General features: G+C 38.5%; 3 protein-coding genes across 3 annotated transcripts in view; 1 reads left to right on the top strand and 2 right to left on the bottom strand.

Moving 5' to 3' along the window:
- Window positions 1-17168: 17168 nt before the first annotated feature.
- gsg1l (gsg1-like) lies at window positions 17169-35504 on the bottom strand. Its single transcript, XM_046865516.1, has 5 exons — window positions 34810-35504; window positions 28449-28496; window positions 23246-23398; window positions 20817-20928; window positions 17169-18160 (listed from the first exon to the last, which is right to left on the bottom strand). Exons 1-5 carry the CDS (start codon window positions 35096-35098, stop codon window positions 17836-17838), a joined length of 927 nt encoding a protein of 308 aa, XP_046721472.1. The 5' UTR covers window positions 35099-35504; the 3' UTR covers window positions 17169-17835.
- Window positions 35505-67339: 31835 nt separating this feature from the next.
- si:ch211-76l23.4 lies at window positions 67340-71174 on the bottom strand. Its single transcript, XM_046866255.1, has 5 exons — window positions 71021-71174; window positions 68538-68641; window positions 68335-68452; window positions 67846-68088; window positions 67340-67737 (listed from the first exon to the last, which is right to left on the bottom strand). The coding sequence occupies exons 2-4, from the start codon at window positions 68638-68640 to the stop codon at window positions 67881-67883; spliced, it is 429 nt and encodes a 142-aa protein (XP_046722211.1). The 5' UTR covers window position 68641; window positions 71021-71174; the 3' UTR covers window positions 67340-67737; window positions 67846-67880.
- flr (fleer) overlaps window positions 68827-72089 on the top strand; it is a 20448-nt gene continuing 17185 nt past the window's right edge. Inside the window, exon 1 of the mRNA XM_046866252.1 lies at window positions 68827-68849. The gene's annotated coding sequence lies outside the window, so the exon portion shown is untranslated. The remainder of the gene's footprint in view (window positions 68850-72089) is intronic.

Raw genomic sequence — 72089 nt, 5'->3', positions numbered from 1 at the left:
AAATACTTTACAACTCTATAGCACACTACAAACATTACAACATACTAAATACTTTACAACTTTATAACAAACTACAAACCTTACAACTTTACAACACACTAAATACTTTACAACTTTATAGCACACTACAAACCCTACAACTTTACAACACACTAAATACAACTCTATAGCACACTACAAACTTCAACATACTAAATACTTTACAACACACTTTACAACACACAGAATACTTTACAACTCTATAGCACACTACAAAATGTACAACATAGTTAAAACTTTACAACTGTATAGCACACTACAAACTTTACAACTTGACAACATACTAAATACTTTACAACTTTATAACAAACTACAAACCTTACAACGTTACAACACACGGAATACTTTACAACTTTATAGCACACTACAAACTTTACAACACATTAAATACTTTACAACTTTATATCACACTACAAACTTTACAACTTTACAACACACTAGATAATTTACAACTTTATAACAAACTGAAAACCTTACAACTTTACAACACACTAAATACTTTACAACTTTATAACAAACTACAAACCTACAATTTTACAACACACAAAATACTTTACAACTTTATAGCACACTACAAACTTTACAACACACTAAATACTTTACAACTTTAAGCACAATACAAACCCTACAACTTTACAACACACTAAATACTTTACAACTCTATAGCACACTACAAACATTACAACATACTAAATACTTTACAACTTTATAACAAACTACAAACCTTACAACTTTACAACACACTAAATACTTTACAACTTTATAGCACACTACAAACCCTACAACTTTACAACACACTAAATACAACTCTATAGCACACTACAAACTTCAACATACTAAATACTTTACAACACACTTTACAACACACAGAATACTTTACAACTCTATAGCACACTACAAAATGTACAACATAGTTAAAACTTTACAACTGTATAGCACACTACAAACTTTACAACTTGACAACATACTAAATACTTTACAACTTTATAACAAACTACAAACCTTACAACGTTACAACACACGAAATACTTTACAACTTTATAGCACACTACAAACCCTACAACTTTACAACACACTAAATACTTTACAACTCTATAGCACACTACAAACTTTACAACATACTAAATACTTTACAACTTTATAACAAACTACAAACCTTACAACTTTACAACACACTAAATACTTTACAACTTTATAGCACACTCCAAACCTTACAACTTTACGACACACTAAATACTTTACAACTTTATAGCACACTACAAACATTTTACAACATGTTACAAACCTTACAACCTCACAATAGACAAATACTAGAAATAACTTAAGAGTTCTATGGCAGATCTTCCACTCCAGCCCATGTATGCATATTAACACGGAGGTGGCTTTGTGCACAGGGGCATTGTCATGCTGAAACACGTTTTGGTTCTCCTAGTTAAAGTGAACGGAACATTTAAATAGTCAAAGACTATTGTGTGCTTCCAAATTTGTGCTTTCAGATTTTGGTAGAACTACATCTGGCTGGAAAAGTCAGTTGTCCCAGTATTTTTGTTCATATAGTCTGCTACAAAGCACTAACACTGGAGACTCCTTCCATAAGTGTTGGATAAACATCTGACTAAGGAGTGTGTTCATGAACGTGTGTATTGAAACACAGCGACTAGAAAAGGGAACCTAGACATGGCTTTATGTAGTAAATGTGTGTTGATGTGCAAGTGTGTTTGTGTGGACGATTCACACTTAAGCCTCATGATTTGAGGGTTCTGCGTTTGATCCTCGTACTCGCCCCTGACGGAAGGAGATGCTTTCAGTGCGACTTTCGGAACTTAAACGGCTCACCATGCTGCACTGCGGATGACTCAGCCACCGCCGTTACCACGGAAACCAGCCTGCCTTGCAATCAGTCTCTTGGTAACAGTGTTGTTGCCAAGTAACAGCATGTGTGTCAATGTGTGTATATATGTGTGTGTGTATCGAGTTACATTTAGATCTATATCTGATTACGCACTCATCCTGACATCGACCGATTTGCAGCTGAGGGGGAAAAATCATCGAAAATACGGTTCCTCACGTGCCGTAGGATCATTCGGATTCCAGACAGGGGCTCAGATTTGTCCGTGGAATTCCGTACGGTTTGGGAAAAAGCGAATTAGATCGAGGACTCGCTTAGTCATCACAGACGTAAATCACATTAGCCTTATGTGAGCATGAACCTATGTACATGTAAATTATCTTACATTTCACACAAACACGCACACCCTGCACACACACACACACACACACACACACACACACACACACACACACACACAAACGCACACACACCTACTGTTGCATTGTGGGTTTTTTAAAGATTTTTTTTTTTTTTTTACAATAATATATTTTCTTTTATTTTGCAATTGGAATAAATCATTTATTTATTTATTTTGTCACAATTTAAAATGTATTCAGGTGCAAAATTTGTCGTTTAGGACAAAATAAAAAAAAATTATGTATAGAGGTTTTTCTTTTCTTTTTTTTCTTTTCTTTTATATGTTTTGGTTGATTACTTGTTTTTTTTGTTTTTTTACAAATGCTCATTGTCAATGACTTCTGTGTCTTGTCATAAGAATGAGGGGAGATGATTGGGTAAAATTTTGCACTGGACTGAAAAACATGGACAAAAAGAGTCATATAGGTCTAAAAGTCCTACAAGAATATTCCAGAAAATTTAAATTTTTTTGCTTTAAAACTGGGTAGAACACAAGGGTTAGATATTGTTGTTGTTCCTCTGTTCATTCATAAAGGCCGAGGCGGTCCACCTACCCTACCCCCCCCTACCCTACCTCCTCCTATATATATATCACAATCTCGGATGACGTCAGAGATGACGCATGGCACCCCGAGTGGCACGTGGATCAAAGGCGATCCATGCGCAAGGCTCGAAAAAAAGAGAGAGAGACAGAGAAAAAAAAAACAGAAATATTTTTAGCAAGTGCTAGAAAAAGGAGGGAGTGAGTAAAGGAAAGAAGGGAGGATGGGAGGGAGGATGGAGGCTGCTCTTTGTCTAGTCCTCCTTTACACGGTATCCTCATTTATCTTTCTCCTCGATCTGTCCATCTCCAACCTGTGTGCATACGTAGCAGCGTTCCAGGTCAGTGTGGACTTGATCTCCATCTTCTTTGCTGTGATTCCTTTAATCCCCACCCCCACAAACACATGCAATTTACCCCCAAACAGGATGTGACATAAATTGTGTTAGAAGGTGTGTGTGTGTGTGTGTGTGTGTGTGTGTGTGTGTGTGTGTGTGTGTGTGTGATGTAAAAACTAAAGTGTACCTTCTTTGAATTCCTTAGTTTTACTCATCAGGAGATGACAAAAATGCAACCAAGCTTGACCACCTACGGTTTTAGCAGTTTGCTGGTCTGGAGCATTCACGTGTGTGTGTGTCAACACTATGACTAGGAGGAAATACATCAGCAATGATCTTAGAGAAGCAATTGTTGTGGCTAATCAGTCTGGGAAAGGGTTATAAGGCCATTTCCAAGCAAAATAAAGTCCATCATTCTACACAGAGAAAGATTATTCAGATGTGGAAAACATCTCAGATATTTGCCTAGACAGGCTAAGACACCCACCCAGGAGTGGACGTCTTAGCAAATTCACCCCCAAGGTCAGGCCGTGCAATGCTCAGAGGAATTGCAAAAAAGCCCAAGAGTTACAGCTCAGACTCTACAGGCCTTGGGCATGTAGCATGTCAAATATTAAAGTTTACGTCTGAACAAGTATGGTTTGTTTGGAAGGGTTGCAGGAGAAAGCGTCCTCCTCTCTAAACAGAAGGTGGCAGCATGGCTTAGGTTTTTTGCAGCCACAGGACATGGGAAACTTGCAGCCATTAAGTTAGCCATGAACTTTGTATTTCAAAGTATTCTAGAGTCTCAAGTTACAATTGTGAAAAATATTGAATCTTTAATGTAGATACTGAGATTTATTGTTGCCAGAGTTGCCAGATCGTGTTCTTTTAAACCTACACGACCACTAGAGACAAAACACACCGAGCCAGCAATGAGTTTTAGAGTCACTGATTTTTATCTTTCCATCACTAAAGATGCAAGTGAGGCAGCGTTTTTGTTATCCACTAGATGGCAGCAGAGGTAAGCTCCTGATTTCCTTATCTCCTCAGTAAGCATAAGGATGTTTCTCTCAAGTTCATAAACACCTTATTCTTATTGAATGGTGTGTTTTATAAACTCTGTTTCATCAGAAACATCAGAATTACTGACAGGAATCCAGAGCAAAGACTTTTTAACCATATTTTTTTTGCAAAATAAAAAAAATATATATATCACTTGAATTTAAAATAGCCTGGGGCAACTTTGGCAAGGAAAAACTCCTTTAGATGGTTTGAAGAAGAAACCTTAAGAGGAACCAGACTCAGAGGGGAACCTGTACTCATTTGAGTGACACCTAGAATGTGATTATGAATCATAAAAATATTACAAACACTGGAGAGTGAGAATTATCATGATCACCGAGGTGTGTAATTATGAGTAGTCCTTCCTATAGACCTACACAATCAGTTGGAGTTGTGGAACCGGGTGCTTCTGGGCAACATATAACTTATCTAAACATCTGAGATCATTATAGATTCAACACCATGGTATAGTCTGGTGTAGCTGTAGCATGAAATTTTCCCTTCACTTGAACTGTGAAACCCAAACTTGTTCCAGCATGACAATGTTCACAAAGCCAGCTCCATGAAGATATACTTTACATGTGTTGGCGTGGAAGATCTCTTGCTATAGAGCTCCAAATCTATTGAACACCTATGGGATTAATGTGAACGCTGACTGCACCCCAGGCCTCCTCACCCTCGCATACATCAATACCTGACTTTACTAACACCCTTGTGGCTGAAAGAATCTCCACAAAATCTAGTCAAACATTTTCCGAGAAGAGTGGAGCTCGTTATAACAGCTAATGGGAACTAAATGTGGAATGGGATGATCAAAAAAAGCACCTAACAATCATATGTAAACTTTAGTCCATGCAGTGTATGTAGCTTTATGCTAGTGATGTTAATTGTCTCGATGTGTGGTAGCGGGTAAAAGTCAAAGAAACGAAAGAATAATTAAAAATAACGAGAAAATTCTGTCTAAAAAGCAATAAACAAGAAGCAATGTGAAACGAGAATAACAACCACAAAAGAACCTGAGACACTAAGTAATCTAGACGAGCGCTAATCAACCGGAAATGTGAAAGAGATGCAAACATGGCTAACGGGAAATGTAGGACGTGTCCTGACACACAGAAACCTGTCTGTGCTCATGGAGTTAGTGATGATCAGAAGATTTAAAGGGAGAAAATTATTCAATTTCATGTAATGGATTAGGAAATAAAGAAATGAATTGAGTCAAGGCCAGGATGCGATGCTAACGTTTCTTTTTATGCTAATTAAATGTGTCCAGAGCAGGTGTGGGAGGTGATTATGTGATAACAGGTGGTTATTGTTCCCTGAATCAGGTTTTACTTCCTGAAGCTGAAGTTAACAGCATAAACGAACTGCCAAATAATGAACTCCATCACATTTAGAGTTCACATTGTCAGCACTTTTGGAACTGGCAGGGGAGAGGTTCAGGAAATGCCTACAGTTTTCAAGAAACGTAAAAAAAAACCCCAAAAAACTTTTTTTGCTCGTCTCAATTGGATGATGATCCAGTTCCATCTTCCGAATTGAACCTGTAATAATATATGATGATAAGATCTGTACGTTCCTCCTCTTTTTTACATGATCGTACCCTCTTTACAAAAGCCTTCACCTTAATTACACCTCCATTTCTTCCTTTTTTTACCCGGTTTGACACGAGGACTGAATGTAGAGGAGCCGTAGGTAGAACGTAGAATCACGAGTGAACTCGAACACACGCAAGCACTCGTGGAGGTGGGTGGAGTAAAAACTGGTGCTCAGAAGTTGTCGCAGAATCGAGTCATGAGCCACGAAACTGATGCAAGGTGAAGATTTTGAAAGTAATCGCTGTATTAAGAGGCATCAAGCATCTCAAAAACACTGATCAGTTGATCAAGTGATCAAGTTAGGCATGACTGTGAGATCTACAGATCTAAAGATCTACTCTATTTTACAAAATACTGATTTTTTTCATTTCAAAACGTTTGTTGTTGATGTAGTAGGTATATTTTCTGAAGAAAAATACACTATATGGACAAAAGTATTGGGACACCTGACTTTTCCAGCCATATGTGCTTCTTTCCCCAAAATCTTCCCACAAAGTTTAAGGCACACAATCATATATGATGTCTTTGGATGTAGTACCATTAACTTTACCCTTTATTTGAATGAGGAGGCCCAACCCTGTTCCAGCATGACAACGCCCTGGTGTACAAAGCCAGCTTCATGAAGATATGCTTTACATTGGTTGGAGTAGAAGATCTTGTGTAGCCTATTTTAGAGCTCAACCCTAATGAACACCTTTGGGATGAATAAGCACAAATCTTTACAGATTTCTTTAATTCTGTAAAGCTGCTTTGAGCCAATGTCCTTTGTGAAAAGCGCTAGAGAAATAAACTTGACTTGATGTGTAGTTGAATGAACCTCGAAACTTTGCAGTTGATTGTTAATGTAGTTAATGTCAACAGTCTGCTACACTGACTCAGGACTACAGTTTGCTTCTGATCACCATCAACATCGTATATCTGCAATAAATGGACATTCAGTGCAACCCAGATGAGGATGAGGTTCCCTCTTGAGTCTGGTTCCTCTCAAGGTTTCTTCCTTATGCCATGTTAAGGAGCTTTTCCTCGCCACAATCTCCACCGGCTTGTTCATCACGGACAAACTCACACTTATAAAGGAAAAAAGCGCTATACAAATAAACATGAATTGAATTCAAATTAATAGCCTGTGAATTGACTGGAAAACGAAGCACTTCCTGAATGGTAAGAGTAATTCAGTTCTACCGAAGTGCACATAGTGTTTTATTCCATGCTTGATGCATTATCATCATCTGATCCGTTCAGTAATATACTAAACACAGCTCTTTTTACTTTATAGTATTGAGAAAATACTACACAAATACCCCCTAATTCCGATCCGTGCATCCACACTAGAGCTTTAACAAACTTCCGCCTATAAACAAAAAGAACCTGATGCTCTTAATATAATCAGGCTGAAAGACGATGAGACGGAATGAGAACGTAATATCGGCGCCATATGGAAAATGGCAATAAAATCGACTAAAGGAATTAATCCGTGCCAGAAAGGAATAGTGTTCATTAGACGGCCCAGCTGTTGCAGAACCGCCGAAATAATCATTATAGCATTACGCGGAGCTGTGGGAATATTATTTTAAGCGCTGCCTAAAGTGCCACGATGGTCCAGAAAGCTTCACAAAGCTCTTTTTTAAGGGTTAAGGAGCCTCATGGTGGCTGCAGAACAAGCACGGGCAAAGCTCCTTGTAGAGGAGGATTAATTTCTTCTCGATATTTCATGTCTGGAGGAAACACTATCATGAAACCTTTACAGAGTTGGTTTAAAGTTATTTCAATTGGGAAATCAGTTTTACACCACAGGGCCGTTGGATCTACAGCCCTAAAAACGTAACCATAAATAGATAAACATGACGAGGTCCGTTGGTTTAATAAAACTGTATCAAATCAAATTTTATTTTTTTCCACATACACATTCATACAGAGTATGAAATGTAGTAAATGCTGCAGAATGTACATGTGAAGAGAAATAGAATAAAAAAAAAAAAAAGTATAAAATTTAGTAATAAAAATAAAAATCACAAGTAAAGGAAAGTTTGAGTTGAAATTGCTGTGGTGTAAAAATTCAGATTCCAGACACAATATTATTGGCAGGATATTTTGAAATCCTAAATGAGATGAATAACCAGGTGAAAATAGGACAGAAAAAATGGATGAATTTTTTGAAGAAAAAAAAAATGGTCTGGAACTAAATCAAGAGTCTGAGTCGCTAATGAGTCTGTCAGTCGGAATCATTAAACTTTATGGATCCGACGAGGGAAGCAATGAGAGTACCGATGAGAGTCAGTAATAATACTGTGCCCGATGTTAATTCAGTGTGTGATAATGCTGTGTTGTGCATTACGCCCTAGTGACAGGCCATACAGCCGGCTAACAAGTCATCGATAAGTGATACGTCAGTAAGCGAGGACACCTCATGTGGAAAACTTACTGTCGATTCCTATTTCCTCGAATTCCGTTCCCGAATGAATCCCTGAAATCCTTAGAGGGAGAAACTGAAGACTTGGGGAAATGATGCACTTAGTGAGAAGCAATTAGTGAGATGACCAGAACGTCTAGAAGCAGTGAGTTAGCGAAACATTGAATGTAAATCTTATAGCCTGTGAATTTATTTATTGTAATTACAGAGCGAGTAAAACTTTTATTATATTCAGCAAAAGAGTCTAAACGGTTTACTAGCCATTAGCAGGCAGACAGTCACTTGGTCTATTGCTCTCTTTGGTCAGAGTTCAGGAATGGGTGAAAACGGCTGGTCTGCTGAAATACGATTTATAATCAGATCACAGCTTCACCCCGGAGTGACTGGCAGTGATGACGCATGACATGGCAACCTTTAGCTTGGGCCATTGGGCTTCTCTTGATCTTCTTTCACCTGACATTTCAGTTGATTTTGTATCAATATGAAGCTTTTTTATTTATATTTGTTATTTTGAATGCACTACATTCAAAAAATATTGACTGATAAACAAGAAAATGAATACAGTAAAAGTGGGAAAGGTTAAAAGCATCAAAAGCCACCATAGCTTTCTACCAGCAAGTTAGAACAAAGAGCGAATGTGACATTCTGCATGGAACTGGGTAAATTCGCACAGAGTCGTTTGACACGACATACGCTTAACAAACAGCGATGCTGCAACGAGTCGTCCGAGGTGTTTTGAGGGGCACGTGCGCTTCAAGAGCCGGAAAAACATCACTGGAAGACGACGAGAGATCAGGGAGACCTTCAACTGTTTAGCTACTCGTGCATGATGAACGCCGGAGAACGATCCACGTGATCTCACTTCCGCACCCACCCTACTCACCTCACCAGATTTGGGTCCTGCAGACTTTGCCCTCTTCCCGAAGATGACGATCCGGCTCAAAGGTCGTTGTTTTGAAAAGCTTGTGGAATTGCAGAAGGAAAAGGGACACGTTTTATAAGGATCAGGAATGCTGGGAGCGCTGTATATAGCTCTCCCTGTGTGTGTGTGTGTGTGTGTGTGTGTGTGTGTGTGTGTGTGTGTATATGTATATATACATACAAACCTAAATATATAACTGAACTCGAATCACAAAACTTTGTGTTCTGTATAGCAGAATCTTGGCTTTGGTGGGCGGTGTTTCTAAAAGAGTGCTTGGCCCCCGCATGCTTGGTTCAATTTGTTATTATTATACTCATACTTTATACAGCTGATTGATGATCCTGACATTTCCTAGCTGTGTTAGTTTGTGGGCATATAATATACATGTAGAAAAATCACATTTTATAAAAGGGTGTATTAATGTTATACAGTCTCACAACGAAGGTTTTTCTTTAGCTCCTTAAGCTCCTGAAGCGCTGATGGATCTGATGTTTTTCTCCTGGAGTTAATTATACAGTAATTAACCTACATGTTTAATGCTAGACGCTCGTCCTCAACCCGGCACGCTCGGGACCCGATATGGTGCCACAGCTGTTTCCTGCACACACTCGCACATGAATCGAGACGCAAAAAAAAATTATCCAGTGCAGGAATTTGTTTATTTCACCCAGCCGTCCTCATCTCACAGTGGCAAAAACCTAATTAGAATGGACTGGTGGGCATCGATTAATTTCTTTCTGGAGGATTCTGTTTTTATTTATCAGACCGTAATCAGTCTGTGTGCTGAATTTGATTAACACTCATCATACAAGCTTGAGATTTTATATTATTCACACCGGAGGGCTGCGCTTGTCAGGCAGAAATGAAACCCGGCGTGATACCTTGGAGACACAGACGTCCAGGAAGCTGATAAACAACCAATATAGCGGTTGCGGTGCAGGGGGAAAGGAAACAAACATCAAAGTATTTTTGCATCAGCAGAGGCAAAAAAAAAAAAATCAATTTAAAAACGAGTTATAGAGTAAATGGACTTTGCAGGAATATAAGAAATGTTTCACGAACTCTTAACACTCAATTATTTCGCTGTAAATAATTCAAAATGTAGGCAAACCTTAGCAGATGTACCATATAAACACCTGATCATAAGATTGGTGTGTGTTTTTCAGGCATCCTATTACGTTGTGCATCTTCATCTTTACTTTTATTTCTTTGGTTCAGACAGACAGCAAATCATCAATCTACTTTATTAAGTGCCTTCTGACTTCTAACGCATGGTCACGCTCACAAACAGATCTCTGAAGTGCAAAAAAACAACTAATACCAGATATTCTTTTCCTGTTCTGTCTCCAGGAAGATACAGCTCTACCTCTGCCATGTTAATCCGTATTTTATGTGACTCTCAGGACACGCCTCCTTAGTGTTGCGATATGTCACATTCACGTTGCAGCAGTGGAGAGAACGCGCTCGAGAAAATGTAAAGGAGGAGAAATCAATCTATCAAATATCAAATATTGGTCACTTTTTTCAGATCTAATAATAATTATATATAAATAATTTTTTTTTTTACCGATGTAAATATGTTAAAAACGCTGCATCGAATTACAGCTTGTTTGGGGATTAAACAAATATGGATAGAAGAGTCAGCTGTCCCAAACCTTTTGACAAAAGACTATTATTTAGATTGTTATATAAAAGATTGCGTGCTTCGATCCTGGTGAGAGAAACCGACTGACTAACTACCAAAAATACAACTATAACAATCGAAAATAAACTCATGGCCACTTGTGCAAATGTCATTAATTGTAAAGGCGAATATTTGAGTTGGAAACAGTTCTTTGTTCCTTTTGCTCAGAGATTCCATCTTATTATTTTGACCAAAACTCATCAGACGCTTCAGTATACGGTAATTACCGAATGACAAACGAGCCCGAGTGTGGTCATATGGATGACGGAGGTATATTGATCTCTGAGTCAAGTGGAGGTGTAGTGATTGGAGACTTAAGAAAAGGGGTTACTTCAGTTAGCATTCGTGCTAATAAAGGTATCGATCACGGCGCAGTACTGGAAGCGAGCGTATTGTTGTCAGGAGGAAACACTCCAGGTCCTGATGATGGCAATGATGCTGATGATGACGTCCCCATGACTGCGGCTTCAGTAATGAATTAAGCTTGAGCAGCTTTCTTTAAGCACGATTAAAGGACAAAAATCATGAGGGCAGAAATAATTTCTCGTTTCAAATTGTCTTTGGCATTCTCAAATATAATACGATTGAACAAAAAAAATTCCTAAAAAAGAGATCAACCTGATGATATATGTAGATGTATATTGATTGATACTATATTGATATATCGATCCGTTAATTAATCCCTGGTGTAACTGAACAAAATGGTTTCCGAACTCGTTATTGAGCAGCGTAATAAAATATTATTTGATCCAGCACATAGAACTTTCTTTCCTATTGAGAATAATCAGCCACAAAGGTGCTGAAATCATGTGTGCCAGTTTAATTGAATGAAAAAAGCCATAATGAAATCTTTCTTGAAAAAAAGGACGTATTATTGCAATATGTGTGCCTCTTTATAACAGTGATGGAAAGAATCTCGTTCATCAAAATGAACGAATCTTTTATTGAGTCATTTCGTTTAAATGAGTCATTTTGTTTTATTAAATCATTTCATTTCTTAAATCCTTTATTCACCTTCATAGAGTCTATGGGAGTCACGTGACAAAAGAACAAATGACTTTGACCGGATGAGATGAACGACTCATAGCATAGCATCTATAGCATCTATATACTTACTTTCTTATTTAAACTCCTTTAACACTTAATAAATCGTATATATATATATATTTGCGCTATGCCAAACCTCCCACCTGCCAAACAGATAGAAGTGAGTTCAACTTCGACCTCCTAGAGCCATGTACGACCTCCTAGAGCCATGTACGACCCCCTAGAGCCATGTACGACCTCCTAGAGCCATGTACGCCCTCCTAGAGCCATGTACGACCCCCTAGAGCCATGTACGACCTCCTAGAGCCATGTACGCCCTCCTAGAGCCATGTACGCCCTCCTAGAGCCATGTACGACCTCCTAGAGCCATGTACGCCTCCTAGAGCCATGTACGCCTCATAGAGCCATGTACGCCCTTCTAGAGCCATGTACGCCTACTAGAGCCATGTACGCCCTCCTAGAGCCATGTACGCCCTCCTAGAGCCATGTAGACCTCCTAGAGCCATGTACGACCTCCTAGAGCCATGTACGCCCTCCTAGAGCCATGTACGCCCTCCTAGAGCCATGTACGCCCTCCTAGAGCCATGTACGCCCTCCTAGAGCCATGTACACCCTCCTAGAGCCATGTACGACCTCCTAGAGCCATGTACGCCTCCTAGAGCCATGTACGCCCTCCTAGAGCCATGTACGCCCTCCTAGGATATTGAAAAATGTGATCTACCCACCATATTACTTATCAGGATGAAGGGGTTGGAGAAATGAAAACACAAAAAACACAACGCCCCACTAGTAATTCATTCTAAAATAACTTTTTTGCAGTGCTGCAGCATGAGCAAGCACTTTGTAATGGATCCAAATGAACTTTTACTTAGTGACATAAAGCAAGCTTTTTTCCCCCCTTCATTAGGACTCAGCGCTGTGTTTAAATGCCACATCATTATTAGTTCAGCTCACGGGCTGAAATGGAGCCACGAGGCCTGATGAAATAAAGAGCGTTTCGGTGCGTAAAACTCAATAGGGACAAATGAAGTCCTCTTTATTCCAGCGCTAAGAGATAATCGTTCATTGTTGCTGTCCGACTTTTTTTTTTTTAATTGGGACATTTCCCTCGGCTGTCGTAACTCCTGCGTTGGCGGCGACCCTTCGTCAAACAGGGCCAATTGTTAATCGGATAAAGTTTCGAACGGTTTGCAGTTCAAATGCGGGTCAAATGCTGGGACAGGCGCTTTATTAAGACGCTAACACGATCCACTTTCACATTTTCGCTCAAATAAGTACATCTCTAAAAAAACATTAAAAAAATTTACATTACTTTTTTTTCTCTTAAACCTTCACATTTTTATTTCATAACGAACGATGGATTTTTTTTATCGATTTTTACTTACAATTACTATTTTACTAGTTTAGTTACACAAACTTACTGATAATCACTTCATTATGCTGCTGTTAACTTAAAGTTTGTGGACACCTGATCATAAGATTGGTCTTTGCTTCTTTTTGAACATCCCATTCCACATTAAGTTCTCATTTGCTCTTAGAATAATCTCCACTCTTTTGGAAAGATGTTCCGCTAGATTTTGTGGAGATTTGTGTGTGGAGAGAAGGCCTGGGGTGCAGTCAGCATTCAAATTCATCCCAAAGGTCTTTAATAGGATCAGAGGCCTATAGCAGAAGATTTTCCACTCCATCCCATTTAATGTACATGTTCATGGAGCAGGTTTTTGTTCAGTAGAAGGTCAAATTTCAAGCTTCCAAATCCAAAGGCGTCCTATGAAATTGTGTGTCTCCAACTTTGTGCAAACATTTAGGTGTCCCAATACTTTTGCTAATGTAATATAGGTTATCGTGTTTGTATAAAGTCACTGTCCATTTGTCATACGGGTTGCTTCAGGCTAGTCATGTGCTTTTTTTTTTTGCTTTTTTTTTTGCTGCGTGCATTTCTTTTCATTATTTGCTGCCCTATACTGTGTTCAGCTTTTTGATTCATTTAGCAATTTATATCTATTTATGCAATCAATATCTATGTATGCAATTTATTTCTATTTATGTCTTAGTGTTTTTCAAGTCAGAGAAAGCACATCAGGTTCAACCAGTTGTTTTCCTGTTTTATGGTCTTTTTTTTATTAACCATAAAAATTTTTGGATTCCCATAAAAAAGCTCACGTGGGCTATTCAAGGGTATCTACACGTGTATCTACTGAGAGTAGAACTCAAACTATGTGTTTCTAGTGAGGAGTGAGATTACGAGAACTATTCTCTCTTCCTCTCTCTCCCTCTATCTCTCTCTATATCTCTCTCTATCTCACTCGTTTTTTTTCAGATTCTCTCATATTTTCTATTTATAGTTCCTTTTATCTAATGCACAAATTTCTGAGCGGCCGTTCAGTTTCACATTTCACTGCAAAATGAATTCTGCATAAAACTATGTTTGTGACAAAAAAAAATCTTGAATCTTCACAACATCAATGTTGAAATGAGCACAGCAGGATTGGCTGGAGGATCATCAGGAGATGGGTGGAAGAAAGGTTAGATGAAGGTTTCAGGGTTATGATGGTCTCTTTCCTCGGCAGCAGATCATCTCTGTATGACTGTAAAACATGACAGTAACACGTCCCCATCAAGATCTGTTGGTCGGTCCACTAGTGTGTGTGTGTGTGTGTGTGTGTGTGTGTGTGTGTGTGTGTGTGTGTGTGCTACCGCTGTGATTGAGAGCAACCGATGAAGCGAGAGGAATTGTAATCAAAGAGCCCAAGAGGGTATTAATCAGCCTGACAGTTCTTTTGCAGGCACAACGATACAAAATACCCCACCATCTGTGTCACAGGTGTGAGACGTATTGTTCGTTTTTCCTGGCACAAGGTCCATAAACATCTGAAATCAGAGGCATTCGGTTTCTCAGGCCACAATGCTGAGTTTGTCAAGCGTCGTTGCTTCAATCCATTGTAAAAATGGAAAGAACATTCACATCAAATCTGCTTCTGGCTGATTATATTACAGTGGACAAACAATAGATGGGCAGTCGGTGGTAGTGGCTCCAACAACTAATCCAGTTCTCCTCATAACTTATATTTTCAAAATTAGAAAAACTCTTATTCAACATTAAACTGAACTGTATTTCAACTTTAAACATTATAAATCTCGGTTTTATTATATCGGATTAAATCTCAAATAAAATTCAATTCTAAATGAACTTATCGAGCCTATTCTCAAATTTCAATACAAAATATTTTTTCACATTTATATTACTTTTTTAAAAACTTTTTTTACTTTTAATACTGCTATTTTCTGTGTTATATTTCCCTTTGGCTGAAAACACTTTGTTTGGATGGGCAAGATGTAAATTTGCCCACTGTTGCTGCTGGCCCTGATCCACATGAACTGCTCTTGTGAAAGTGGTAGCTCGGTAAATAAGATGTTGGACCAATTGGAAGGTTATGAGTTCAAGTCCCAGCATTGCCATGCTGACACTGCTGGACCCTTGAGCAAGGCCTTTTCCTCATTGCTCAGCTGTATAACTGTGATAACTGTAATTTGCACATGCCATACATGTAAAAATGTAACTGTAAATGTAAAAAGCTCTGCCTTTAGGAGGCGTACTCACTGAACACTGACTGGATAAAGTGTGGGAATCAATCTGAGATAGAGCCTAGGAAAATGCTGTAGATGATGCTTCCACCACCATGCTTCATAAATCCTAATGAACTGCTTTTGAATTTCAGGTTGTAACGTGACAATATGTGAAAAATGTTCAGTGGTAAAAAAATGATTTTTATAGTCCTTGTTGCTTGCTGTCATAATGTCAGACTGTATGACAGTCAAAAACTGTCAAGAAAAGACTTAATCTGTGACACGTTCAGACCCGCTGCTGCGATCTGTTGAAGTCACAAAACTAGTCTCGAAACTTCTAAACTATCCTTTTCAGAAATGAAACACAGGTAATCGGGCAAACACACACACACACACACACACACACACACACACACACACACACACACACACACACACACACACACACACACACACAGACACACATACGTTACTTGCCATTAGATTATTTCAGATGAGGGATAAACATTTTCAGAACCAGGAATGATATTTAGGTATTTAGTTTGTGTGTGTGTGTGTGTGTGTGTGTGTGTGCTGAAGAAAAAAAGACAAAAGCTATAAATCCGTCCCAAAAATATTTTCATCAAACGATTGCAGTGCATACAGAGATACTAAGATATTTAATATGTTTAAAAGCAGAAGGATGTATTCCGTGACTCGTACATGAATAGTAATAGCATAAAAACAAAATAAGAAGCGAAAGAATAAAATAAACAGGCCTGGGACGCTGACCGGCCGGCAAGTAACAAAATCAAGAACTGGGCTAATCTAATCAACGGGTTCGAGACGACGGAACTGTCGAGTGCTGGGGTGCTGTGGGTGATAAATGCAGCGTGCTGTGCTTTTGTAGGGGGCAGAACGTAAACACTCGGCTAATCTGCTGTTTTCAACACAAAGGCATATTCATTCATAGAGGACATTCGAGATATACAGTTTAGTATATTTATTTATATACACTATATGGACAAAAGTGTTGAGACACCAGACTTTTCCAACCATGTGTTCCTCAGAAAAACTGTTCCTACAACGTTGGAGGCACACAATTGTAAAGGATGCCTTAAGATGTACTAGCATGAAAATTTTCCCTTTACATGAACTAGGAGACCCAAACCTGTGTGATGTACATAAAATCAGCTCCATGAAGATACGAGTTGGTAAAGTTTCGGGAGTAGTTTTGTAACACGCCAACAGATGGCAGTACAAGGCTACACACAGTCACAGGGAGCGCCGACCTTCATAAGTCAGTGTGCCAATAGACATCGTCCTGTGTACACCGGGAGCTGTGCGACTAGTTCTATTCTGATCACGTGTCGGTGTTTCTGACCACGTGTGCACCATGTCACTGAGCTCTCCTTACACGATCTCACTTCCACACCAACCCTACTCAAACTAAAACACTTACAGGACACTTTTCAGAACGCTGAGAGCTCTGTACTCCTATGGACTATTTTGAAGGTGATGATGTGTAAATGTAGATAAATAAAGTACATTCTTGTTAAGAGAGCTAGTATCAAAACCTTTTGATACCACCTTGTGTATATAGTTATAGGTCGGAGTAAAAGATCTACTGCTATAGAGCTTCAAACCTATTGAACACCTTTGGGCTGAATGTGAACGCTGGCTGCACCCCAGGCCTCCTCACCTTCTCACCTACATCACTACCTGCCTTTACTAACACCCTTGTAGCTGAAGGAGCACAAATCTCCACAAAATCAAGTGGAACATCTTTCCAGGAGAATGAAGGTTATTATATGTAAATGTCAAATGGGATGTTCGAAAGGAAGCACATACTAATCTTATGGTCAAATGTCCTAAAACCTTTGTCCGTATTGTGTACACAATAGTAATATAAATAATGCGAGACTTCTATATAAGGCAGTGCCTATAAAAGCATTCTTCTTCACATTTGTGTCTAGCGATGGTGTCTGCAGGGAACCTCAAGACTTTTTTCTTTTGCCGCACAAAAAAAACTGCGTCCTTGGAGCGACCTTTGCCAGTTATATGCATATAAAGAAATCACTAAAATGTCACTGATTATATTACTAACCCGTATACACCCTGTCGACACCCAACGGGTTGTTGTTTTGTGTGGCAGTGTTAGTGCACCTTTCAAGGCTTTTCACAGTTCATAAGCTGTCATGTACTTTACACAATTCGCAATGAAACAACCATCGCAATTTTAGCATCATTTTCATTTCTTTTTTACATAGGCAGAAAATATTTTAGCTGTCATCAAATATAAACTCATTGCTTTATACCCAGAAAATAGTTCCATCATGACTGGAGAGTTCTGCAGTTCTCAAGTTGTCTTTTACCCACGACTCAAGACATAAAAAATGTCTTCAATGCTAGCCATCCTTAGCATTGCTCCTCTCCGAGAGAATCTGCGTTGTCTGCCATGTCTACGGAGGCTGCCTGGGAACGCATCTTCCCACGCCCACTGCTGTAGGCGGGACCGTGGGCACCACCGTGGCCTGGAAACAGGTCCAGTGAGCTGGAGACGGACTGTACGGTGCGATCCTGAAAGTAATGGAAGGCCTCTTGGTCGAGGAATGCCTGTTCCTCGCGGAGACCCTGCTCAAAGAGCTTGCGCTTGTGCCGGAACTCGATGACCGTCTTTGTGTAGGAGTTGAGCGTGGTGACCGAGGCAGCCATGCAACACGTGAAGGATCCCCATGCCATGCTGAGAAAAGACAAAGCAAAATCCGTTTTCAGTTCGTGGTACACATTAAGTCAGGGGTTTCCAAACTAATACCCATCCCACATTGGGAACGGCCCTCTAAACCATGCCAGAGACATATTTTGAAAATTTTATTTTAAATATATTTCTTACTCATATCATACCTGTATTACAAAAAAGTTTGGCTTTCAAACTAAAATGTCTGATAGTTGATTGCTTAAATTAATCTCCACAATAATTAATTTTAATAAAGTCACTACGGCTCATGACATTTTCTATTACAGACCCGCATTAAAGAAAGGACAAATTATGTGGCCCTCACAAAAAAACTTTGGGGACCCTCTGCTATGGTATGCTTATCCTTTAAATTATTAATTTATTCATTTTTATTTGTATAGCGCTTTTTTACAATAGACATTGACTCAAAGCAGCTTTACAGTGATAAAGCGGTAATAAAATAATGTATACATTTGTTCCTTATAATTGTAAGTTTGTCACTAAAAAACATTGTTCTTTTTTAACAATTTGTACAACTACCTGAATATTGGGTTATAGCGAATAGTATGAAACTGACATGAAACTGAAAAAAAAGTGTTTTTCTATTAACATTCTTGAGTCCATTCTTGTCTCTTGAAAAGTCTAGAAAGTGCAAAAATAGCTTGTGAGTTTGAGAAAATTTGCACGACACCCTGATGGATTTTAAGCAGCCTGAACTGCAATTTCCTCCTGATTTACAGGTTTGCAGTTTTATTACTTTGAAAGAGACGGGCAAAAAGAAAACACACTCACACATGAGTAAAAACTGGGGAGAGGGAAAAAAAATGCTAAAAGAAATTGGCCAGATGGCAAAAAACAATTTCATCCAGAGCTAATGGATGGCAGCAGAGCATCTGTGGTAATTCAGCCCAATGTAAATACCACTTTCATGCCTGTCAGAACCCAGAGAGCTCTTACCTCAGCACCGAAACAACACGAACCATTCGTACAAAAGATTCAGCGCTGATTTGAACGGAAACATACTGATACATACTGGAAACATAGTGCTGGATTCATTAATCTCTGTGATTTTTTGTAAAGATTAAACATTTAGTGCAGCTCTCATTCGTTATGTGCTATGAAGGGCATTTTGTGGTCACTATACATTTTTTAAAATGATAAAATGGTTGAAAGTTTACGATGTTTAACCTGAGAGAGAGCGCTAGTTACAGATGATGGTAGCTTAAAGCTAAGGTTTTGTTCATCACAAATCAATGTCCTTAAAACTTTTAAGATTTTCTAAGCTAGTCAGGGGTCTGTGTGTGTTTTTAAATATTATAGTGGTGAGCTAGTCAGGTTTTAGCTAGCTTGCTCAAATACAAAGCCTTGCACTAGCTAGCAAGCTTAAAAGCATGGCTTTGTTTAAGGCTTCTGTCAGACCTGTAGAGTTTATATGCTAGTTCAAATGTATTCATTTAGCAGCGCAGACAGATTATGACACCCTGAGGTCACTTTGAATTTCTGAGGATGATGATAGTGAGCTAATCAGCTAGCAACAGTTACTAACTCAAATGCAAAGCCTTGGTGTAAGCAGAATTCTTCACTCAGACCTGCAATGTGTTTTTAAAGCCACGTGTCTAGTCAACAAAAGTTTGAAGCTTCTTTCCACAAAGTGCCATCAGAAAGAGACCAAAATATTTAAAGCTACATTTTGTGATGTGTGTTTTATTCTGAGGCAGTGTTGTGAGAAAGGTTGCACGCTAATGGGAATGGATTTTTTTTTTAACGATAGAAGTCCATTAGAGCCAAGCGCGTGTGCTGCAGAATCGGGTCCAAACACCCACACGCTTCTGACTGCTCCTACTTTAGCACGATTCATTAGCCCGAATTTTCGTTCGGCTCGTGGCACGAAATGCCTTTTGCGTCTTACCCTTTTCCTCTGGGGGCGAGACGTTGGCGCTTGCAGAGTGGAAATAAAACTGCGAAAGCCGGCTGAAATGCGAGAGCATGCCCTGGCGCCCACTAAAAGAGCATCTTAATCGAAGATGAGGTATTTCTCATATCAAGTGCCATATTTATCATAAAACAACATGTAAAGTGAGCTGGATTGTGAAGTAGAGGAATGCTGGGTCAGCTTGGCCTTCAAACTATTGGCAAGTTTTCTTTAGAAGAAGGGTGAATCGAATGAACAAAATCAATAATTACTTGAAAAATTGGTTCCGTCTTGGGCACAGATTAGCATGATTTTGTTTCACTCAAAAAAACGTTGAAGTAAATGCAAGATAATAGCATGTGCTGGATCAAGTGTCATTTTCTAAGCTGACGAATCCCGACTGTGGAGGTCATATAGCTTTAAATACACCAAGTACAAATGAATGAGAAATACAACTGTCTGTACAAGAAGCGAAATTAAAGGCATCATTGTCTACATGTAGACTAGTATGCACTCAAGTTTGTTGTTTATTTTAATGTCCAAGTCTCTTGTCTCTCTTTTTTTTCCCTTAGTCAGTCTTTTTATTCGTAAAAGAAAACAGTGTGTTTACTTGTGCCAGTTCTTTGACAATAACACTCTTTTCTAGTAATACTACTAGATCCTGAACAAAATTAATTCAACAAAATGTCTGTGCAGTGTTACTAAGGTATAGAGAAGTTGTTTATACACTGTGGTGTGTGAAGCACTGACCAGAAGGACCAGCCGTAGTCCCAGGTGTGCGGTCTCCAGTCTTCGGGCCCCAGACTGACTGTGATCTGGAACACCTGGGTGTACATCATGTGAGCAACCATTCCCAAAAGTCCTGGAGGAGAAACGTTTAGAATTCTGATTCAAACTTTTGCTCGGGTGTGAGTATTGATGCACCAACAAACATCTTTTGACGAACTATGATATTCGAATTTTCAATTCGAGTCCTTCACTTTCACTTAGCTCTAGCGAACCAACAGTTTTTATTACAATACCAAAATCTTAAAGATGATCGATCATCATGGATTTTTTTTTATTCAGGAGGTCAATATGCTTCCCACTTCAACTGACAGAGCTCCCACACAAGGTGTTATTAGAAAGCAAAGAAACCTTTTTTTTAATTATATGACTGCATGTTTAGTGCATTTCAAAATTTTGAGTCCAGCTGGACTGTAGGTTTGAGTCCACACAAGGGATTTCTTAGTGTAGGAAGGATTTGGAGGACGTGTGTGTGTGTGTGGATTCAGGTTTGTATACTCAACATGCCTACACAAAGCAAGGCGTTATGAGTCACTGGAAAAATGCTGCATCTTAGAATTTTTGTGGATAGTATAACTAATTTAATTACGTAAGAACACACACATGCTAAACTGAATTGGTGGAACTTAAGGCATTGGAGTTTGGATCGAAAGGTTACGTGTTCAATTCCCAGCACCACCAGGCTGCCACTGTTGGGCCCTTAAGCAAGGCCCTTAATTGCTCAACTGTATGTTTAACTAATATAAATATAAGTCGCACTGGATAAGAACATCTGCCAAATCTCATAAATGGAAATAGAAATGAAATGCGTTCTCCTTGTACAGGGCTGGGCGAAGGAGTCCAACGGACAAGTTACTGTAGCTAAAATTGCTAAAGAAGTCAGAACTGTTCAAAGAGCAAAAGGGGGACCAACACAATATTAGGCAGGTGGTCAAAAAGACATGCCTGATCAGTGTAACTGTTTCTGGATACATGCATCTGCCAAATGACTTCATTGTAAATGCAAGATCTAGTTTGGGAGGAAGCAGCTGAGATATGAATGCACAGCATTGAATACATCTTCTGACTTTCATATAGTTTGAAGCCCAGTCTGGCCGACTTTTGGTTCTTAAAAGTTCCTCAGTGCACAAACCTGTACATTTTATTTTGAAACAGAATGGAGTTTATACTCGAATATGCAATTTGATACAAGAAGTGAAGGTGAGCCAGCCTACACCCAGTCCTGCTTCGTGGTGCTGATTGATAGCGCCAGCGTGAATCTCTTTAATCTGTGTCAGTAGGATGAACCGAGGCTCATCTCTGGGTTGGAGATCTCTCCCCGACCGGATGCTGCGTCTGGAATTAGTGAGTATTAAAGGCCCAAATGAACAGAGCTGGGGGCCGGCTGGGCAAATCAAATAATCTCAATTCAAAAAGGAGCAGCTGTTCCTGGCAATCTGACAGGCGAGGGATCAGGGAATGAGGCAACCGAGGCTACGATGTTGTCTCACTTTATTTTCGAGAGGTAGGAAAAAATCAAATCTTCTACATCTGAACGGGTCAAATTGGTTCGATTTTTGTACCATAACTGAGACAATGCTATTCTTATGTTCCTTACATACAGTGGGGATGTATCGGTGTCTGTCTGTCTGTCTGTCTGTCTGTCTGTCTGTCTGTCTGTCTATCTATCTATCTATCTATCTATCTATCTATCTATCTATCTATCTATCTATCTACTTTACAGTTCGATGGACAGATATATACGTAGTTGGGTTTATATGCATTGAGATGTGTTTATATGGATTAAATAGGCTAGATAGAAGGATGGATGGATAGAAATGGACTGATGAGCATAATTTAGAGGGATTAAATAATGTGTATAACGGATTTTGATGGATTGAAGCATGTGGATAGATGGATTGTTGAGATGGACTAAAGTGTGGATGGATGTATAGTGATGGATTGAAATGTAGAGAGATGGATTTAGATGGATTGAAGGGAATAGGTAGCTGTGTTTAGAAGGATTAAACAATGTGGATAGAGGATTGTTGAGTTGGATTGAATGGAGTGTAGATGGATGGAGATGGATTGAAGAGTATGGATATACAAACAGATGGATGGAAGAGTATGGATGGATGGATGGAGATGGAATGAAGAGTGTTGATAGAAGGGTTGAAAGAGGAACTTTATAAGTCTCTAATGGTAAAAATAGAAGTTTCCCCTAAATAAAGTACTTTAGTAAGATACAGTGGAGTTCCTTAGGATCTACAGAAATAATGCTTGAGAAAAAAGTTACATTAAATCTTTAGTTTCTCATGTTATTTAATTTATTTAAAATAGCACACGTCACGTCGCCCAGAGGTATACGTATGAGTAAGGAGGAAATGTATAACAGTTTTTTTTGGAGGAGCTACCTGACAGCACCGTGAAGACGGCGGCGAAGGCGTTGAGCTTCAAGCCATCGATCACGTTGCTGGAGTGAAAAAGCTCCAAGCACATTAGACTGAAGCCAACCACCAGCAGCATGATGTATAACACCTCGGAGACCACTGACAGCCAAAGGACACCTGCGAACCCATACACACACACATACACACACTTGTGAGCACTCCACCACTGTGTAATAAATGTAGTCATTTCTGTTCTTACACTCATGTAGTGGTGTGCGGCTCGGCCTTCATCATTATCAAACAAAACTGCATTTTTGTCACTGTGAGCGCAAGGACGGTTTCCGAGATGCTGGATATCTCCACATTAGAAACAGCAAATTTAATACTGTCTTTCTCATATCTTCATGTGCGATCTGTAATCGCTGATCTGTAGTCGCTTTGCTGCCCTGTTGTGTTCACCTGTTCAGTGTTGAAATTCTTACTTTTTTTGGGTCACAGTAACACAAAGTTTATTAGTGATTGGATTTTTCTAGAGGCTTGCAGTCTGAGTTATAATCATCATGCCCTCTAACACTTGCAACACTTTTCTAAGGATCAATTCCACCTACTCAGAAACTCACCACCCCACCATGTTGGTGTGTTCATGATCTCAAAGATAGACTTGCTTATGCTTTGGCTTGAATGGAAAGATACTTTGAGACAACATAACAGTTCCCACCTCCCCTCAGGCTTTGAACAATTGATTTATTTTTTTTCGAAAGCGAGCTGGGAAAAGCTCTTATCAGACAGTCCCAGAAGTTATCAGCACTCTACATTCGCTCGCTGACTTATAACTTGGGGGAGAGGACGGTCATAGTTTCAGTCTTAATCAGATGGTTTTAAGTTTCTGATACTGTTACTCCTGTCTAGATAGGGTGGTCGGTGATAGATTGGTAGGTGCTTTTTGAACAACCAATTCCATTAAAACCTCCACTCTTCTGGGAAGATGTTCCCTAGATTTTGTGGAGATTTGAGACAACTCAGCCACAATATTATTAGTAAAGTCAGGTGCTGATGTAGGTGAGATGAGGAGGCCTGGGGTGCAGTCAGCGTTCGCATTCATCTCCAAGGTGTTCAATAGGGTTGGAACTCTAGATCTTCTGGAGCAGGTTCTACTGCATCCAAAGTTATTTTATACAATTGTGTGCCTCCAACTTACCTGTGGTAATAGTTTAGGGAAGGAGTTTGTAGAGATATAGATATGTCCCAAAACTTTTATTCATAAGTGTAGATATATAGAAGATTTCTATATATAGATAAAACTGACAATTTTTTTACTATTAACATTTGTGATAATTAATATTTGTATTTTTTATTTTTAATAAAATGCCTGCTTGTTTAAATAATATATTACATTTTATAAAAATAAAATAGAATAAATCAAATCAAAGCAATATACTTAATATATTGATTAACTTAATTAATCTATTAAATTGGCAGAAATTAAATTAATTAAATTAAATTAATGGAAAAATTACATTAAGTAGTTTACATTTTTACCCCATACCCCATTTGGGTAATTTACAGGTGTGTGTAAGTATGATCTACTTAACTGTTCTGCTTATTTCAGCATAACTTTAACTTTCGTTCATTCTTCATTCACTGTGGAATTATTAGGATTTTCTCCTGTTAAGAGAAATTTTTGAATCTGGATATAAAACGGTAAAGAATCCATAGCGCTAGCATGGCATCTATCACCATAAAATCAGCCAGATGCAGCTCTACCTCTGCCATGTTAATCTGTATTCTATGTGAGTCTCAGAACATGCCTCGGTCTCCGTAATTTTTTTGATACGTCATATTCAAGTAGCAGCAGCGGTGCTGAGAGAACACACTCGAACACTTTAGCTATTCTTAGCTAATATTTTCTATTTAGATCTACATAGAAAATATTGGGCACAAATTATTGGTCATTTTCTAAATAATAATAAAAGTATAGTGTATCTACTGATAATTATATATAAATAAATATTTTTCACTGATGCAATTATGTTCATACAATACTTGTATTTGATCCACACTTTTTTAATCAAAGCATCACATAGTTACTAGGTATTAAGTTCTAGGTGTTACTCGGTACATAGGTACTTTCATGCCGAAGAAACTGATGCGAATCGTTGAATCTTACCATCCCTAGTAAATAATCTTGGCATGTGAGCGGCAAACATCTGGATAGGATACAGAACTTCCAATATATTTCGGGGTTGAAACGAATCTCAGAAACGAATCCCATCCAAAATAAGGCTTTGGTTCGCTTCTTCTCCTTCTCCTTCATAGCTGTTTACTCGTGTCGATCTTGGAAGGGTTTGGATCTTGTCTTGCTTGCACTCGGTTCAAAGGAAAGTTTAGTAGAAATTGAGTTGATATGATGGAAAGATCTCGAGATGTGACAGAAGCGTGTAATATTTATTTCCAAAAATGAAAAATCTTTCAGAGTTGAAGGCTGAGGATCAGTTCTTTGTTCTTCAAAAGCAGACAAAAAAAGTTTGAAGTTCTCTAAAAGTTTAGAGGTTTCTCGACAGGGTTCCAGAAAAATCCAGAAGCCCATTAAAGTTCTTTGATCTCAAAAGGGGTTTGTAGATGACAACAAAGGTTTCTCAAGAGTTCCCTGGTAAGCTAATTGTTATGGTGCTTTGGGGGGGGCAAATGATTTTACACTCATTAGGACAATGTTTTTAAAGAGTTCATTGGATAGTTAAGGCTGCTTGTACATTTCAAATCCAAACCAAATTTTGAAAAGAATGGAACAAAATAACCACAATCCAAAATATCCACTAACATTACAGTGATCTTGTCCTGTGTTCTATGATTTTCACATCACACTCTTGCATTATAGTTAAAACCTGATAAAAAAATAAATAAATACCGTTTTGTTATAACCCAACAATTTCCCTAAAATCCTGATAAAATAATGAGTTTTATATATAGTAAAATTCTGAGTAGAAACATACATTTATATGGTCAAGCTTACTGCTAAGACACTGCCTTGGGATCCCAGAAATACCCTGGACGGGAAACAAATCAGTGACACTGGCGAGGTGAGCTTGGACACACCTGACTGTGTCATGAGAACAATCATCTCGCCGAGCAAACCCGGGCTTGGCAGCTTATTCACGGATAGATAAGAGCCTTTGGAGGAAAGCATCACGACGACAAATGGGCTGTACAAGAGTGATACCATGCATTAATGCTTCTCTCTCGTTCTCTTTCTGTCTGTTACACACACATACACACACACATTCTTACAATCACTGCTCTTCAGCCTAGCACTGATAGTTCCATCCTGCTTCATACCTCTTCATGAATACTTTCGTAAAAAACACCCCACCACCAAAAACTCTTCAAAAATACAACACCCATTCAAGTCTAAGCTCATCTCAGTGGCTCTGTTGCCATTTGTTCTACACATACGCACTGACTGAGATGTTGTTCTGACATTATTCACAGTCAGCCGGTTCTAAAAACCAGCGGGCCAGTTCAGACGTTTCAGACTGGGCTGTAACGTTTATAGCTCTCGTATATCACCTCGGATAGTTGCTGAGCTTCTGCATATTCTTAAGGAGCCGTCAGCACTGTCTGATCAAATATTCGCTGCCATAAATACGCCTCCGTCTCGTCACTTTCCTAATCTGTCTTTCCACAAATCGCCGCTTCTCGCCGGCAGCTTTACACCTCGCACTATAACACGAGATGAGGGTTTGCTAAGTAACTTCATGCAAAATTGCACTTGGCTTCTTTTCAATTTCCCGTCTACTTTCTACGTCCTTGAGTTTTACCCTGATAAAGTCTCGTACCTGGTGGATTTGGGATTGTGCTGTTTTCTTAGTCTAAAAGCTCCTCAAGGGTTCTTTGGGTGTCTCTGCTAGCTATAAAAAATGGTTTATAGGTTTGGATTGTTTGAATGCTAATTTTGCTGCAGGGTTATTTTGTATGAAAAATTTGCAGTCCTGGTTTTCCGCAGTGGTTTTAGGTTCAAATTTCAAAGGCAGATGCTCCTAAAGGGTTCTTCAGGTGGGTAACTGTTCTACAATTTTACTAAAGCAGTCCTCATTAAGTAATTTTATTTTAGACTACCATCTTAAAAGGGTTCTTTAGAGAAAAAAATATATAGAATAAACTTCCCTTGAAAATTTTTCCTCTGTAGTTTTTGGAATGGTTAATGGTTCCACTTTAAAAAGAGGATTCCTTCAGGGTTCTTTGTCAGTCCTGAGAAAAGGTTTCTACTGTGATCTTGTAAATGACAAATGTTTCCATTATTTGAAGACAAATGCTCCTCAAGGGTTCTTCGGATGAGAAATTGTTCTCTGATCTTACTAAAGGAGTCGTCATGGGTTCTTTGGATTAGTCATTTCAGTTCTACTATCCTAAAAGGTTTCTTTAGACAAAAAAATAAATAAAAAAGCTTCTTTCAGGAATTCTTTCTCTGTGGTCCTTTGGATGGCTAATGGTTCTACACTCTCTACACAAGAGTTCCAGAAAGGTCATCTGAGTCCACTTGGTGACCAAAAAGTAGTTACTGGTTCTTTGTATGAAAAGTTTATTTTACACCAAAGAGTCCTGTGGAAAGTTCAGGGTCCTTGTAGCCATATTTGTAATTAGCTTGTTGCTATTTGAACTGTGACACTGATTTAAAAACATATCTGTAGCATGCCATTGTTGTTTTGGGTTTTACCACTAAGGATGAAACTTTGTTTGAAAAGCTGCCATCGCTGCACTTTACCTCCCCATTTTTCTTCTAAAACTGACAGAGTTGTACATGTTTGGATCAATTGGTTGTGATTAGCGGCAGTCATTGGACACAACCCATGACCTGCTAGCATAAATCTTGCTCACACACACTCCCATGCAGATGAATGCAAAGCAAGCTTGTTCCTGATGTACTATTTGTCTTAGCATGCGTTTCGATGGTCTTCAGTTCGGGGAGGTCAGGTGTGAGTCAGCATGTTGTTAACGAAGGACATATTTCACTGCATAAATCGTAAACGGAAGCTAAATTCCTGCGTCACAACATTTCTGATGTATCCCTTAAGCCTACAAAATGTTTTACAGTAACAAAGAGGACTAGAATGGAACTTAATATTTGCTATAAATATACCCTCAATCAGAACTGATAGTAAATGTGCAGTTTTTCTTCCAGGTGCGATATCAGACGAGTCTCGACGCTGCTCTAATGACACTCATTACTCACCTCGCTCTGACGCCGGAGCCAGATCAATGAAGCTCCTGCATTTCTCACCTGAGGAAAAAAAAAGAAACCCAAGTTAACCTTGGTGTTAACATGTGAGCTCTGAGAACACCAGATTATTATCACCAGTCTTCATCGATTTCAACTTGAACATTAAAAGGACCAAGTTTTATGCCATAAATAATGTAAAAAACAAAACAAAAAAAAAAAACTTACAAACAATTCCCAACTTTTAGTTTTTGGAAAAGAATGTCATCTTTGTGTAAGTTATTCTTTAGGTTGCAGAACATGCAAGAAACACATGAGTTTATGTTCTCATTTACATTTGGTATAGTAGCTATAAATGCCCTTTCTACGCTCTTTGCTATTGAGTTAAAAAGAGCAATAAAATGCACTTTGAGGCCATGAAGTATCAACATTTCTGGCCTAAAGACTTGCTATGTCTACATTAATACATGTACATTAAAAAAAAGGGGTTTCGTCTGAAAACACTCACATCCCTGTACTGGGTTTGAGCAAAACGTAAAACGCGCCGACCGGCGACATTTACGCCGGTGTTTGTTTACTTCCCCGGTTTTTTGAAAGGTCGCTGCTTTGACTTAAAATGCGTTTTCGAACGCCTCCGTTTTTACAGTCCACACTGCGACTTTTCCACTTTTGAGAGTGTTTTCAAAATCTTTTTGTTGACTGAAAAACACCGTCTCAGTGTGGACGCGAATCCAAAACAGGAGGATATTAATAAGCGTTTTCAAACGAAAACGTATTAGTGTGGACACGGCATTTGGTGTTAAATATCAACACGTCGCTTCCGTGTTTTCATAGCTGCATGTTTTTTGGTTTTCTTGTCCCCACCCCTTTCTTGTCATTGGTTTAGCCTGATAATGCATCCTAATTCATCTTTAATTTGTTCTCGATTGTGTATTTAAACCATTGCTTTTCAAACGTTCCAGTATATGTTTAGTTCACGTCCTTTACAAAGCCTCGTTTCTTGCCTGATTTTCTTTTTTCATGTTCATGTCGTGACTTCCTGCCGATCACCGACTCCGACATTTCCATTTTCAAATAAGGAATATCCACCTGTGATATGACCTGCAATGCAATTAAAGTTGACCTTATGTGTCTTAGGTATTTTCAAATACGCTTTCTTATTCAATTAAAGATTGTTTAGTTGAACCGTGTACGAGTCTGCAATAAATAATAATATCTCTGTGAGGGAAAAAAAAAATCGGAATTATACTTATGATATAATTCTGTTACTGTATTTTTGGAGACAGGCGAGCGAAACAAACCCAAAAGGCACAAACAGAAAAAAGAGATAACTAGATTGTTTTTTGGCAAACTGCCCCAATCCTGTCTCGAGCTCGACTTCCAATTATTTTTGTGAGAGCGATGAGCAGGACTACCCCCCTTTTTTTTTCTCAGCTCTTTTGATACCAGGACTCTAATCGAAAGAGCCCATGGAGCTGAGGAGCTTGTTCTCCAAAGATGAGGACTAGGACCGAGGTCAGACACAGGTCAACCCCAGCGTAATTCCCCTGCTTCTCCTTCTTCAGCATTCCCCAGAGTGAACGGAAATACACACAAGGAGAACATCTCCATGTGGACCGTCATTCACGCTCGAAAGTCTCTCAAGAATCTCAAACGCAGATTTTATATAAAGCTGTAGTTTGTAGTTTTGTGTTCAAACAGTTTCAAGTGCAGTAATAATGTGTTGTTTTTTCTTTAAAATTAATTTCCTAATGCATCATATATTATTTTAACAGGACAGACGTTTTAAAGTTGTCTAGAAGGACTTGGCTGTCCTTGCAAGGCGAGTTTCTTTAAGAGACAAACGCTTGTTAAAGTTTTTTATTTCTTTAAGTTACTGTGGAAAAAACACATGGTGAAAAAATGTCGATAAAAGATCTCGACATATAAACCCATTTTTTAAAGTGTAAAAGCATAGGTGATGCTAAGAGAAAGAAAACCTATACATTTGATTTAAATCTCGAGACTGAATCTGGACTGGAAAATAATTCAGTGTTCTAGAAAAGTCATGTGTCCCAGTGGTTTTGTCCATATAGTGTATTTTCTGCAATGTCTCCACCCCTGGCTGATCATTGGTCTCTTCCTGTTTATACTCCCTGGATTTGTATTTGCTTTGTGATATGTTTGCGTTCTTATACCCCCTGCTTTATCACTGTTGTTTTCCACTTGTCTTGCCACTTGTATTGTACTTGGACATGCTTTTCTAAGCCATTGGTTTCAGTGTTCTTTTTTCCTCGTATGAAGGCGAGGTGTTAGCTCAGTGGGTAAGGGTTACTCTGGGTTACTGATCAGAAAGTCTGGGGATTCAAGGTAGAACTTTTGGGGCCCCTAAACAAGGCCCTGAACCCCTCAGTGATCCTGGGGCGCTATATCATGGCTGAGCCTGCTCTCTGGGAATTTTACTGTGCTGTAAAGTATATGTTTAATGTAAATATTAAGAGCTTCCTTCCCTTCACATTATATTTATGACATTTGGCAGACACCCTTATTAAGACTGACTTACAACTGATCAGTTGAGAGTTAAGGGCCTTGCACAAGGGCCCTATTTGGCAGCTTAGCCATGATAATGGTGCTTCCGATTCCAATACCAGTCCAATACCACTGAGCTACCACCGACCTATTCCATTTCTTCTCCCATATCTGTGAATTTGACCTTTAAAGAGCAATGTTCCTGACCTCCATATACAGAATAAGTATCTATCTGGCAACACCACAAACCTCAGGAATCTTCACAAATATTTTTTGGCCGCTAGATTAAAATTTGTAGTTCGACTCCAGCTCCTTTTCCATCATTACCATGCTTAATATCAATTAGCCAAAACCGCGATCATGACACCAGTGTGATGCATAATGTATCGCTCTAATCTTGCTAATATAATATACTGACCGAAAACCTTAAATGTGGAATTAATGAGGTTGTCTGGCCTTTCGATCGCGGGGTTAGATTGACTTTATCTTCTCTCACTTAGAGGGCGGCTGTCTAAATAATCAGCAAGACTGATTTTATTACCTTTTTTTTACTGAGAAAATCACTTTAGTGCGTGTTATATATGTAGGAATGTGGTCTATTTTATTTAAAATAAAAGCCTGCCATCGAATCGTCAAGTTCTACAACTTAATCCGTAGTCTCTGCTCTTCTTTTTCTTTCTCTCCGCTACCTTGAGCCTGGTTTTATTGGATTTATTGCTGTGTTTTGGACATCATTACAGTCAGTCAATTGTGTGTTTGACTACTTTGGCGATAATATCATGTGAAGTCGTGTGAATTTCTTACTTCCTCTGCCTCAGACTCGTACCGTATGAATCGCTAATGAACCGTCAGAGTGTTATGTCACTGTACAATCCGGCTCTCCACCTAAAATTCACCATTAAAACTCATCTGACAGCAATTTGTAGGCATTTTTCTGCAGAGATCTTGGTTTAAAAAAATCCACTTTTTCCACGTTGCCTTTTCTGCTGGGGGTTTTTGTCCACAATGAGATGTAGGAAATGGTTTAGTTCCGAGATAACAAACCATCCTATTTCTGTATTGTTGAAAAATTAGGCAGCCAATCAGCATCCAGCAGATCAATCCTTCAAAACCTCCAAAATCCATTCCTCCATCTATTTGTTTATTCACTGTATGGTAATTCAGGTCAGGTGTCCTAATACTTTTGGCCGTATATTGGTCATTTGTTATTCCAACCATCCATGCATTCATTCGTTCATTCGTCACCTTATTTCCCTGTCATGCTATCCAATCGTTATTCCATCTACTGTTCGCCAATAATGCACCAATCCATCCATAATTCCATCTATCCTTCATTCTATTGACTGCTTTTGCTATACTGTATCAATCCACCTATTATTCCATCTATCCATTTCTTCTTTTATTCATTCATGCATTCATCTATCCATTCTCTTATTTTTTCATAGTTCCATAAATCTATTATCTACCAACTTATCCATCAATCACACATTCTTCTGCTTCAGCAATACACAAGTCTATTCAATTATCCATCAATCTAGATGTCTATCATTCCATTCATCTATTCATCCATCTTTTCAACCTTCCATCCATTGTGTTTGCCAATTTTGTATCCATTCATCTATCCCATCATCCATTGTTCTTTTATCCATTGCTTTGAACAGTACTGTACCAATTCCTTCATTATTCCGCCATTATTCCATACAGTCATCCAGTGCTTTTGCACTACTGTATCTGTCCATTCATGTATCCATCCATGTATTCATCTAGTCTTTTTATCAGTCATTTCTACCATCAGTCCATTCATTCATTTATTTATTCATTCCTTTTATCCACTGCATTTGACAGTACTGTAACTATTTTTCCATTATTCCATCAATCCACTCATCTATTTACCCACAGGTTTGACAATACCGTATCCATCCATCCATCCATCCATCCATCCATCGATTCATCATATTTGTTTTATCAGTCATTCCTACCATCAGTCAATCTATAAATGTGTCCATTTATCCTTTCATTCACTGTTTGACAATATTGTATCTATTTTATTTGTTTAGCACATTACTCTCGATCCAGAAGTGAAACAAGGCGATATTATTTTATCATCTGTATGAATTCTCTCAGTAAATTTCCAATTCCAATTCCAATAAGCAAGGGTTTCAATATTTTGTGCACTGTTTCACATTCCTGCTCATCTGCTTTTCTCAGATTTCCTCCGGGTTAAACCTTAAATCTCAGATAATGTTCTAAATCCCTGTGACAGGCGGCTGAGTGATCTCCATGTGTGTGTTAATTCAAACCCTGAGATTGTTTTATTAAGAACAGACATACATGAAAAAAAGACATGACTAATAGTAGATCAGGCTCAGCTCTTGTTACTGCTAATATTCCTTGCATTTCTTTTCCATTTTTGTCAAAGCTAATAAAATAATATGCACATTTATATAAATAAACAGAAATAAATGAATAAATATAAATACTAATTTAAATTAATTAAGTAATGACAAAATTATATGAACAAAGAATGATTTAAAGCACAAAAAATAGAATAAAATAAAAATTAAAGTCTAAAAGAAAAAAATCCTGAAATGAAATAAAATAATTGCATAAATAATAAAATGTTCCTTATATAAAAAAACAAAGCTAAAAAAAGTTTGATATACGTCTGTGAGAGTGTGTGGGATTCTTGCTAAATGTAAATTGGTGTGAATGGTATTTAAAAAAAAAAAGAAAAGCTCTAATAACACTCCAAAATTTGCAGTTTCAAGTTGTTAAGGGAATAAGAGGCCATTTTGGAGTTTCTCTTTTTAACTGTTGCTCTGGGCAAGAAATAAAATATTAATGCTGCTGTAGTGTTTGCACAGTCAGCAGATTATTTCCATTAGTAACAGGATGATGGCAAAAGCGTGCGTGGTGGGTAATAATTACTGTACACCTTCTTGCGATAAAAAGTTATTAGCAAAATCACGATAATGAACCAGCATTCTGACCGAGAATACAGATAAAAAAATTAATAAATAATCATGTGCAATTTATACTTAAGCGCCATAATTGTCAAATTAATCTTAATTATTACTTTGTGTTTGAATGAATGTGTAATTAATCAATCTAGACTGTATTTCCAATTTTAGGAGGTTATACAGCTACTAAAAAAGAGTGGAAAGTGAAAGATCTGCTTTATTAACTATAATATCAATTAGCTATGATGACTGCAAGCATTCGATTTGCGAGATAGCAGCACTATTTACAAACAGCACCTCTAGTGGCCGGTTCTTACAAAAGTAAACAAAAATATATATTTTTAATTATTAATAATAATGAATGAACTAAAATGACTTCATAAATAATTAATAATAAAAAACGAACATACTTTTAAAATGTTGATACAGTCGGTACATGCTAATTCTATTAAACCCCTGCTGAATGCTGATTGGCTGATGGTGTCCATAATTTGTGAGTGAGCCAATCGTTAATGTGTATATATATATATATATATATATATATATATATATATATATATATATATATATATATACACACTTAATATAATACAGATGCCCAAAAAACATTCAATAAACACACTAAAATCGGGACCCCTGGGACATTAGAGTCCAAACATAAACTTTATAACAGGTTATGTCATGCTGTCATGATGTCACGTGAAAATGCATGGCTTAACACACTGGAATTCGTCTTCTCTTACTTTCCACGTGATCGCACGTTAAAGAAAATCGTGTGAAATTTGACGTTTAAGGTGTTAAGCAATTAAGAATGTGCAAGCCCGACTTGTTATATATGTATTTTTTTTTTGTTTGTAAGTGATTCCAATAAGAGACGTGTTTTAAAAGTGACGTGTAACTCGCGGTACCTGCGCCGTGGATGTTCTCCTCGCATGAGTACCAGATGCCCGCGTGGAAGCGGCGGAACAGGAAGCGGTCGTCGCCGGTCTCCCAGCTGTAGTGCACTTTGGTCGGGTCGGTGTCGTTTGCTCCGTAGTCGATGCAGTGGTGGCGCCGCTCCTTGCTGCAGCTCGGTTTCGGGACCCGCTGCGTGCCCTGGCACCAGTACGCCGTGGCGAACGCCGTGCTCGAGAGCAGCAGCGCGAGCAGGTTTAAGCCCACGGAGAGCAGCGCGCGACATCGGCGGCTTGTCTTCATGGCGCGCGAGAGGTTAGGCGCGCGCGGGTCTCATGCGCGCGCGGGCGGCGGACACCGGAGACGGACACCGGAGACGGACTGGGGAGGGAGCGCAAGCGCGCGAGAAAGAAAGAGAGAGAGAGAGAGAGAGAGAGAGAGAGAGAGACCTGGAGCTCGAGCTCATCCAGGGACCCGTTTAACGGTGCGCGTCTCAAGGGCACGAGGAGCGCGCGCGCGCGTGTGGAGATGCGAGCTCGGCTAGAGCGCGCGCAGGACTTGATCAAACCGTGCGCTCTTTCTCTTTCTTTCTCTCTCCCCCTCCTCTCTCTCGTCATTTACCCCTATCTTTCTTCCTTCCTTTCTCTCCCTCCCTTTCAGTCACTGTTTTTTCTTTCTCTTTTTTCTGTCTTTCTTTTTCTCTATGTCTTGCTTTAGTCCACGCTTCACTCACCGTCAGTCTGGTTTCCTTTCTCTCTCTCTGTCTTTCCTTTAATCTTCCTTCTTTCATGCATCTCTCTCTCTCTCTCTCTCTCTCTCTCTCTTTTACCTTCAGCTTTAATGTCTTTTGTTAATCTCTTTTCTCTTTCACAATCTTTTTCAATCTCTGTCTGTTTCTCTCTCTCTCTCTCTCTCTCTCTCTCTTACTTTCTCTCTCTCTTCTTCTCATTTATACCTATCTCACCTCTTTCTTTCTGTGTTTCATGTTTCACTCCCTGTCTGTCTCAATTCCTTCCTTCCTTCCTTCCTTCCTTCCTTCCTTCCTTCCTTCCTTCCTATTTCTGACTATCATCCGGCTCAACACACTTTCACAGTACATACAGAAACCCAACAGTGTCTGAATATGAGGTGGCATCAAAAAGTTATTCTGGGGTGAAATCACAGACGTGGAAACTCACGTGGTCAGAATAGGGCCAGTTACCACCATTATTCTGGAAACTTTTTGATACTAATTCAGCGTTCACTTTTTAGCAGGTTCCTCTTGGCCATTGGCAGGGAAGCAACTGCGTATTTGCTTGGCCACTGGTTTAGATTTATAAAGGATATGAAGATACCTTGTAGTTTAATCAGTAAAAAATCAGTCTTTACCTCAGATTCGGTATGGAATGGATATGATCGCGCTACAGTTCATTTCTTATCGCACTGCACGGCAGACATCTCTAAGGATCAATTGCTTGTGATGAAATAGTAATGCTATAAGCCGTGTTCAAAGTCTTAGCTTTGCATCTACAACCTTTCCTGTCTATTTTTATTTCATTGGAAATGTTGTCTAGAAATCTGGGAAGCTCCTTCATCATTCTTTAGTCATTTCATTTGCACGACCTCTGATAACCTGAAGATGACTATAGGCTTTTTCCTCATTTTAAAGAAAAACACAAATAACTAATCACACGTCCAGCACTGGCCATTTCACAGAGTCTCACAAAGACCAACGTTTTCGAAAAAATAAAACGTGAGCGTTGCGGAAAGGATGCCGTTTGACCCCAGCCGCCCTGCGCTCCTCATTATTTTGTAACTCCATCCAGACGCAAGCACGTGGGCAGTAAAGCAAACAAGAAACCCAAGTAAACAAGCAGCTTAAGCCTATCTCCCCAACATTTCCATAAAAGACAAAGCACTGTGTATCGATTGGAACAAAACCCTTTTCGTCTCACGCCATCCTCCCACAACACAAATTTATCACTTCACCCTTAATGGTCACTTTCTAATCAATAAAAAAAAAAAACACAGTGTATGGGATACGTTCTGCGAGAAAGCAAACTACATCAATGCAAATATCTCGTAATGGCGTGATGGACGTTTAGAAATCGGCGACCTCGATGACCCTTAAGCAAGTTGTAAGTCACTGTGATGAAGCTTTCATGTTCTGGATTCCGATTGGATTCATTACAAACTGATGACATGACACGCTGTTAGCATGTAGCGATAAACTGATAAAAAGCACTAAAATTTGTATGTTGGAAAATTGCTACAGTATAAGAGTAATAAAACACCTCAAGACATGGCGTGATAGTAAGATAAACGACTACGTCTACGGTAATCCGCCGTTTTTGTCTAAGAACGTTTCCGATCGTTTCCCAAAAGTTGCTTATCCACACTGTAACGTCTGAAAACGCTCAGGTCCCTGTACATTTCCGCCTGGCGTTTATTTACTTTCCGGCTCTTTAAAATGTTGCTGCAATGACTAAAAATGCGCCATCGTTTTTTTTTTTTAAAAGCTTCCGTTTTTTTACAGTCCACACCGTAACGTGAAAATAGCGTTTTCAAAACGATTTACTTTGGAAAACGTTTTTATTTTATTTATTAATTTTTTTAAAGGTACATTTTTGTTGACTAAAATCGTAGAGCAGACGAAGGACCAAAACATGGAAAAAAATTCTGCGTTTTTCAATGAAAACATATTAGTGTGAGCATCGCATTAGTAGTGTGTAGTAGTAGCTTCTTTAAAAGCATGAACACAAGTGGATTATTTGTTAGTACGATAAATAAATCTGTCACATGAGGTCATGTATGTGATTGCCGACATTTTTTTCTGTCACAAACCTGACAGTATGCTAAAGAAAAAAAAACTGGAAAGGAGTTAGAACAAAAAGAAAACATCGCTATGGTCTTTCATTCCGCTTTCTTACTATAGACAAATTTATAGATATAAACAATGCTTCAGCTAGCAAACTGAACACACGTGGAAATGCAAGGTGACTGTTACGGCAGTTGGTACGGATGTCAGAATATTTCTGTTCCCCCTACACACTCTACACACTCATGCTAGCTAGCGGCAACACTCGAGGTGTTTTTGTGATGCTAGGTCTAAGTTTCCCAAATGACAACAAATACACGGTTTTCTCATAAAAAAACACTGCTTAACATGTTCACAATTTAAAATGCTTATGTCTACATACCTGTAGTCTTTCTTTCTTTCTTTCTTTCTTTCTTTCTTTCTTTCTTTCTTTCTTTCTTTCTTTCTTTCTTTCTTTCTTTCTTTCTCTTTTTCTCATTTTCTCACAGCAGATGACCAAATGAAACTGTGGAAGTCATCTAGATGTTGATGGCACATCCAGGAGTCATTTTTAGTAAAATTTTTAGCGAAATTTTCAGCAAACTAGGGAAAGTTGGTCATTTCCACGACGTAATGATGTATGCAAAAGACCGAAATCTTTCGGAAAACATTGATAAGCATTGACATTTACTGTTTTTTTCTCTTATTTCAAATAAAACCTAGCAAATTTTCTAGCAAAGTGCTACAGTTTATTGCTGTTCCAGCTCAAATTCATTGCCTAATGTCGTGTTATATTTATTTAATATCATATCCAACATGGTGGTCAGTTTTAAAAACATAATGCATTAAAGCATTTTTTTATCTATTTTTTTTCTTCCCTGAATCATATATACACACATATATATTCAGTATTCCCAGAGTTTCAGCCACTTCTGGAATTTTTCCTGGAAGTGTTCTTTTTAAAAGCATGTCAGAGTCCTTCTGCAATTCATGCTGGATCTCCACAACAGTGTCAAAACGGCACATGGTCAGAATAGCACCTGCCGCACAGCTCCCGAGGTACACAGGACAATGTCTTTTGGCACACTGGCTTAGGAAGGTTGGTGCTCTCTGTGACTGTGCGTGCAGCCTCGTGCTGCCATCTGTTGGCATGTTACAAAACTACAGTTTAAACTTTTTGACACCGCCTTGTATTTATATAAATATTATTTTTATATTTTTATATATTATATATGTATTTCTTTTTTTTTTTTAGTTTTTGTCACCTCTACAGTTAATATTAGTTGTGTCTATATCATTTAAATAATTTTGGTGATCAATGCTACTTTAATTATAATTTTGTCAAAAGAAAGTAGTTCATTTTATACCGATAATACTTCAACAATCACAAATTTTGTGTATCCGCACCCTGGCTGAAGTACGCTGGTCAAGGCTGAAAAATGCGAATGTTTGTAGATGAGATAATTGAAGCTTGTCCTTGTGAAAATCTGGAACCTGGTCTGCTTTAATGCTGCACGTTGCTCAGTATGGCTGTTTAGTGATGATTGACATCTCGGTGTATATAATAGAAGAAACACTCTTTAAGCTGTTCACGTTGTTTCCCGTGTCAAAAATGACAAAAATGCGTATTGCATTCAAAAATGATTTAGTGCCGACATACCGCCGTGAGCACTTTTATCAATATCTGGTGAAAAAATAATCATTTGTTGTGCTGTCAGAGCTGCAGAATTGAATATAGACTGTGTTTGTGTAGAATATTTCACACACACACACACAAACACACACACACAAACACAATTTAGTGATTCAGGATTCAGAACCTTATTGGGTATATTATTGTAATTCAGAGGCTCTTTCATTATAATTTATATTATTTATTATGTTATGTTTCTTATTATAAATATTATTTATTATTTATCATTCATTACTATGTAAATTGTTTTAATTATAATGTACATTATTTCTGTTTTCACTGCTGCTACAAATTTCATTTTACTTAATATTTTCCTTTTGTATTCTATTTAAATTATATTATTTTTCTGTTTTACTTGAATCTTTTACTGTGAGCAACTGCAACCAAACAGTTTCCATTAGGGAATCGATAAATTGTTCGGATTCTGAAGGTATGTTCGTAAACTCGCTTGTGATCGAGTGAGAATCAGATCCATATTCTGAACCTCGTCACAGCTTGTGAACATTTTCTTTTTTTCTAAAATAAGAGAAATGTAAAAACTCGGCAGTCCGGTTTGTGCAGTGAGACGCTGCAAATTGACAGTCACATGAAAGACGACCGAGTTGATTTTGTTACCTAATGAGGTCCAGGTGGATAAGTTCCTGAGTTTAGGTTCTAAATTTAGGTACAGCAAGAAAAAAAAACACACATTGGGAATTCTGTAATGGCTGAAATGTAAGAGAAGTTAGACAGAGAGCCACTGGCACACTGCAGGCAGTCGTGCCAGGTGCCAAAACTGCCAGTCGCTATGGAGGTTACACAGCAGTCACTGTACAGGTTATTATTTAGGAGAACTGCAGGACAGATGAGCATCAAGGATCAGGACCTCATGTCGTGACCTTTAATCTCACAGAGTGCCAGCGTGACTCATTGGATCACAGGGAATAAATATAGGAATTTTATCAGACATTTCTACAGGAAAGAGAGAATATATGTACATTCATGGTTTTTGGTGGAAGCCCTTATACAGAGTGACTTACAACTGAGAAGTTGAGGGTTAGGGGCCATGCATAAGGGCCCAGCAGTAACAGCTTAGTGGTGGTGGAATTTGAAATACATTCATGGTATATGGCATGTCCCCTTGTCCAGAATGACTTACAATAGAGCAGTTGAGGGTTAGGGTCCTTGCTTAAGGGCCCAGCAGTAGCAGCTTAGTGGTGTTGGGATTTGAACAAAATGTATGGCATTTATGCCATTTGGGAGACCCCCTTATCCAGAGCAATTTATCTCATTTTATACAATAATCTTATTTTATACAAGCGGGCATTTGAGGGTTAGGGGCCTTGCTTAAGGGCCCTGCAGTGGCATCTTAGTGGTTGTGCGATTTGAGCTACATTTATGGTATTAATGGCATTTGACAGACCCATATGTAGTGCAACTTATTTTATACAATTATTGTATTCAAACGGGCATTTGAGGGTTAGGGGCCTTGCTTAAGGGCCAAGCAGTTGCAGATTACGGTTGCGTTTTGATCTACATTTATGGCATTTATGGCACTTGCCAAATGTCCTTTTCTAAAGCAACTTACAATTACCTAATTTTTAAAAGTAAGCAGTTGGGGGGTTTGGGGCCTAGCTTAAGGGCCCAGCATTGGCTTATTAATGGTGGTGGGATGGCCAAATGCCATAACTGTAGTTAAAATCCCACCACCATTAATAACTTATCCAGAGCAACTTACAATTTAATATTTGAGGGTTAGGGGCCTTGCTCAAGTGCCCATCAGTGGCAGCTTGGTGGTGGAATTTTAAGTTCATTCATGATATTTGGCAGACCCCCTTATATATATAGTGACTTACTATTATATTTTTTATACAAGCCAGCAATTGAGGGTTAAGAACCTTACTCAAGGGCCCAACAGTGGCAACATGGTATTGCTGGGATCTGAACCCACTGAGCTACCCCTTCTTCTAGACTGAAATATAATTCAATGATTTAACTGCTTATTGACTCTCTGATCAGACCCCGAGACTCGTTTGCAGTACATTTACGGCACTGCGACTCGGATTCAATAGCTTTCTGGATTTATAATTCAGATTTAGATCTTCGTTGGCTACGTGATCTACTTACTGCGGACCGATGGCTTTATGATTTGGATTTGGCTCATTTAAAATTCATCACTGGCTCAGTAATTCTGATTTAGAGGCATGTTGCGCGTCACGGTTCATTTTTCGGCTCTCCGATTTAGATTAAGATGCTTTTGTAGTTCGATTCAATCAGATAACTGGTTCAGTGACCGATTTGCTGAATCTACGAGACCTATTTTAAGGCCCATTGGCGTTATTGTTCGCATCGGCTGCGTGATCCAGGGTGGCAGAATCCTGAAGTATAAGTTGGCACCGAAAAATAAGGGAGGTTCACATTTCATTTATGCTCCTCTACCCTATGAATATATCACACTGAAGGTGAAAGCCAGCGAGGAAGGAAGTGAAAAAATTAGAGGTGACGAGAGAGCAGAAGAGAAGATGAGAGAGGGGCAGATGAGAGGAAAAGACAAAGATGAGGAAAGAATAAAAGAAGGGAGGACAGTGGTGAGGAGAACAGCTGCTGTCTTGTCTCCTTTAATAACTCCCATGGATTGAAGGAGAGGTGCCGACAGCTGCTTTCGTGTCAGTTTCGGTCTCTGTAAAAAAAAAAAAAAAAAGTTCCAAGCATAAATCCGGCTCTGACATGAGCCGTGACTTGAGCTCAGACACTCACTCGTCTGCTGAAACCTCGGCTGATGTGCTTTCCCTCTCCTCTGATTGCTGCTTTCTTAAATTCGAGTCTCGAAATCCTTTATTCAACTCGCTCCATATGGCGGATGCGGCAATTGTGTAATATTGTCAGCGATTGTGTCTGCTCTGATAGATGAGGAAGCTTTGTATTAATGTTATTTTAATGGAAATTGCTCGTGTAAGTCAAATCAGAAGAAAGGCACACTATTTAAATATATATTACACCTTCTGACCAATCAGAATTGAGGATTCAGCACTGCTGTAAGATTATATATGTAACGTAATAAATGACAATGAAGCTTCTATGGTTTCAATTAAAGAGGTTTTTATTTCTTTTTTTGATTTGTTATTCAGGAAATATTAGCAAAATTACAGCTCAGTGGCATGTGTGAAATCTTTACAAACGACTAAGCACTCGGTATAACAAGCTGTCCAAAGAGCGCCATGATTCTTTCACCATCTGACGCGATCGCTGCTTTACAGCTTGCCTATAATCAAATTCCTCGAGAAGGCATCTATACAACTCGTCTAGCACGCACTCAGGGGCGCATCGTGCCAGGCCTGCCTGCTTTATAACCCTGCGTATCAGGCGTGGCAGGAGAGAATTAGCTGCCAGGAAGTCATATTCGTTTCTGAAATAGGGCAAGGAGAGCCGGACGAACCAACACACGGAGACATCCATCAGGACGGAAGAGAGCGGGTGTAAATCTTTCTCATACTTCGCGCTGGCCACCACAAGCCCATTACAACACCATCCTCTAATTTACACAACCAGAACTGGATAGGAAAAATGCCCAGTCTGTTTTTAGTACTAGCTACTATTATTTTAGTGGGTATATCGGTAGGAGAATGCTGAAGATGGAGCCACCAGGAAGAAGGAACCGAGGAAGACTAAGGAGGAGGTTTATGGATGTGGTAGTTAGGTTGAAAGAGGCAGATGTAGAGGACAGGGGGGTATGGAGACGGATGATCCGCAGTGGCAACCCCTAATGGGGGAAGCCGAAAGAAGACTATTATTTTGGTGAGATTTTTAAATATCGATTGTTTTACAGCCGTGCCATAAACATCTATTAGGCTGAATTACACACTAACAACAAGCTAAAAAGCTAAAGAACATCCACAACAGGGGTCCACATCCACATATTTCCTCCTTTCTTTTATTCCGGGAGAGTCAGTGTGTAACAGAAAATGACTTGAACCTGTGTGACTCCTAGTATTTTAGTGGAAATTTGATTATGATTTTAAATGTATTTATTTTGCCCCCTAATTCTAGATTAGTTTATTGTTTTGTTTTGCACCGTACAGACAAATCCACACTTTTCAAGAGATATATCGACTGTAAAAGAGCATTATTAGTCACAATGACTTTTTTTTTTCATATTCATTGCTATTGAAATCAAAACATTTACTTACTTATGCATATTGTTTGTGGGTGAATCTAACAAATAATTAGGCTACGTTAATAACTAGAGGTCGACCGATAATGGATTTTTTTGTGGAAAGTTAGGTCGGATCGTACTTCCCGATAACCGATTAATCGCCCAATTTGTTTTTAAAATGGATACTGGATAAAAAACAAACTAACATAACAATCCATGTCAAATATAACTTAACATTATTACGAAAAAAATAAAAGTACCGAATCATAAAAATGTGCCAAATAAATATTAATATATTCATTAATAGATATAATTATATAATTCATAAATTATAAGTAATAAAAATAACATCGCTCTCTCTGTGCAGCACGCACTCTCACCTGTAAAAAAAAAAAAAAAAAAAAACAGCATGTGGCGTCAATAATTCGCCTCTAGAGGCCGCTTTCGTAATGACAGCAGACCGGAAGCCGGAAAAACTATCAGTGTTGATTTTTGCTGAAAGCCAGAGATAAGAAGTATTTTTCTGGTATCAGTGCTTGACTTTCAACTTTTACTTTCACTCTTTACATTTTTTTACACAAATATCTGTACTTTCTACTTCTTACATTTTCAAACCAGACTCGTTACTTAACTTTTAATCTATTTGCTGACATAATCAATATTTTGACTTACCACTGTAAGTGTATCATTTTCTGAGTCTCACACACCACATATGTAAGCTAGCTTATGAAGCTAATAATGAGCAGGGCAAAAGGCAACAAGAAATATGGTGTTAACGTGGATAAGACAGAGGGAGTCAGTGATGTAAACATGACTGAGAACAGACACCTGATCTCAGTCATCCTGATCATCATCATCTTTTCTCTGCTTGTGTTCTATATGATGGATGTTGAGCCTGGATACATTCATTAGGTAACAACATTTGAAATTATTTTGTATTAATATGAAATGTTAGTTTAAAAGCCAACTTTATTATTGAATACAGATATGAGTAAAGCATATATTTACAAAAAAGAAATAAAAAAGTCTCTGGCATTGTTCAATGGATTAAAGTGGCTCTATGTTCTACTTATATGGTGTTCCTAATAAACTGGCCACCAAAGAGTGCAAAATATAGCGTCTTTGGCTTTTTTTTGGAAGCCAAAAGCAGACATAGCACTTGTTTTCCTCAAGCGTTCTGATTCAATTGTCTCCAAAGATACATAATAAAAAGAACACCTGTGACACTTACCAGTAGCACTATATTACTTTTACACCCATTTGGTACGGTGTATTCAAATGTTAGAAAAAGAAAAGAAAGGACAAGACTGAATAAAACATAAAAGCTTTTAGGCGTCTCTGCAAATGCGTTACTGTTAAAAAAAAAAAAAAAACTCAGGACACAAATTGACATTTCAAAGCAGTTGTGTCCACACACTCATTTTACTTTGTAATGAAGGTGCTGAGGATCTCAAGCCAAATCCCGCCCTAGAGTCACGTATCAAATCTTTTTTTTCTCCTCCACTTTATTCTTGAGACTTCTTTTCGACTTTCATTTGCTTCAATAAGCCATGTTTTATTCATTTTCTTGAGATTGTATGTTATTGTTGTTCCAGACCTTATAGTAGGAATCTTATGGATTTGGATCACGTGGACCAGATCCGATTCATAAATCCTCATACCTGAGCTTGAAGTATTTTACTACGTATTAATACACGTATTCAGGCTTATAAATGTCTAATAAAGTGTTATATGGGATGCACAGAAGACTAGCTTCCTGTGTTTGACTTGTTTGCCGCGAGTTCCGTGTTTGTATTCGTGTTTATATTCGTTTGTTTGTGTTTTTCTCTTTTAATAATCCTAAATTGTTTGTCTTCCTGACTTGTGACTGTAGTCAGTTAAACTCGACTACCACTATATCTTCTCTCACTTTATCTTATTTGTGTATCCGAAATCTGTTCGTGATTATGAGCACTATGCCGGCTGTGTGTCTAACTTTGAGCACAGGTGAGGACTCGTTCGATTTGCAAACGGTGGCGTTGGAGATGGAGGTTTTGGAGAAACAGATTCGCGAGCTGCATGAAAAGCATGCCCGGCTGCGAGAGCGGAAAGCGGCGCTGGAAATATCCCGGGCGGACGCGCACTCGTCCCAGGTAAATTCCGGGTTGAACCTAACGCTCCCAGCACCTCAACTCCGCGTGTTTCTCTGCCCAGACCCAGCGCACCTACAACTCCGGCAAAGGTGCAACATGGACCCTGGATGCGGCAGCAGCGGAAGAGACAAGCAAAGCCCCGGTCGAGGACGTCTCCCCCGCCACCACTACAGGCCTTCGAGATCTCGACCGAGAACCGCTTCGCCCCTCTCCGCGAGACGGAACGCGACACTGTGATTCTCGGAGATTCCATCGTCCGGCATGTCCGCGCTACCGGAGCTAAAGGTAAGGTGCACACTCGCTGTTTTCCTGGTGCTCGTGTTCTTGATGTCGCTGCGCAGGTACCCGCGGTCCTGAAGGAGAACTTCGGAGCGGTTGTTCTTCATGCCGGAACGAACGACACCAGGCTGAGACAAACGGAGGTATTAAAGAGGGATTTCAGGATCCTGGTGGAGACGGTACGCAGCACATCACCCACAACGAGGATCATAGTGTCAGGACCTCTTCCCACTTACCAGCGAGGGGCTGAGAAGTTTAGTAGACTTTTAGCTCTAAATGAATGGTTACAGTCATGGTGTCGAGAACATAAACTTCTCTTTGTTAATAACTGGAACTGTTTCTGGGAGCGTCCTAGGTTCTTCCGCCCTGATGGCCTGCACCCCAGCAGAGTTGGAGCAGCAGTGCTATCAGATAACATCTCTAGGATACTTCACACCATCTGACTGGTAAGACATCAGGAAATCTTCGACAATGAGAACACGCATACAACAGACCAAATAGTTACAAGTTCACACACAGCCCAGTTTATAGAAACCGTATCTATCCTCGTGTAGCAAAACCAAGAAGTAAATACACAAGATCCAGAAACAATCTCATTGAAGTTAAAACTGAAAATGCCAGATAAACAAACACCAAAAAGTTTTAAAGTTTGGTCTTTTAAACATTAGATCACTTGCACCCAAAGCACTGATTATAAATGAGATGATCACAGAGAATAATCTCGATGCACTCTGTCTCACTGAGACCTGGATTAAACCAGGTGATTATATGGGTCTAAACGAGTCGACACCGTCAGGATATGTTTATAAGCATGAGCCCGTCAGACTGGTCGTGGGGGTGTAGGAACCATTTATACTGCTTCTCTTAATGTTAGTCAGATGTTAGGATTCAGCTTTAAATCATTTGAAGTGCTCGTTCTTAAAGTTGTACTTTCGGACATACATAGTAAACTCGCTCTGGTCACCGTGTACAGACCCCCAGGACCCTACGCTGATTTTCTTCAAGAGTTTGCTTGTTTTCTATCAGATCTCTTGATCAATTTTGATAAAGTGCTGCTTGTAGGAGACTTTAATATTCATGTAGATGATGTAAACGATGCTCTAGGATTATCATTTGTTGACTTATTAAACTCTTTTGGGGTTAAACAAAACGTCACCAGACCAACTCATCGCTTTAACCACACACTAGACTTAATAATATCACACGGAGCAGACGTCACTGATATAGATATTTTACCTCAGAGTGATGACATCACAGACCATTACCTCATACTGTACACACTACCGGTAGAGCAGATTAGCCGTGTTGCACCACGTTATCGACCTGGTAGGACTATTGTTCCAACCACTAAGGACAGATTCATAAATAACCTGCCTGATTTATCTCAATTTCTCACTAAACCCATAACTACTATTAATCTTGATGAGATAACTAAGAACATAGACCTTATCCTCACTAGCACATTAGACACCGTTGCCCCTATCCGGTTAAAAAAGGTTAGAGACCAAGCACCTGCATCTTGGTATAATAGTCATACACATGCCCTCAAGAGAACAGCACGTAATCTGGAGAAAATGGAGGAAAACTAAATTGGAGGTATTTAGAATCGCGTATAAAGACAGTATGCTCAGCTACAGACGGGCGCTAAAAGCTGCTAGAGCTGAACACCTGAGCAAACTTATAGAAAACAACAAAACAATCCCAGGTTCCTTTTCAGTACAGTAGCTAAACTAACTACAAATCAGGGCTCTGAAAATTGTGTTCCATCACAGTTTAGTAGTGAGGACTTTATGATTTTCTTCACTGAAAAAATAGATAACATTAGAAAAACAATTGTGGCAGTTCAACCTCTTACAGCATCTCCTGAGACAGTGTTACCTTCAACTCCACAACTCCACTGTTTTACATGTATAGGACAGGAAGAGCTGTATAATGTTATTGCCAAAGCTAAATCGACAACATGTCAGTTAGATCCAATTCCTACTAAATTACTGAAGGAAGTGTTATATACAACTGGTGAGCCTCTTCTAAATATTATTAACTCCTCACTATCTTTAGGTCACGTCCCTAAATCCCTCAAGTTAGCAGTTATTAAGCCCCTCATTAAAAACCTAATCTGGATCCAAACACGTTATCAAATTACAGACCAATTTCAAATCTCCCATTTATGTCTAAGATTTTAGAAAAGATTGTCGCTGCACAGTTATGTTCCTACCTGCAAGAGAACAATATCTTTGAAGAATTTCAGTCAGGTTTTAGGCCCCATCATAGCACAGAAACTGCTCTAGTTAAAATAACTAATGACCTGTTTTTAGCTTCAGACCAAGGCTTCATCTCGCTGTTGGTTTTACTAGATCTTAGTGCTGCATTCGACACTATAGACCATGATCTCCTCCTAGATCGCTTACAAAATTACATCGGCATTCAGGGACAGGCATTAAGCTGGTTTAAATCCTACCTGTCCGATCGTTACCATTTCGTAGATTTGAATGGAGAGCTATCCAGGCTAATGCAAGTAAATTATGGCGTGCAAGGTTCAGTTCTAGGACCCCTGCTCTTCACAATATACATGCTTCCGTTAGGAAATATTATTAGAAGGCATGGAATTAGCTTCCATTGTTATGCTGATGATACTCAGCTATATATTTCATCTAAACCAGGCGATACAGCTCAATTAACCCGGATGACTGAGTGTGTTAAGGAACTAAGAGATTGGATGACCCATAACTTTCTACTTTTAAATTCTGATAAGACTGAGATTTTGCTCATCGGCCCAAAAACTGGTATACAGACGCTCCAGCATCTCAACCTGCATTTAGACGGATGTTCTGTAACCACTAGTTCAACGGTAAAAGACCTGGGTGTTATTTTAGACAGCGACTTGTCTTTCAAAAATCACATCAATCAGGTTACAAAACAGCCTTCTTTCACCTTAGAAATATTTCTAAGCTAAGAAATATGTTGTCTATATCCGATGCAGAGAAGCTCGTCCATGCGTTTATGACCTCCAGAATAGACTACTGTAATGCGTTACTAGGTGGATGTCCTGCTTCATTAATAAACAAGCTTCAGTTAGTCCAGAATGCAGCAGCCAGAGTTCTTACAAGGTCAAAAAAATATGATCACATAACCCCGATCTTATCGTCCCTACATTGGCTTCCTGTTAAGTTTCGAATAGACTACAAACTATTACTTCTCACTTATAAAGCACTAAATGGTTTGGCTCCGTGTATCTATCCAGTCTTTTAACACGCTACAATCCGCCACGCTCCTGAGATCTCAAAACTCTGGGCTTCTAGTAGTTCCTAGAATAGCAAAGTCCACTAAAGGTGGTAGAGCATTTTCACATTTAGCTCCTAAACTCTGGAATAGTCTTCCTGACGGTGTTCGGGGCTCAGACACACTCACCCAATTTAAGTGTAGATTAAAACGTATCTTTTAGCAAAGCCTACACATAACACACATCACATCATAACCTTGTGCTCCAGAACATCTGATCACATGCACATTATCAACTTGTGCTGTTAATATCATGAACAGCAGCTACGCTAATTCCTCTCCACTGCTTCTCTTTCTCTCCCCATCCCGAGGCATCCTGAGGTTGCTCCAGCTCCAGTCACCTCCCACCTCGTGATGATTACGGACCTTTAAAGAAGTAGATGCCGAACTCACAAACATCCTGAACCATCTAGAGACGTACCAGTGCCATTTGGATCCCGCTACATGTGTGGAGTTTTGACATTGGACCTCCTGGAGTGTTTAAAGGCTCTGGCATGGAGAAGCTGATGCTGGATCTGTGGTGATCACAAATGCTGAGCTTATAAAACTCGGAGCTACTAACCATATAGACTGTTTAAGACTGCAGAAAGAACTTTACTTATAATCTTATACTCCAGTAATCATGTTAGTTCTCACTCTCCAGTGTTCTGTATTGTTGAAAGATTTATGATCAAACTCTTGATGTCACCCAGATGAGGATGGGTTCCCCTTTTGAGTCTGGTTCCTCTCAAGGTTTCTTCCTCATAACATCTAAGGGAGTTTTTCCTTGCCACAGTCGCCACGGCTTGCTCATCAGGGACAAATGCACACCATTCACCATCACTGTTGATTTGTGTAAAGCTGCTTTGAGACAATGTCTGTTGTGAAAAGCGCTATACAAATAAACTTGACTTGACTTGACTTGACTCATTATGTGGAGTTATGGTTTTAAAACGCAAGCTGAACATGAGCATGTAGCTTAATAATGTATTAATAGTCTATCTATCTATCTATCTATCTATCTATCTATCTATCTATCTATCTATCTATCTATCTATCTATCTATCTATCTATCTATCTATCTATCTATCTATCTATCTATCTATCTATCTATCTATCTATCTATCTATCTATTCATTGCCTTCCTTTATTAAACCACCTACCACCATTCTCTTTAGAACAGTTGTGATATTTGTATGTATCATCTGTAATATTAACACCAAACACAAAAAACACAGGAAAGAAGGAAAGGGAGAGCAAAAAAAAGAAAAGAAAAAAGAAAACCAATTAACTTTTTTAAAATAACCCAAAAAATACTCATTACCATGTTCTGTAATTGGGCACCTTTAAATAAATTGAATTGAATTAAATTTTTCCTATTGGAACATGTATAGACTGTTTTATTTTATATAATAACCTACCAAAAAAAAAAAATATATATATATATCTCCATACATTTTGGAAACTGATGATTGTGGATGCATGAATATTTATTTATTTATTTATTATTATTTTTATTTCCTTCCTTACTTTATTAAACACCCACCACCTTTCTCTTGAGAACAATAATGCTATATTTGTTTACACATATATGTGCTATTAACAATCCGCGAGAAACAAAACATTAAAAAAATTGTAGAAAACTATTTGGCTAGTTTTGCTAGCTGGGGGTGGGGGAGGGGAAGAGACATGCACACACAGGTGTAAAACCTTCTATAGAAACTCTTATTGATGAGAACGAAGCACATTCGAGCATCTTCTTCCCCTTTATCTCTGCTTCCTCCGCATGATCACAGTGATATCTGGCTGTCTTGTCAGTTCCAATTACAGTTCCCTTACTTCGGGCCGGGGCTTAACCAGAAATCTTTACAAGCCTTCTGATGTCTCAGGAAAATGCCAAGCGACCTCGGTCTTCAGCCTTGACCTGTAGAGCTGCTTGTAAAAGGCTGATCGATGGGCACGAGGCCCAGATAAATTACCTCACGAAAAAAAAAAACAACTAGAAAAAACTCTTGGGGAATATGACGGTGAAAGAAGGGAGGCGATCAATATTTAAAATTTATTGCGATTGATATATGATTCAACACTGTGTTTATTATTTATTATCCAACAAAAAGGAATGCATTGGCATCAGGTATTAAATAATATTGGAATTCGTCCCGCAGAGTTTGAGTTCAGGAATGAATCATGTGAAATCGGTTTGCTCGGATCCGTATCTTCGGTGGAGCTTATCGCTCTGATAGATACGTGTAAGAAGAACGGGATGAGGAATGTCTTTATCGTACATAAAGACGATCTAAATCAAACAAGAGATATATACACTCAAGGAGACACCGGTGAAAATATGTTTTCTTAAGTCTCTTTAGTGTGTTTCCCTAACGACAGTCATTAAATATCTTCAGAACGTTTATAGGTCGAAATAAATCGGCACTGTTACCTTAATGTCTCTCCTCGGTCCTAGCAAAAATCAGCTGACTGACAATCTAGCTTGTTTTCTTGAGTCATATCAGGTTTTTGTATCCAAAACATAATAAACATCTTACATTCACTGAAATCTAACATTTAGCTGGACTGCATCTCATCTTTGGAATTCTCCTCCACAATCTATTCAAGAAGGTGACTGAACACTTTTTAATCATGTCTTAGAGGTTGCAGGTTGTAGCTCAGTGGTTAAGCCATCAGACTTTGGATCAGGAGGTCACAGGTTTAAATCCCACCACTGAGCTGCCACTGCTGGCCCTTGAGCAAGGCCCTTAACCTTCCCCTGCGCAGTTGTAAGTCGCTCTGAATGAGGGCGTCTGCCAAATGCCTGAAAATTGTAATGGATTTCAATCAGTGTTTGAGTCATTAATATCATTCTATTAATAGTCACAGTCGAGTCTTTTCACATGAACTGAGTTGATTAAGTAAAGATAAGTAAAAATGATAATAGGAACATTATAGTTATAATCAATCATAGTACTTGGGATACTGGAGTGCATTTAAAAGCAAATACTTTTGTACTTTTACTCAAGTGAAAGTTTAAAGGGACACTTTTACTATTCTGGAGTCACATTTTACAGAGTGGATCTTTACTTTAACTCAAGTACATGGTTTGTGTACTTTGGTTTAAGTACATGATTTGTGTACTTCATCCACCACTGGATTACGGTGACATTTCAAACTAATTGTTTTCTTATATCCTAAGTTCCTCAAATGCATATTGACAAGCCACCATTTTTCTTGGAGAATGTCTTTTGGACAAATAAGACTAAAGCTGAGTCCCCCAACAAGATAATAACTTGAAACAAACAGCTAAAAGAACCAAGAATGGCCAAGAACCAAACACTGGACAGTTCTGAAGTTACTGTCAATAAGCCCTGATCTGAATCCCATTCAATATCTATGGAAAGAGGTGAAATTTGCAGTCTGGAGATGGCACCCTTCTAACTGAAGACAGCTGAAGCAGTTTGCTCATGAAGAGTGGTCCAGACTACCTGTGCACAGGTGCAGAAATTTCACTGAGAGCTTTAGAAGCTTGCTATGAAGTTGTGCAACAAAATATTAGACAAAGGGTGCCATAATCTTTGTCTATTCCATTGTCCTTTATCATTTAAAATATTGTGTTGCACCAAAGTCAAAAATCAAGTCAGATTTTTAATAAAATGGAAATATCAGTGGTGGACACCAACTGTGTTTGTCAAAAATCTTGGATTCTTGTTTTTCATGCAGGGGGTTCCAATAAATTTGCTCATGTCCGTATAACAATAAATGTAACTATAAAGTATAAACTGATAAAAAAAAGATGCGTCATTCAGTAATATTGCTTATGAAAGCTATAATATAAACAGATGAAGCTGTCGCCTCTGAATTGGGACTCAATTGGCGTCACCAAAAGCATGTTTGTTGCTTCAGAAGCATCTTTTAATATATTCTTTCTGCAGGGTTTTTTTCCTCTTACTCAGACATTGATATAACTCTTCCGTTGCACTCGACACAGACCAGGTTCCAATAACAGGCATTGCAAATAAACTAGCAGGTGACTCAGCTCAGCCTACTGACACCGCGACTTAATGAAACACTCACCTTGACTCCGGCAAAGACGGCATTAACGCCTCGTGTCATTCAGGGGAGATTATTATCTCAGCAAATGTGCTTATATACCAACGTCCGCGTATACACCAACCTACACACACATCCATGCGAGCTCAAGGTCCCCCTCGGCAGGCAGCATCTGCTTGACTCTGCGTTGCAGGCTCTAAAATGTGACACGGGCCACCTGGCAGCCTGAAGCAGGCACACAATGACCACCATATTGGCTGGCGATATTAAACACCTGCTGGATCGACTCAGTTAGAGGACGTTATCTATTGCTGCTATTCCGACCAGCCATTTTACAGCAATATCACAGGGCAAAGTGAACAACGACGCTAGGACGTGTTTGTTTAAATGGATCGGTCGTTAGGAGTGGAGTAAATCCTACGACTCCGATTTAAGAAAGTTTCGTTAAACTACCGTAAACTTCTTTGGAATACTTTGTGTCTGTTTTAAAGGAGCTGTTTGATACTTTCAGCACCCTCTGCTGCCTGCTAGAAAAATTACACTCGCAACTTGATTGAAGAGCTGGTTATGTATAAAACGCACGAATATGTTAAAACTTTTTAAATCACAGCCATCGCATTTAAACGTAAAAGCATGACCCTGAACTGAGCTGGCAGTTAAAACGCTGTTTAGCTTACTACTCGAGCGTATGCACTGGAAATGCGGTCATAAGTGCAAGGATGTGCCCCGTAGGAAGACCAGATGGCCATCTGGATCCACACATGTCCCTAACTGCAGTGTCCGTGAGCTCGGCCCATGTTGATGCACCGCATCCTGTGTAGGAGGCACTGAGGCCTCGCCACCTGTGTGACCCACATGCTCTTGGGCTGGAACGGCGAGGTTCAGCACCATCGTAGTTGTGCAGGGATTCTACAGCAGGAATGGTGTCAAGATTTTTTTAAAAAGTAGCGTTTATTCTTTAAATGTGATTGATCAGAAAGTGTGATTTCATGTCATGTTTCACACAATCAAGATTTTCACATGATCAATATTAGCGGCTAGTGTTTAAAACAAAAGAATAAGGATTGTCAAAAGTTTTGCGTTTAACCTCAAAAGAGTTTGGGCATTTGTGTTTTTAAACGATGAACAATCCCAGAGGAAAACGGAACAAAACAAAAAACAAGTTAATTGCTTAAATAGGTTTGCCGATGCTAGCTGCTCAGTAGGAAACTAGCGCTGTTGTTTTTGTTGCTTTTCTTTCAGAGGGATCGATGACCATTTAAAGAAAACGCACTTCCCACTAAATTCCCCTCGTCACGTTCTCGCTAACTCACAGCTCCCGTATGCTACTCACACGGCACGGCGTTTTTGCCCGTCAGCGTCTAATCGGCTTCTGCTCAGCTTGTGCTGTAATTAAAGAAGCCAGCGGAGACCAATAAAAAAAGGATATAGGTGGAGAATTGTGCTCCGACTCCAGGCCAGAGAAAGTAATGAAAAGGCAGCATGCTAATCACTGAGGTGTGAAAGTATCTCGGGGCCGAGGAAATGCCCAGTCCTGCTGCCTATGGAACGGAAAAAAAAAACCTCTAGCGAGTCCTGCTTTAGATTCGTGACTGGATTAGGAAAGTGTGTGAATGCGTGCCACAGGGTGTCGACAAGGCAGACAAGTAGAGTAGCCTGATGGATCAGGGTCCTTCAGTCCTTCAGCTAAATTACCTTTGGTCTGGCCTGAAATAATGTATTCACAATTATTAAAATTCTGTATTTGTTGATCATAGCGAATGAATGAAAATCTTATTCGTCACACACCGTCTGCTTCGTTTTCTGATCCTAATTATTGCTGCACATAGATGTCGCTAAAAATATTGGTGGAGTTACAGTGAATACATTATTATTATTATACTACACTATATGGACCAAAGTGTCTGGATGCTTGAGCTTTAAATTGGTATGCCTTTTTTGAACATCCCATTTCACATGTAGTCCCCATTTGCTATTATAATAACCTCCAGACTTCTGAGAAGATGTTCTACTAGATTATGGATTGTGCTTGTGAAGATTGCGTGAGTTTTAGCCACTTGGGTGTTAGTAAAATCAGGTACTTGGGTAGGGTGAGGTGGGGATCCAGCAGTGTATTTTAGACCTGATCCAGCCCCTTCAACCAAAAAGGGAATTCAGACCTTGATCCAGCTTTTCCTACCCAAGTGGTGGTGTCAGATTTGATCCAGCTCCTGGTACCTCCAAGGAATGTAAACAACTCTAAGTTTCTTGCTGGATAAATCTGTTAAGTATATAGTTATTTGAAGAAGAGTATCTCGGGGGGGTTAAGGTTGTAAAAGGTGTTGAATCAGGTCTAGGCCCATCCCCTTGACTTCTGTTTTAAATTCTGTTTCATTAAAAAGATTTCAAGTAGAACCCTCTTATGAAGCCAAGAACCCTTCATTAACCAATAAGCACTTGAAGAACCCTTTAAGAACCCTTGTCAACAATTATTACGAACGCTGTAGTTTGTACAGTGTGCATGTGCTTTATGGAACATCTCATTCCACATTGAATCCATACTTGTTTTTATAGTAACCTACAATCTTCAGGGAAGATGTTCCGCTAGATTTTAAAGTGTGCTTGTGGAGATTTGAGTTTCAGCCACTAGGGTGTTAGTAAAGTTAGGTAGTGATGTAGTGTGAGGTAAGGAGACCTAGGGTGTGGTGAGCATTCACATTCATCCCAAAGATTGGAAAATTTTACCTTGCTCTGGAATAAGACAAAAATAGATACCGGCAAAGGGTTTAGTTGCATCTGAATGAACGCCGCGTCCTCAGACAGTGGGTTTGGTTTGAATATTTTATGCAGACTAATGACACAGACAGAAGAAACCCCACACTGGAGTCTGTCTGTGTCTGGCAGCTAATTTCATAAACAGAGATTAATTGGGGCTGCTGCATGCTAACTTAATGTGCTGCATGAAATTGTTCCTTCAAAATATTTACCTAGCAAATTCTTGCCTTTCTCCTTCTCTGACTTTTGCCAGAATGTATATGTGTCTGTCTATAAAGGGGTAAATGCTGACTGACAGGTGAAGGACGTGTCCTTCAGTGGGTCAGATTTTATTTTACGTCTGTTTATTTCCAGGAAGAACCTGTTGATTGAGCTGCCTGGCCCCCTGCCTCAATCAAAAAAAAAAAAAAAAATCAATCAATACACGCCATCTTCTGTGTTTCTTTCAGTAACTGAAAAAAGGTCATTTGAAATTGCATCAGCGGCGTGGCTACATCTGTTGCACGCGGAGTAGAACAGATCATCATCCCGATGTGATATTTCCTGATTTATTGCAGGGGCCAAAAAAATGGAAACCCATACAAACAAGCATTTCCTGATTTACAGGCTGATTCGTAACATTTATTATTGAAATAATCAGCGTTGATTTTTCAATTGAAATGCATATCGGACTATGGTTTTATATTTGATAATATAGAGAAATAATGACTCTAAATAATCACAGTATTAAAACATGTTAATATTTGTGAATGTGTTTACACACTCACGTCCTGCCTTACGTTACCGTACGCCATATTAACTACGGACTTTAACCAAACTGTATGCCAGGCAGTTCTCCTCTTTTTGTTTGAGGAATTAAAGACGATGACATCAGAACTGTGTTGGGTATTTTGGGTCGTTAGTCTGACTTCAGAGCTCCATCTGAACCCAAGGATTAGCTGAGCACCTCTCCTTGAGCCTCCTGCTGTTATGGCAGCATGAAAGTTCTTTCATAATGAGATATTGAAGCATCTCCTGCTACTACAAATGTGGAGATGTTTATAGAAGTTTTTAAACCACATCCTTGAAACCTAACAAGAAGCAGCTATCCAGAAACATCAAGTTCATGGTCCCAGGATTGGCCCTAAAAGCAACAATAAACAAAAAAGTGCCCCTCACTGCTGGAAACCAAAGTTCCAAGAAGTGAAGTTGGACCTGATCCAGCCCCTCCTAAGTAAGGGGAAATGTAGGGCAGAACCAGAACTTGATCCAGCTTTTCCTACCAAGGTGGTGGTGTCAGATCTGGTCCAGCTCTTTGTAACCTCCAGAAATGTATGTAGAAAACTCAATGTTGTTCTCCAAAACTGCGGATCTTGTAGGATGTTCCTGGTGTGCAGTGGTCAGTATATATCAAAAGGGGTCCAAGGAAGGAACAGTGGTGAAGCGGCGACAGGGTCATGGGCGGCCGAGGCTCATTGACGGCACGTGAGGAGCAAAGGCTGGTCCGTGTGGTCTGATTCAACAGCTGAGCAACAGTAGCTCCAATTGCTGAAGAGGTTAATCGACAAAATGTTCACTTGCTACCTAATAAATCCCACACACTAACAGGTGCCATGATGAAGAGAAAATCAGTGTTCTTCACTCCACCTCCCAGTGGTCATATATAACCAAACCTTTTTGTTTTGTTTGGTTTGGTTTACTGTTTCGTCTGTCACATACTGTAGCAGACGCAACACTAAACCAAACAAAACAAAATGTATGGTTATATAAATAGATACACATGGTTATATAACAGATCATTCCATCCTAAGAGAAGCTTTTTCTTTATCCTAAGGAAGGTTTTTCCCTATTTAAAAGGCTCCTAACTTTAATGATCACACACCTTGTAAAAGTGCACATCCTTTCGGTTTCCAATTCTTCAACTTGAGGTCCTGTCGAGGTGCAGAACCGGTCTACGCTTGTTATCCATGACAGAAAGGAACCGAACGGACAGGAGCGAGCGCTGCTGGAAAATTGGAAAAGAGGCAGAGCAGATAAGCAGGCTGAATCTCTGCCGGCCTCTTGGGGCTCAAAATCTATTAGCAATGCCAGGAAGTTAAGCACAAGCCTCCTCAGTGAATGCTCCGTAACCCTGGCAGCATTTTTAATGAAACATTTGAAATCTTAGCCATTTTCTTTGTACCTTTGCCTCGACTTGATCTCTTGGTTCTTCAGTTCTAAAACTTACAAGGCAGGTTTTAAGATGCCGGAGCCTTTTTAGAACTTTAGAAGGCCTAAAATGTGTCTAATAGAAAAAATTTTCCATTTTTTTGGTCTCCTTCTGTGTGTCAAATAAATCATTTTTTTTACTTCCCGGTGTCACTTAGTTCAATGATGCATCAATAAAAGTTTTAGAGGACTTGCCATGCTAGTAAGCATGGAATGTATTGTATAATAAATAGCTAGTTTCTTGTTTTTGATAGAATTAAGCTAAGGTGTTTAAGGTATGTATTTCAGCCAAACTACTCTTTGTAATAGTTCTATAAAAATAACTCGAGAAGATACAGACTAGAAACAGATCAAATGATCAGTACAGTTCAGTAAAATAATTATACTCAGTAAGTTTTTTTTTTTAAACCAGAGCTACTCAACAAAAGAATTCCACATAATTTAAGACTGATCATCATTATTTTATGATTTTAAATTAAAACAAGATTACTATTAAAATAAAGATCACGCATACATGTGTAATGCCAACAATTATTTATTTAAATGAAGACTTTCTTGTGACAAAGTAGTTACGATGTAAAACAAAGCAAAATCATAACTTGCTGCTTCTCAAAATACTGAAACTTTTATCACCAGCCATAAGTACTGTGTATAAAGGACAAAGTTCCAAAATATAATAACCGTATTAAATAATGTTTGGTAAAAGTGTGACTTAGTAGTGCAGTGTCTTATAATGTGTTATTAGGTTGTAAATAAATAAATAAAACAAGCATGTGCAATAAATAATCCTACTGAAAAATGTTTTACAGGGCGACCCTAAAACCAGTTATTACAGCTAAAATAAAGTCTTTAAAGATACAAGACTTATTTAATTATTAAGTCTTGTAATTAAGATCCATTTGAAGGTAAATTTAAGCTTTAACGACTAGAAAGAAAAAAAGAAATGATTTCAAAACAATCGTAAAAATCGTACACAATCTGCTCTTGCATAGTATTTTATTCTTAAAATAAAATCAATAAGATTTATATGGCTAGAAATAGGATCGTAAGTCTTGACTAGATTTTCGCAGGGTACTTTGTATAAACAACATGTATAGTCATCAATTTTGCTATTCAGATGTAAATAAAACTATGACATGGAAATGAATAACAGGCTTCCACTAAGATTCCATGAGAGAATTGTGGATCTGGGGGTTAAAATATAATTTTTTTTATTTCATTTTATTATTTTCAACATGATTTTGTGTATTAGGGATGACACACATGCTCTCTAGCTTGTGGAAGTGGTGGCGTTAATGTCAGTTATTTAAACCCTCTATAATCTCTGAGGAAAGTTTTGTTCTGTGATTTCTGAGTAGTTCTTTGGCTTCTGTTACTTACAGGACAGTTTGTATATGTAAAGACGATAATCAGAAAACACAACTAGGTTTTAAAAAGATATTTGGTAGGATATCTTGCTTGTTAATGAATATTATTAACTATTACTTTGCTTAATAAAAAAATACTATATACTGTGTTTACATTTCCTGAGTTAAAACCATTTATATTTTCATATGGCAGGCGATAGTTCAGTGGTTAAAGTGCTGAATTACTTATCAGAAGGTTGGGGTTTCAAGCCCCAGTGTTGCCAAGCTTCCACTCCTGGGGCTCCTGAGCAAGACCCTTAAACCTCAGTATCATCGCTGACTCTGCACTTTCTTTCACAACTGTTACCACACCATTGTTTTTGGATGAGTTAGCATTACATTTTCCCTTCACTTAGGAGACCCAAACCTGTTCCAGCATGACAATGCCTCGGTGCACAAAGCCATCTCTATGAAGATCTGCTTTACATAGGTTGGAGTGGAAGATCTTGCGATTTAGAGTCTTTAGGATGAATATGAATGCTGACTGCACCCCAGGCCTCCTCACCTCACCTACATAAGGAACCTGACTTTATTAACACACAAATCTTCACTACTAGTGGAACATCTTTCCAGAAGCGTAGAGGTTATTCTAACGGCAAAAAGTCGTACCTGCTGTATTCACACGTGCCCTTCACTTTTATATCCCATCTTTTGTGGAACTCTTTGGGTTTTTTCTTTAATGTCAGTGTCAGTACATAATGCAACGAAACTGAATGAAAACTGCCAATGAAGCTCCAAAGTTGCTCATTCGGACTCTTTGCAGTTTTAGAACCCAAGCAATGCTTAATGCCTGATTTCACCTGTCAATCAAAGCAATGTTTTTTCTTTCCCCAGCACAACATGCCTTGCAAAGATGTCGGTGTACCAGCAGAAAGACTTCAGGGATAACCTTTCTTTCCAGAGAGAGGGGCCTGCTCCTGCCGTGTATTTTTTATAACAGATCCCCCCCATCGTTCACGCCAGACGAGTTTCCATCAGCGCGAGGAGAAGCAGCAGTCAGTTTTGGAGTGATATGACAGGCGCCTAGCCGCTCGCGTGAGCCCAGGGGAGGCTGTGCTGCGATCTCCGACAAACCCGGTAAGTAGCAGTGGGATGCCAGGGGGATGATGGAGAACGGGCTGTGCTATCTCACAGCGGGATCCGAGCCAGGTTTTAGACAAAGGGACTTTTACTCAGCTCAGGGACAGCGATGAGTCAAAATCACCTAAATCTAGAATAAAACTCTTAGATTGGCTTTTCAACAGAGGACGCCAGACCACGACGGAATAACTCAGCCAAAGTGTGGACGTGGCGGACAGCGATACCTCAGACAGCAGGACAACAGCAAAGTCAATACAGTAGTTTATTAAGATTAGGTTTTTCTTAGAGGCCTCAGTGTCCAAACATCTGATCATTTATTACTATTTAATATATCAGATTGTAAAATTTGTAAACATTACACTGTGTGAGTATATTATTTCGAATGTCTGTGTTTTTATAGTGATGATTCCTTCCACCATGTGACTTGTTGCTAAGCAGCAAAATACTGTAGTCTGGAGACTCCATTAGCTGTTTGTCCAGCAGAGCAGCTAATACACTTAGCAGGTTTTGACAGGCAATGAAAAGGTGTTGCACTTATTCTACTTTTTTTTTATATATATAATCAAATTTGGTTGTATTTATGTTGCATCACTTATTTAAATAGCCTTTTTACTTCTTTTTTTTCAGATTTGGTTGTTCAGAATGAATTTGGAATTCTGTAATGTATTCCATAAAATACCATATGTATTAATGAAAGGAAATAAATGCTACAAGGAGTTCTGTTCTGGGAAAATAATCAGATTTGGGACGGTAGCAAGGTTAGAGTTTGAGTTAAACCTCTGTATTCTATTATAACTTATAACTATATATAACTTATAACTATAACTATATCGCCATCTCACGCACACACACAAACACACACACACAAACCCGCCATCAGAAAGGTTTTACTGCAACTGCTTTCATAAATATCGTTTATAACGTGCATCACTGAATCGAATGTGAACAAGTTCATAGGGATTTGTAGATTTATGCCACGTCAAATGCGTCTGCGCTGCGCTTTCGAAATCACCAGAGAGACTTCAGCTACTAAAAAACTGATTGAATGTCCTAATCTACGTATAGACATGTGAAAAAGAAAGTAAACACTATTAAAATGTTACGGTTTACATATCAGGACAGAAGACGAATCAGGTCTTCAAATGAGGTAAAAACAACCTCAGATGAGTAATTTTGACAGGAATTAGGCCAAAATGATTTTTTTAAACCAAACACAGCATATGAGCACAAACACCTCATACCAACTGTCAAGCATAGTATAACATCATACCGACGGTAACATACTATACGGTATGTATTCTGGTCAGTGCTATTTTGTCTTTTTTGTCTTGTGTTTTCTGAACTGTCTTTAGTCTTGCACACTTTGTACTCGGTTGCAGACGATGCACTTAATGTGGCGAGGACACTTAATTTAGTCCTCTGTGTTCTGTTATGTAGCTTTATGTTGTTTTATGGAGCACCAGGGTTTTGAAGAAACGTCTCATTTTCACTGTTCTTTTTTGTTTGTTAGTTTTTTGTACTGAATATTAATCTTGAAACATCAAACCTGTTTCCTGGAAAATGTAGGAACTATTTGGAACAAGTACTTAATGAACAAGGAAGTTACATCATCCAAATTAGGCTCCGTTATTTTTTCTTTATTTAACTTTTTGACTAAGTAAATAATTAGGATTAACAACTTTACCTGTACTCCTACGTTCAATGTTGGAAATTTAATTTAGATTTTATTTTTAGCTCAGCTTAAGCAAGAGCTTGTATTCTGATTACATGCACTAACAGTAAGCTTGTTTCATTCAAAAGCCTTCACTAAGAGGAAACCAATTTCTCCCTTATGTCTTGCTCTAAATCGCTTCTCCTAATGTGTACGCCAGCGGACCTTCGCTTAACATCACGTCAAACGGCACTAATCCTCGAAAAACAGAGCGAAGTTGTAGAAGTCGAGAGCTGTGAAACAGACGTGGGGGAAAGGAAAATCACTTAATCTCCTTTTCGATCTCTCTTTTATTCGATTAATCCCCGCCACAGCTGTTTGAGACACAGTTGGCTTGTGTAGTGGACGTCCTTCCCTGCTGCGAGCTGTAATTGAAAAATGATGGGTCATACCCTGTTCCTCTCAGCTGCTACGTGTAGGGCATTCTCACACTGTGGGGCCTGTGTGCGTTGTTTTTTTTCTCAAAAACACAGATTTTGTTATGTCTAAAAGTAAAACGAAGGCAGATGTTGTGTTGTGAGTGTGTGTGAAGTGTACAACAAAGAGTCGCCTAGCTTGAATCTTTCAAGGCGGCCATTTTAAAGATTTAGTTTTCTCTCACCTCGGCACGTGTTATCGCATACTATACGTGTTTATACATTATTGCGTTTTTTTTTCCACTAAAAATTCAGCTGCAACAACCACTACAGTATCTGATTCCTTTCAGTTGCACTGAATTGTGGTAGCTAATGATTAGCATTAGCTTGTGTGTATCATCTGAGTTATTGTTTTCCAAGCTAATATTACAGATTTTTTATAAAATTTAATTGCTATTAGTTTCATTCAAGTGTTTATACTTCGCTATTGAACTATTAAGACGGCCTTTGATAAGCATTTATGGAAGGACTCTCAAGTGTCAGTAATGTGTAATGGTTGAAAGGTTTTCTCAAAGGTTTTTGTTTGTTTTGTATTGGGACACCTGACTTTTCCAGCCATTTTTGATTGCAGTAGCATGACATTTTTCCTTTACTTGAACTAGGAGACCCAAACCCATGCCAGCATGTCAATGCCCCTGTGCACAAAGCCAGTTCCACAAAGATCTGCTTTACATGGGTTTGCTGTGGAAGATCACCTGCTATAAAGCTCCAACACTATTGAACACCTTTGGAATGAATTTTTCTATAAAAAATATAGAAAAAAAATATAGAAAATACTATATTATAAAATACTGTATTATAAAATACTGTATATATGCAAAATAAGACAGAATACAAGTAGAATGGGACGTTCAAAAACCAGCACATACCAATCTTGTTATGGTCAGGTGTCCAAAAACTTTTGTACATGTAATGAGAACAAGCCAGATTTTATATTTTTTTAGAATATAGTTTATTTTTAACTCCTTTGAACACAAGATTGAACAAAAGATTTCCTTATAACCCCCTCTGGAAACACAACCCTCGTATTTAGACAAACGATAACAAGATGAATTTTCAATAGTGAAACAAAATCCAGTCAACGTCGAATTAACCTCTGAATAATGAATTGCTCTGAGTAAATTCTAATTGCTTTTTTTAATGTAAAATATGCTTATAAATGTTAGTACAAGAACAGTAATGTCAACAAGAGATAAATCAATTTGCATTAATCTCCTCCCTTGCGGGGGGAAAGTCTATGCAGATTGTTGGAACTTCATTAAGTTTCATATTGTAGGGCTCGTTAATAATAGATGAGTTTCGTATTTAATGCGACAGGGTTAATATTGAAAAATATTGCAAACACAAACAAGTAATTAAACGCGGGCGGGTTTGTGCAATGAAAGTTACGGTACTTTAATTAAGCGTTCTTTAGTAACAGATTTCCTGGTGTTTAATATGCATTATGGTATTATGGTCATTTTTTTGCTTGTTTGTTTATTTGTTCTTTATCAGTTTGCCTTCAGAATAATCATTTCTGAAAACAAGAAGGTTGTAAAAATGTTCTGATTGAATTACAAATGTAAAAAAAGATTAATATTTTTTTGAGGGGTGATGCTACGAGCTTGCATTCAAAGTATCGATCGGAAAATTTCCTTTAAAAACAGCATGATGCCACCACCACCATGTTTCACATAGAAATCATGTGCTTGGTATTCAGGAGAAAGTGTTCAGCATTGAACTGATCAAATCATAGAATCTTGTTTCTTGTGGCTCAACAGTACTATAGATGTTTTTTGTTGATTTTTTGAAACATATGAACCATGATGTTTGGCTTTTACCTCAGAAGTTGCTTCCGTCTGGAGTTCCATTAGAGTGACCTTGGCCACCTCATTGGCTCAAAACCGATTCTAGGAATAATGGAAATCACTCTGTTCTCCTGAATGTTTAAATCTGCAGAAATTTTGCATCTTTATCAAATTTGGGTCTTTACCCAATCCCAGAGATTGGAAGCCTTTTTTTATATTTGGTAGTTTTCTCAAACTCAATCTGTAGAAACATCTCAGAGGATCTTTAATGAAAATCCAGTGAAACCTCATCCAAAACAGGAAGCAAATACAGATCAGTCACAGATTCTGGATTTTGTATTGATGATGAAACGTACCTAAGATGAAGTTTATTTGTAAGAATACAATACAAAAGAAAAACTAGTTACTCCAAGGAGTTTTATTCTTTCTAAATATACCCTACATTCGTCCACGGGTTTTGCAGTATTTAATAAAAGGCGTTTTTCTCTGGTGCACACCAGATTATTATCTAAAATAGTAAATTTTTTGGAACGTATACACCGCTGAATTCCATAATATTTCTTTTATTACTTTAATGCATTTTTCTGTTACACAGAAACTTACTGTGAAACGTCTCCCATAATATATTGCACTGTTCCTCTTTGGCAGTTTCTGCAATTTGGAAGACCTCCAATCTCCTTGAATGAAATCCTTCCAGCTTTGAGGAAGCTCGTTAAATCTTTAATCGGGATCGGCACTTTTCATCGAGGCCCAGTCAAGACCCAATTAAAGTGTGTCGCTCTCCTTGTGCTGAGTGTTTCTGCTCAGATTTATACGAGCCCCCCCGACACGACCCGACTTACGTAAGGAGCTACGATAGAAGCGTTCGCTCTGTGGTGGCGAGAAGCGGCGGTGATGAATTACCTCACGCTGAAGTCATTCTGTGAAGCGCTTTGTCTTTCTCAGAATTGTAGTTATGAAGAGTTATCATTTTCCAGAGCGAAGTAATAAACTTCTGAAACTTACGTGATTGTGTTGAAAAGTGGATTTAAAGAGATGTTTGCCATGATCAAAAGTTTGATTTTTTCTTTCTATAGTAACTGTTTGTTTACAAGGAGCTGTAGATTTGATGTTCTAGATCAGGGATTTTCAACTATTTGCAAACCCCAAGTCAGATTCCTGATTGGTTGAGGGTTGTATATGTCCTTATGTAAGATAGAGGAGAGATGTGATCAGACTGCCTCACCCCCACAGTCAAACATGAAGCTTAATGGTTTGGGGTTGTTTTAGAGCAGGGAAAGGTTCCAGAAAGTGAAAGGAATCCTAAACCAACATGGCTCCCATTACACACTTCAACACCATGCAATTCTGTCTAGACTGCGGCTCACTGGAGCCGACTTCATCATACAAGGCGATGACCTGAAGAATACATTCAAGTTCTGCGTTATTTAGAGAGTCGTCTGGAGTGATATCTATCATAAAATGGCCTGCCCAGTCACCACACCTTAATCCTACTGAACTGCTCTGGGATGAACTGGAGCTCAAGAAAGAAATTTAATGCAAGAATGTGTCTCGTGTTAGCTGATAAAAGCATGAGTTTTTTTTTTTTTTTCATGATTGGGTCTTGTGATATATATGTTTATTTATTTGCTTACATATTTCATTTGAAAAATTATTTTTTTTTAATATATATATATATATATATATATATATATATATATATATATATATATATATATATATATATATATATTATTATTATTATTATTATTATTATTATTATTTATTAAAGAATTCAATTATCCTGACACTCCTGAGCTATGAGAGCAGGAACATCAGGTTAATTTGGTTCTGTCCCTCATGACAAGGATCCTGCTGCTGCTGCTTCTGATGATGGTGATGATGATGATGATGATGATGATGATGATGATGATGATAAGACAGAATCCCACAGCACATTCCAGTCCCTGATGTCTTGCCCATGACTCGTGCATGATCATTTATAGAGAGATGTAGATTTCCCCCTGGTGGTGATGATTTATTGGTGCACTCCTTGCAGGACACTTTCTCAATTGTAGTTTATTAATGTGCTCTATGAATCCCAGTTTCTGTTTTGTTACATACGTTTATTTTTTATTTCATTCCATCAATCCATTCCTGTGATGTTCCTATGTATTTTAACCCTAAACCAAATAGAAGAATCCCCTACTTTTTAAAAGCGACCTTTATCTTTTTCTTTATAACAGCATAATCAGCACAAAGCATTACATGGATGATAAAAGCTTGATGGTTGATGTTTTTTAAGATTTACATTTTTCTCTATCAAACAATGTAATGGTACATTTCACAAATTTAAAGATCTGAGCACTTGACAATTTTATTTTTATTTTATTAATTTTTCATTTGATTTTAAAAGACTTTTTTAAACATATTTAGATTTAATTGGTGTTCATTAATATTTTATATATATTTATTTTTGTGTTTTTCTTTTTTTTTCTTTGCATTTTATTTGTATTCACTTGTATTTTAGAAATGTTAAGATCTAAGCACTAAAATAAACATTTTTTATTATTTTACTTCTTTTTCATTAGATATTATTTAGCATATTTTTGCATGGTTTTTTTGTTGTTGTATTAATTTCTAGTTTATTTTGTATTCTTTGACATACATTTTCTCAATTTTATTTTATTTGAATTTTGTATTTAATTTTATTTGTAATTATTAGAATTTTATTTGTTGAATTAAATTTTGGTTTATTTAATTTACATTTCTTTACATTTTTTGTTTATGATATGCCATTTATAATACCCCCCCCCAGCCAAAAAAATTATAATAATAATAAAAATATAATAATAATTTTATAACAGAAAATAAAATTCTCTTCCTATAACTGCATGCCACAAATATGTCAAGTCCATGCAAACATCGTATTTTATTCGTAGCTTAGATCATGAGCCAGAAGAAATAAAGCACCACGTCACCATGCTCAGAGAGAAATCCTCTAAATGCACAATAATCTTCTAAAACGTGCTCCAAGTAATACATGTCCTCATTACAATAAGTTTTGACATCAAATCTAAATAAAACTCCTCCACTGATTTAACACAGAATTCTATAGAATGTGTACATAAATAATGTCATTAATAAATCCAAATCGATGATTCTACAAGTATAGATTGATATATTGAGCTGTTTATACCATATATTTTTGTTGCTCTGCCATGCAGCCAGAAGCCACAAAACGGGGGCGATTTGGATGGTTCAGCATTTTGTGTATTACCTGTTTCCCAGCAACATGCAGTAACAAGATGCTAAAAAGAAGAAAACAAACGTAAAATGCTATCGAAATGCATTTTTTGACTAATTGTATATATATGTACAGAGAGAGATGTTTATATGTATGGATTAGGAGAGAGTACCAGCTCTAACAGAAAGTCCTGGACGTTCAGCGGCTTCACGAAGCTGGAGCTCGAGCTTTGACCAGTCTCCTTCGCCCTGGAGTGACGGGAACGGTGGCTGCGGGAGCGTTGGCCTTCTCCATCTTCAGTTCGTCGATGAAGGTCTCGACAGGCGTGAACTTCTCCGTCAGCTCGCCGAGGTGGGCTTTCAAGGCGTTGAACTCCTTGAACAAGTCGTCCACAGCCTCAGACAGAGAATGGATCCTGAAAAAAAGTACAAACTCTAAGTGGAATTATCATTGACACGTATCCAAACCATCCAGGAAGTCCCTAAATGAACATGCAGCATTTCCAGTAGCCATAATAACATGTTCTGCTCCTAAATAAATCCAGGAACTGGTTTGCTTACACCACAAACCCCAAACCAGCAATTTTCCTTTCTGGCTATAGATTTTTCTTTTTTACAGCCTGCCATCTTGATCATGGAAATATATCATGACATCTTGGTACCTGGAGTAATCAGGCAGCAAGGTCTGGTGGTTGCTCTTCACCTGGTTCAAGATATCGAACCTCCAGTCATCCAGAACTTGAGTCAGATTCGCCACATTCCTCATGCTCACTTTCTCAGCTGGAAGGAAATAATAAAAGCTGTTTTTTCGTGGTTTTTTTCTGCATTTTCTTGTACATTTTTCCATGACCAAAAAGGAACTCACATCCATCACGGTAGTTCCATTCCTTAGTAACAGGGCGTTTCTTTTGGCCGAGCACGAGGGCCGTGGTTAGAGCAAGAAGCAGCAAGCTCAACCTGAAACCCATCCTGGCAAGCCAAACACAAAAATGGAAAAAACCAGGAGGAGGAGCGTGAGCGCTGAGATGTTTAGAGATTTTTGTCCGGCAGCCGGAACATTCCGTACCCACATCCTTATCCCAGATCCCATCTGGAATAAGGTTACTACTTTTTGGATAAGCGCATGAAGACAAACAGCAAATGAATGTTCACATATTTAAGAAGAATCTTCTAAAAGGTGATTTATTATGTTGCGCTTAAAATCATCACACAATCTTTATACATATCATTTCTCAGTTCATATGTTTACTACAGCTTTGCTTTAATGAGCTGTGAATAGCTCGATTATTTACCACATTTACAAATTCTGGATATTTTTTTTTACCTTGACGGCTTTCAATCTATTTATCTCGTGTACTGTACCAGTTTGTCTTCTCCTTCATTGATTTTTCTTCATTTTTATTATTTCCACATTTACATGTACACTGATACTGAAGACATCCAAACTACAAAAGAACATGTTTGGAATTGAACAAAAAACGTAATAAATAACTCAGAATATGTTTTATATTTCCTTCAAAGTAGCCACCCTTTTTGACAGTTAGCCTCATAAAGTAGTCAACTGGAATGGTTTTGCAAACTTCTTGAGGAGTTCCCAGAGGTGTTGAGTGCTTGTTGGCTGCTTTTCCTTCACTCTCCCGCCCAACTTATTCCAAACCCATCTCAACAGGATTTAGATTGGATGATTGTGAAGCCCAGGTCATCTGATGAAGCCCTTCATCACTGTTTTTCTTGGACAAATAGTTCTTACATAACCACGAGATTTCATTGTCTTGTTGGAAAACAAACATTGGTCCCACTAATTGCCTACATTTCAGCAAATTCACCAACCAGATAAGCATCCCCACGTCATCACACCTCCTCCTCCATGCCTTTCAGTGGGAACCAAACATCTAAGAACCGTATGTTCACCGTCTGTCCATTACTTGTGTTTCTTAACCCAAGCAAGTCTCTTCTGCGTGTTTTTTCCCGAAGCAATAGTTTCTTTGCTGCTATTCGACCATGAAGTCGTCTGAACAGTGATTGTTAAAATATGGCACTTGAACTTTAAGAAGCATTTATGTAAATTGATGTCTGATTTATGTAATTCCAATAAACTTATCCTCTGCAGCAGAGGTAGCTCTTGGTCTTCCTTTCCTCATGAGAGCTGTTTTATCATAGCGTTTGATGGTTTTGGAGACTGCTCTTGGTGATGCATTCAAAGCTCTTGAGATTTATTTTGGATTGACTGACCTTCATTTCTTAAAGTAGTGATGGACTGTCTTTTTCTCTTTCCTTAACTGAGTGCAATCTATGAATTTGTACAGTAGGTGGTCTATAGGGTGGTGGTCTCTGTACTCATTCTTGCCTCTGTTTAAGACAACTGATGCTTTAAAGCACATTAAGAGGGCAAGAAATGTCATAAACTCTTGGCAAGATGTGAATCTGATGAGAGAATGCCGTAAGTTTGCCAAGCTGCCATGAAAACTAAATGTAGATACTTTGGACAGTCGAAAATGTAGAACATATTCTGGCTTCACATTTTTGTTTGCTAATTCCACACCTGTTCTTTCATAGTTTGGATGTCTTCAGTTTTAATGTAAATGTTGAAAATAATAAAAAATAAACTGGTACTTTATTATCCTGTGCATTTATCCCATATATTTATCCGATACATACATCAACACAACAACTGCCTTTACAATATCCTTTCAGAAGAATCTTAACTTTTATATTTTGATTTCTGTCTTAAATCCTAGTATTTAGAGAGACACAGCTCTAAACAGCTCCACATTTATACAGTTCCTGCATAATCTGTTCTTTGGCTTAAAATTCGCTTTCTATTTTTGAGTTGTTTTTGGCTGTCTGACTTTTTTCAGAAGATAAACTGGACTAGATTTGAAGCTCTGAATGCCTCTACTATCCTCTTTGGATCATACCTGCCTTCTGAGTTGTTTTTAACCTTTACTTTAACATCTCTGAATTCTGTATTCAGAGATGAATTCAGAACCCACTCCATAATTAGAATTTTCTTTTAAAATCCTGCATAATTTCATAATTCTTTTAATATCCTTCAATTAGACGTTTTCGAGCTTGGTCTATCAAATTTACTGAAAACAACACCTGGCAAAATGCTTCTTTTTGTCGTTTTATAGGTTGTGTCTTAGCTGTAACTGATTCCACAATGCAATGAACTATCATGAAAATTCCAACATTAACCCCTTAAAGCAGCTCTATAACCGCACCCTCGAGCTTTAATACCTCACCATGCTGCATTTAACTCTCAGCACATGGATATAAAGATTCAGAATGAAATGCAATGTTAGAAACATCAAAAGAATCTGAAAGAAGTGCAAATTTCTGTTGTACCTGTTGCTGTCTGCAGCTCAGTGTGTGTCCTCAGTTGGGTTTTTCTCTCAGCAGTGTCCGGACGCAGCCTTAATACTCAGCACACGCTTCAGAAACCTATAAATATACAACACACACACACACACACACACACACACACACACACACACACACACACATGCACACCCTCTCCTTTTCTCTCCATCATCTGAGCTGACACACACACATACACACAGACACAGAAGCACACATGTATAAGCAAGTCTTTGTAATTTGGACAGGATTTTTTTTGCCCTGCAGGTTTATAACACTTCAAGTGAGAATTATTAGATAAAGTTTTGGCAGGGCAAAAAAAGGCTAAACAAAAAAGGGCCAAGTAAGCAAACAAAAACTGCTAAAACTACAATATAAGTAGGATAAAAGACATATAAAGCAAAAGGTGTTACACAACTTAACTGTTGTGTAACCTTTTCCATTTATACGTTTGTGTTTTCTTTCCTGTTGAATTTGCACAAAAACTCCAAATTTGCCTTCATTTCAACTCAACAAGAAGATTTGTGTTTAATTGTGTTCATTGGGTTTCTAGCATTCATGCTCTCTGTATGAGATTCGAGTCTGTGATGCAGCGCTCTGTTCTACTGCCTTTTTCTACTATATATAGATGGGTTCTATAGACGTGGGGTCAAAATTCATTTCTCATCTCAATCCATTCCACCACCATTTATTTATTATTTATACTTACCCATATTATACTGTTTACATGCTGTTTTTTGCACCTCTTGACTACTGCTACTGCTGTTTTTGCACTGCATTGTGTTTGTTTATATATAATCTCGGTTATAGTCTTTATAGTTCTCTTTGCACAGTTCTGTATATTGAGAGTATACAGTAGGTTTAGTGGTTGGCGCTCTCTTGTGTTATGTGTATTGTCCCACACTGTCTTGTTTTGTCTGTCTGTCTGCATTGTCTGTCTGCAATGTTTTTCGTCTGTCTGTCTGTCTGTACTGTCTGTCTGCACCATTTGTCATCTGTCTGTCTGTACTGTCTGTCTGCACCATTTTTCATCTGTCTGTCTGTACTGTCTGTCTGC

Source organism: Silurus meridionalis, chromosome 14 (genome assembly GCF_014805685.1).
Source record: "Silurus meridionalis isolate SWU-2019-XX chromosome 14, ASM1480568v1, whole genome shotgun sequence".
Taxonomy (NCBI): domain Eukaryota; kingdom Metazoa; phylum Chordata; class Actinopteri; order Siluriformes; family Siluridae; genus Silurus; species Silurus meridionalis.
The sequence above is the reverse complement of the archived record's forward strand: the minus strand, read 5'-3'. Positions and strand labels throughout refer to the sequence as shown.

Excerpts from the sequence above, each read along its gene's own strand:
- gsg1l (XM_046865516.1), bottom strand. The coding sequence starts at position 35,098 with ATGAAGACAAGCCGCCGATGTCGCGCGCTGCTCTCCGTGGGCTTAAAC. Across the intron at positions 23,399-28,448 it reads GGCTCCGGCGTCAGAGCGAG|GTGTCCTTTGGCTGTCAGTG; the intron begins GTGAGTAATGAG and ends ATGGGTTCGCAG. Across the intron at positions 18,161-20,816 it reads GACTACGGCTGGTCCTTCTG|CATGGCATGGGGATCCTTCA; the intron begins GTCAGTGCTTCA and ends GTCTTTTCTCAG.
- si:ch211-76l23.4 (XM_046866255.1), bottom strand. The coding sequence starts at position 68,640 with ATGGGTTTCAGGTTGAGCTTGCTGCTTCTTGCTCTAACCACGGCCCTC. Across the intron at positions 68,453-68,537 it reads ATGGAACTACCGTGATGGAT|CTGAGAAAGTGAGCATGAGG; the intron begins GTGAGTTCCTTT and ends ATTTCCTTCCAG. Across the intron at positions 68,089-68,334 it reads TTGCTGCCTGATTACTCCAG|GATCCATTCTCTGTCTGAGG; the intron begins GTACCAAGATGT and ends ACTTTTTTTCAG.